The following is a 72,089-nucleotide window of genomic DNA, read 5'->3' as shown; positions in this document are numbered from 1 at the left end:
AAGATGTTGGTAAAGGATTAAAGGGAACAAATAAAGGATTGGAATATATGAATGGAACTACATTATATGAACGTAAAGAAGGTATGGAAATAGGAAGAACACTCACAAGAAGTGAAAGGTTAGAAAGACCAACACTTAAAGGAGTGGACACTTTTGTAGAAGTTGTCATAAGATGTGGAGCATATGTAGGAATGCTAGAAAGAGTAGTATAACTGAAAACAAAAGGTTCAATAGCTATGGAAGGAGGAGGATATCCTAACTCTTGAGCACATTTCATCAAAGGATTAACATGACTATTAATAAGGTGAGATATACCATGCAAGATATAAATGCTATTATCATCATTATTGATAATCTTCTTAATAGCCTCAATAGAAGCACCACTATTGGGGTTGTGATGTTCTTGTACAAGCCAAGTTTTGAATCCATTGAATTTGTGAGAAATTTTATCAACTTATGAAGGAGGAACTCTTAAGGCTTCATATTCATCATGGGATTAGTGAGAAGAGTTATGCTACATTAAAGTATCGGGATCTTGAGTTAAGATATCAGTGTCATCACAAGTCCTAGAAGGAAATTCATGATCAAAAGAGCCCATGAGTCTACGACTTCTCCTAATGGGAATGCTATAGGTTGGACTTAGTGTGATTAAACTCATAAAAGAGGAGACCAAAAAAGGGAACTCTAATGAGATGTAACCAGAAAAATGTAAGAAATAGCATAAAAAGAGAAATATAATCACACACAAAATATAGCTAAATCTAACTCGAAGATGAAGAAGGAAAAGGTTCACCAAAACACTTAAACCAAATAATCTAACTCTAGAAAAGAAAAGGGGAACAAGTAGGGTTCACCAAAATAAGGTCAACACCTCAAAAAACTCTAACTCCAAAAAGAAAGGGGGACAAGTTGGGTTCACCAAAATGTTTAGTGGAAAAATGAAAGTGCTTTAATAGGATGTAGGTTTCCACTTTTTGAGCACTAAAACATTCAAAGATATGTTTGTGTAGAGGGAAAGAGATGATCCCCAAATATGATTCCCTCTTGAATCTAAATTAGACTAGCAATGCCTAAAAGGAAAGGGATTGCTAATACTGAATTTGAATTGTGAAAAGAAATGCAATATAATGAAATACACAATTTGGCCCACATGTGATATTGTGTATGCAAAATTGAACTAATTGATTAGGTAATGTGGATATAGATGAAAATAGTATACATCAAGTCCTATCAAGATACATATCTGAGCTCAAATTATGAATGAAAATAAAATATAGAAGACTCACATTTAAATGCATTAAGGAAGTTGTATTTTAGCTTTGCAAAGCATAGATATGGATCTATAACTAAAAATTTGATTATGAATCTCTGAACAGAATGAGAAACCTAGGAAAACCCAAAAAATATTTTTCTAGAAAAGTAGTAGAGAATAGGTCAACCTTGTTGTAACCATTCCAATATTCTCGCAAGGTCATTGTGTTCTTGAGGCCCTGTAATGAAGTTAGCCCATGTTCTTCAGAAAGTTCTCAAAATGTTATTTTTGGATATGCAATCACAATTTTGCTAGCTCACTCCTACACACAAAAAGTACAAGTTTTGTTATTTGGTGAATAAGGGCTTGCCTCAGTGAAGCCCTATATTGAGGAATCAACCTTGAATTGAAAAATGTGAATGTAAATGACTAAAGCAAGATAAATGTAAATCTTCACTTTGCTTGTAAAAACCCTTATTAGTAAGGATTTTTCCTCATTGTATGTTGCAAATGTTGAATTTGGTATGTGAATGTAGGATATCTCCACGAGTTGCAATAGATCTACCATAACCACATCGGGGAGACGTTTATGTAAATGTGCATCAATGAAGAAGATGATTAATGCCTCAATGTAGATCTCCTCCTTTGATGACCAACAATATTCTAGATCTCGAAGAGGAAATGTTGGCAAATAAATCTTTAATACTTGATGAAATCTCCTTTACTTGAATGATTGAACTCCTTGAATTACTTGATTGAACTCCTTAAATTACTTGATTGCAAAGTTTGAGTATAGCTTGCATGTAAGCGAGATATGAAAAATGAAGCCTCCAACTTTCCTTACGTACTAAATTTTGGGTGGAAAAACAATATGGCCTGATTGTAGAGTGAGAGTTAACAAATTGAAATCCTAAAATCTTTCAGGCCTCGAGCCCTGTAATTACTCAAGAAGAGGTCAAATTGGGTCAATTTGTTCCTAAAGAGGGAAGCAAACATGCCACAAAAAGCTTAGCAAGAATGCAAAAGGATTCAGGAAAAGGTGGAAGAAAATATGAGAAAGTGGGTACCAATTACAAATCCATCCATGGTCCATGAAGTCACTATAAAATGAGTGCTAATATGTCTTAAAAGGAAAGTGCGTCCATTTTAAGATGGTACAAAAATAAAGAGGAACCGTAACAGGCTACTTGAGTAGAGGGATTCACCAAAATGAAAGAGACAAAACATCTATTTTTTTATAAATTTTAGGTAAATAAACAAACACCACTACCATTCAAAATTTATGGGTTAGATAAAAATAACTCTCTAAATATTTTGGAAAATAAAAAATATTAGAATTTGGTACATTTGGAATTTCAATAATGATACTTGAAAAATGATGTAAAAATGTTAAGCATTTGCAAATGATTCATTAGAATGTAAGAAAATTATCAATGCTAAAAAGAAGTTCCTTTAAACTTGTAAAAGTCAGTCTCTACCATTGGAGTCACTTTTATGGCTATAAAATTGATTGACCACTCATGAAATCGACTTGAACTAGTGTAGATTTTATCATACTCACTTCTATAACTACAAAATCAATCCTCCACTTAAGAAACTGTCTTGTTACAATGTATACTTTTTATAGATGTACAAGTTTAATCTATGCTAACCTCTAAATGTTCCCTTTTAAATTGATTGTCAATTTAAATTATTTTGGAGTAAATATTTTGTAATGTGATTGGGAGTGTAAATGTAATAAGGTTAATATATTTTGATGTCTAACCTCGTATGTATGTTGAGTCAATGCCTTATCTAGAATATTCAAAAATAATAGACAAAGATAAACAAGATTCCATAAATGATGATGCAAGTTGCAATGCAATAATGAATTCTCTAAATTCAATAATAATTAAATTATCTTGAGTAACCTTATCATATTATTTTCTATATGCAAAGTAATCACAAAATGAACTAGGGTTGTCTTAAGGATTATAAATGGAACATTTTTCTTGTCAAGTCTTCACACAATATTCAAGCAAAATGTTAAGGTTAATTGTAATTTGAGTTTGAATTTTAAATATTACAAATATTATTGTATTAGTTTTTGCATTTGATTGTGTAAGATTTATTTATCATCAATATTTTAGGTCACACTATGTAATCCATCATTTAGATGCCAAATAACATAGGAGAAGAAAAATAGTAGATCACAGAACATGAATTTATTAAAAAAAGAGGGGACAAAGGAAGGGAGGAGAGAGGATAGAGACACATAAAATGAAGTAAACAAGACCTCCACCTCTTGTCTACTTTGTTCTTCACATTTCACCATTCTCTCTCCTACTTTATTTTCTCTTCTCTTTTTTTATTGAATTCTAGGTTTGCAATCTACATTTATTCTTTTTATGTCCTCTATCATCTTAATGATGGATCATATGATGTGATCTCAAATATTGATGATAACAAAAATCTCACACAATCAAATCCATAAACTAATACATCAATTGTATGGATTGTGGAAATCTAACAGCTCTAATATTAGATTTTTTTAATTGTTATTTTCCCATTTCGCCTAGTTCATTTGTATATTTTAAATTTAATTTAATACATAAAATGAATGAATTTAAAAATTAAGACTAGTCCATAAAAATAAATGTAAATAAAAATAATTAAAGATTGAAATTACTTTCCTAATATCAATGAAAAGTTACTATTTATACATTTACCATTGCATAAAAGAACAAGAGCTTTGTTGGAGCAGGGGTCCCTGCCTATTGTGAAGAGAACAAGGTGAAAAATTATCAAAATATTCTTTAAAAGGTGAAAAGATGAACAATTATCATGAGATACTATTCAGTGTTGAACTATTTTGAACTTATGTTCACTATAATATTCGAGCTAAAGATGTTGAACTTGTAAACCATCACATTGTAAGGTTTGTGAGTAGGTAAGTTGAAATTGATGTTGTCGAATTCCTTGTATTAGTCACATTGTCAAAAAAATTGAGGTTTTGACTCATCTAATAAGAGTTCCTCTTGCAATCGATCTTGCCAAAATTCCTTGTATTAGTCATATTGTCAAAGAAGTTAAAGTTTTGACTCATCCAATAAGAGTTCCTTTGAGGTTCTTTGCATTTCCACAATGATATTCAAGCTTTTGTAGGATGTGCAAAATGGCCAAAATCAATTTCATAGTCCTTCATTACATATGAAGTCGTAGGTTGAAATTATAAATGTACAATCTTGTAATGATTTTAAAATCTATCAAAATTAATCAGATAAATTTACATCTCAATGTAAATAAAATAAAATAAGATACTCTTAAATATAAATTACAAGTTATAAACTTATTTATAATTTATAATTTTCCAATTTTTATAATGTCAATTCTCAAAATATTTCAAAATTTATAAAAATAATTACATTAAAAAAAAAAACATTATTTTAAAATTTAACTCTTGAAAAAATTACCAATTGATAAAATTACTTCAAAAATATTTTTGATTTGAACTATATGTCATTCAGTACTTATTCATTCATTGTAATTATGTTTACCCCTATCTTTTTTATAAATTGCTTCCCATTCTACTGAAATATTCCAATTCCATCATTGTTACTATTCTGATCATTTCATCTCTCAAGATTTCTCAATTCCTTATATTTATTGTCTTATTGTAGTGCCTGTCCCTAGTTTGCATTTATTATTATTGCCGAACTTTTTCAAGCCAGTTTTATGTTTGATGATTAGTAGCATTGTTTTGAGATTATCAGATATTGTTTCAGATTTAGTTGATATATGTTGAGATTACTTAGTACTCTATACTTCATATATACATGGTGATATTTCAGTGTTTTTGAGTTATTGATGATGATTGGTTAGATGGATTATCATATGTGTTTTTTTATGGATACTTACCCCATATTGCATGTGTGTGGTGTGTGTGTTTGTTTTCTTTATGTATGGCATTTTTGATGTGGGTAAGGAAAGGAGTCATAGTCACCTACTAGTCGAGATTTACATGATGCACCACTTCTTGCCATTGTCTGTTTAGCTTAGAATATTATGTTTGTACATGCATGGATTTTATGCAAGTTGCAGGTACCAGGTATTGACTTCCTTGAATTGCCAGGATGAGTGCACCTTATTGCATTATCTCAATGGTAAGAGAGGGGAGATAAATTCTTAAGTCGAAATCCTAAACCTTTAAGCCATTTGTCCTAGAAAATTAGGACAATTATTTGAGTTGACTACCTTCCAAATGTGTCGAATGACATTAATTCATGATTATAACCCTTTAGTTTGATTTTGTATGTGTTTTTCTATGATGGATTTTCGTGTTTTATTTTTAGGAGTCTTTGGTGAATTTTCTATTAATTAAGTCAAATTTAATTATTAAATTAATGATTTAATTTAATAAAAAATTATTATGATATTTTAATATTTAATTAATTGGGAGTTAATTAAATAAAAAGAATTATATTTGAAGATAAAAGTTATAAGTATAAATTTAGAACATGATAATATTTATTTAATTTAATAATAATATATTTAGAGTTCATTTTTAAATAAATGCTAAATAATATTATTATTTAAGTTAATAAATGTTTTATCAATTAAACGTTCGAAGATAATTTTAGAAGTGGGAAAAGAGATTAATTTATTAAAAGTTTCATGATTGCATGATGCATGCATGAGATTAAATAAAATAAATTAATTTTAAAAGAGGTCAAGTGAAAATTAAATAAAGTAATCTAATAATTCAATAAAAGTGGATGGAAAAGATAAAAGAAAGATAAAGAAAAGTTAATAAAGAGTTGAAGTTTGGTGAGCAGAGAGTTCTCTTGGGTGAACGCACAATTAGTGCCTCAATTTTAGGAGAGAACTCCTTATCACCAATTAAGGGTTCATTTTCGAGGGACTACAAATTTTGGAGGAAGAAATTTTCGGAAAGGAGAAGGTTTTGAGAGGAGGAATTTCTCTACAAGCTTCTTGGGTGTAGCGATTAGCATCAGTGTCTAAGTAGAAGCTTGTGATTATTAGCTAAATTTATTTCACTCTTTCTTTCTTGTCTTCATCATGTCTGTTGAATGACTATTTGAATATTTCTTATGACAGGTGCTTTCAATTCTGTGAATTTCCAGTATGCATGTTAATTCCTCTGTAATTAAAATTCTTAACAAACACTTGTTCATTAACTTTGCAAATTAGATATTAAAAAAAGGGGAGGGTTTGAGTTTTAAAAAGAAAATTTTAATTTAGAAATTCGAATGGTTAATCAAATTTCTCCTATCAGGCTAGGATTACATATATATATATATATATATATATATATATATATATATATATATATATATATATATATATATGGTGATATTAATGGAGGGGTATCATTTGTTTTAAATTTTTATAAAAAAGAAAATAATAATAATTATTTTTTTAAACAAACAAATTTAAAAAAAAAAAAAAATATGGGGATGGTGTTTTACCCGCCCCCCTTACCTCGATGCCAGCGGCTACAATGTCGATGACTATTGTTCACAGTCGTACTTGTGACTGTGGTTGTAGTACGACTGTGACAACAACCATATACTTGCAGCCTGTTGCGATTTACAATCGCATGGTAATTTTTTTTAATTAATTAATTTATTATTAGTATTAAAAAATTAGTTTATTATAATAAATTTTAAATATGAAATATTCAAGTTATTACAATTTTTAATTAATTAAAATTTAATTTGGTTTAAATGTGGTTTAATTAAGAGTTAATTTAATAAAGGTTTTATTAATATATTTATTAATGAAGATTATTAATGTATTTTTATATGATAAATAAATTTTAAAAAGATTATTTTAAAGTAAAGTTACAAACAATTAATTAAATTGTTATTAATGTCATTATATTTTTATTAATAAAATAATAGTTATTTTATTAATAATCTGAAAATAAGTAATTAAAGAAATGAATGGTATTTACTTAAAGACTTTTAATTATCTATTATTAAAATATGCCTAGGGAATAAGAATTGATTTTCAAAATTTAATAATATTTAATTCAAGCGATTAATTAGATTATTACTATTATTAAAATAAATTGGAAATGAAAGATATGAATGATTAATAGGCGAACTTGAGATTTTATTTCCTAGTTGGATTTACACGATAATGTAATCTTGAAACCTATAGTAAAGGTACACCCTCGTGTCTTCAAAAACATAATGTATTGAGTAAGCTCCATTATATGCTCTATATGCGAGGTGTATCTTATGTTTTGGGGTCTTCGGGTTGACCCAGTTTTGACCAATCTTAGGATGTTACCAGAGGCTCGGGGGGTTATGTGTTTGTGATATCATGCTGATATTTTGATCTCGATTTTTAAAAAATAAAATCCAACCATGGTAATGTGATGGTATGCTCTATGATATGTTTGTATTTACTATTTGTTATTGCTTTCCAGTGTTCTTGTGTGATGTTGAGGTGAATGTATGACCTACTTGGCTTAACCATTTTTGAGTTTCTCGATCAGTTATATTTGAATTGCTTTCTAGTCGCTTTGATAGGACTGAGGTGCTTGTTTGCTTTGTTCTTGGTGATGTCATGTTGTGACATGTTTGACTTAACCATTATGAGTTTTCGATCCGTATTATTTTTGGGATGCTTTCCAGTTGCTCGTAGAGAATTGATGTGATTATTGTGAATTATCTTTTGATGTTTTCCAGTCACTTGTATAGCATTGAGGTGATTTTATATGATTATTGATTTGTGCTTTTATGAGCCTAGGGTAGGTTATCCATATGTAATGTGAGGAAGTGGCTTGCAATGGGAGCGGGGGCCCTAAGTGGTTGCTAGGGTAACCCATTGTAAGTTGTTTAATAAGTGAATATACTACACTAAATGGGATTAAAATGAACCTAATAAGAGTCTTTGTATGTTCTCGCCCATGCCTTGAGTGCTAGTATAGACTAGGATGGGAGTAAATAGAACACTTGGTTGTGACCTTGCATTTGTAGTATGCCTTGTCAGTACGAGAGGATACTAGTGGCCGCATAGGGATCACTAGGGGGCCGGGGTCCTGAGAGATTGCCAAGGTAACTCTAGCATGATTTGTGCGATGACACTTGCCTGCTTACATAGTAGGTTTCCTACGTGTCTTGTGTGCCTTTGGGAATAGATGTTGACTTATTTTGGAACCCTTGAGTTAGGATACTTTTAGGATTTCCTGGACTTAGAGAGTACTTTTCATATTTGGTTTGATATCTTATTTGGGACTTGAGACTATCTCCTCAATGCAGTGGAGTGGGCCATTTAGGTCCCACACAGTTGGGTGGTAGTGCTTTTTACTCTTACCATTGAGATTCATTCGTAGTCACCATGGCTGGAGCTTCTTTGTCTGCATTTCCTTTCATGCTATCTTTATATCATTGATGGATGGTTATATCTTATGATGGATGTTTATATCATGTATGATGGATGGTTTCATTTATTTTATTGTACTTTGTATCATGGATCTGAGGAGGATGATGTATTTCTATTTTTACATATGTATATTCTTTTAGTCTTTCATACCCTGTGACAGGTACAATGGATGATTGAGCATTCCAGATTTCATTTGCCAAGAGGCATTCAGAACAATTGTACATTATTTAAATGGACATTGGACTTTTAATTATTCTTTCATGTGGATGTGGTAATTGTTAGACTTAGTATTAATTAAATTTAAATGTGACTCAACATCTTGGGATCCTTAAGGAATGTAATCTATTATGTATGTTTGATTGTATCTTATTGCTTCCGCTACTATGTGTTTAATGTGTATGATTTAGCTTTCTTGTTTGTAACAAAAAAAATTGTTGGCAAACTTAGTAAACTTTAGGTTATTTCTTTTGGATCCCTTGGCGGGGTGTTACACTTATCATATTACTTGGCGAAACTTTTTAACTCTATATGTTGTTTTTCTTTGTATTTGTAGACCTAAAATTATAACACTTGCAAACAAAGCCCTGTCCCAAACCTCCATAAGAATAGAATTCATATGTCGGCAAAGGAAAGGCAAATTGTGTACCCCACTCCCAACACTCGTTGCTCCACACTCATGGAAGATTAGTGTACCTGATCAATGACTAGAGTAGAGAGGTCACAACCCCTCAACTATACAATGAAGGGTGAGTGAATTTCTGACGATCATTTAAGGGCACTAATTAGGGGATGCGAAGTAGGGTTTAGATGGAACTGCATCAAAAAGTGTAGGACTACTAGCATTGAGCTACTATTTGAGCCTTGCTTTGTTATTGCATCACAAAATATTTCTAAAAACTAGTTTCACAAATGGCCATTCACTACACACCGCAAAAAACTCAAATTACCAAACATAAAGACACTTCATTCATATCTAAAACAACCAATTTTTGTCAAACATGAAAACAAAGTATTTATATCTAAAAAACCCAAAATTTTCTCAAAGGTCGCTACTTTTCTTACACATCTTTAAACAATAACTTCTTATATCATTCACTACACATCAAGAAACCAAATTCACAAACATACACATACAAAATTTAAATTTAAAATAACCAAATATTCTAAGAATTAAATCTTAAAATTGCAAAAATTGACAAAGATTATAACTTTTTGTTCCTCGAATAGTTCTCAGAATTGTCAAGCCCAAAGCACAATCTATTAGACATTTGGTATTGCTCAATGATGAACTAGGTGAAATTGGAGAACTCATGAATGCCATATCCAAGGCTCAATGTTCCCATAACATACATAAATTCACGCACATCAAAAAAATAAATTCCAATTCCCCATGAATTTGTACATGTGCAAACAATAATTGACAACCAATACCCATCAAACTGCTCCTATTCTCTAATGTCTTGCAATGGAACTGTTCTTTTAGTTGTTTAATTTAGGGATCAAGAAAGTTGTGCAACAACCTAGTTACAAAAAGCATGGAAGAGTTCCACTCTATCTTGAAAGTGTTGGAGGCCTTCCCTCCTTTGGTGTTTGCAGGGGATGTTAGGAAATTGGAGGAAACACTAGTAGAAGCATCGCTCAGGAAATTGGTCAGAATGGAGAGGAGCCTGTAATGTTTAAAGGTTCTAAAATATTGCAACGCGAGTAGAAACTACGAGAAGCTTCCATGGGCTGATTTGAAGGGAACATATTGAGTGTGCAATATCCGAGACTACATTTTCTAGAACATTACATCGATAATAGGAAGTGTTGGACGCTCCTAGATAAATGTAGATACTTTTTGTTATTTTTAGAATTTAAAATAGTATAACCTTTAGCAAAAATAAAAATGACTAATAGTAAAAAAAAATTAATGAGAGAAAGATATTTTAAAAATAAAACACTTTTAAACTTTAGTGTTTGAATAATTTTTGACTAAAAATAGTTAGAATAGAGAAAATGAAAACATTATTTCATGCCTATAAATAAGTAGGAACTAATAATCTACTACAATCCCTCACTCTCCACAAACAATCCGAAATTACTCTTTTAGTCTCCTAAACTCTTTGGTCTTTCTTTCTTAAGAATGGATTCAACAAAAATGAATGAATGAAAGGTTTTAATAATATCCACGAGGCCAAAGCAGCCTATGGGACCACTTAGAAAAATACGCCTCTCGAAAAGGGCTAGAGGACACTAAGCCTTTTGAAACTACTTCTTTAGGTTTGTTCTTCTACAATGGATGTTGATTGTTAAATTTTTTGTCCTGTCTAGTTGTGTTTCCTAAAAAATATAATCCAAATTGCTAGTTGCAAGGATATCCCCATAGCTAGAGCGAATGTCAATGTACGCTAGGCACTCCATAATAAAATGTTGCTTTGTCTCCACCACTCCCATGTTGCAAAAATAAACATATTCTTTCCTCCCATTCTTCCTTTGGTATTGTCCATCTATAAGTTGTGCTATGAGCAGTTTTGCTTTCCAATTGATATTTGCTCCTATGTAAGCTTTCTCCACATGTTCCCTTGTTGGGTTAAATTCTTTGATATATTAATCTTTTGTGTGCCCTTTTTTGTTTTGACCATATGAGACTCCTGAACTTTTCATTCACATAACTTTTCATTCACATACTTTTTTATTTCCTCATTGTTATCTGGGCATTCTTGCCTACTATATTCCACTTTTACGTCCATTTGACATTTTGTTTTATCTACGTGTTTTTTCTTCTGTCAAGTCTTTCTTGTGTGATCAACTTACGCCATCGCTGATTCTCCATTCTTTAAATAACATAATAACCGAACCATGACAGATGCCTATAAAGGAAAAGTGCAATTTCTACCAATAAGAATAAGATGTGTAGGAAACTATGGTTTAAAAAAAAAGTTAAAAATAAAAAAGAAAACTGTAAATAAAAAAAATCCAAACATAAAGTAAAATTATTGAAGCTAGCTGCTCTTCAAAAGAAGCCCGCGTTTAGTCCCCAACATTATCTACTTCTCAGTAAGGCGCTCGCTCTTGGACAGTTCCGTTGCTAGTATCGGTCGTATGGAGAAAGACCTCTTCCTTTGACGCAAAATATAGGTATTTTTTATGGCAACGCGATAGGCTCTGACGATTTTTATCCATAATCTCATTTTAAGTTACATCTATGGCGTTGAGCAATATGTACATGCTCACCGCCCATCATACACTCAGGGCTCTTCCCCCACTCAATACTTCTACAGCAGGAGCAGGGCCTGTACGATGTGGATGTTCGATCACAAGGAATACATTTTTTTTAAGGGAAAGAAAACGGAATAACACAGGAATTGTTGATAAGCTTCCTAAATCCATAGATTCTTTTCGATTGCTGGCTAGAAAACATACTGGCGCAGGAACATTTAATGTAAGAGCTCCACCAACTTTACTTCTTTATTTTCAATTTTTTACAAGGTCTCTTTGCAATATGCTAAAGAATCGTAGTGCCTTCAGTGGAAAATGAAGTCAGAGGAGATACGAGTACCTCTTTTCTATTTGAATGTGTTTTTTCGTTATCAATTGGACTTTCAAGACTGTCTAGTACCATAATTTAAAGTGACAAATGGCAAGTCGCACGCGCTTTAGTTTTACAAGCTTGGACATGTTTACTCAGAGATATCATAAAAAAATATATACAATAGATGGTACACAGCTTATATGTGATTTATCAATCATTCAAAACTGTGACAACCCAAATGTCAATAGATAACAATTCGAAAGAACAGAACAGATATTTTTTAACATATTGGGAATCAACGAGGGGATTGGGGGAATGCGAAGGTAACACTGTCAAACAACATATTTTGGTGAAAACAATTGAAAAATGCTAGAGATTTACATCCAGGACTTCTCCGACCCGTGATTTAAACTTTAAAATTGGAGTCTAAAGAAAAGGAGTTTGAATTTTGACATTAGTGATAGACAGTGATAGTCAAAATTTGAAAATTTAGCTCGTTTTTGTCTATTTTTATTTTTCTTTGTAGTATAGATTTCCAGCCTTCGTTTTCTGTGTTCCAAATTTGCTTATATACTAAATATTTGCAATTGTATTTTTTTTTTTAATTAAAGGAATTAAATTCCCAATAGAGAACTTTTCAGCCTTTTATAGGAAATCAACTTCCTTCCATAGTGGATCGCTTGCCCAAGTTAAGGGTTTAGGTTATTGGCTAGAACTGCTAAACTACTTTGACTGCCCCGTTGGATATTTGGTGGACCGGAGGTTTGGTGTTCTCTCTCTGTTAGAGTTGAATTTAACTGTTGTGCATTTCAACTAGATTGCGTTGGTTTATGCTTGGTATTGACCAGTTAGCACTTGCTTTTGTGGCTATTTGCTGCCTGTGGAGGACAAATGGGGTAAAGTTTTTTACGAGTAGCTTGTGAAGGAAGCTGCTTGTTGGAGCCTATACTGAAGTCTCATGACTGTTTTGCTAGATTCATAAATATATGGACAGCCGTGTTCCATTGAATGTAATGACCTCAACAAGTTTAGGAAAAACAAAAAATTTCACATCCTGATTACCAAGGTCAGTGAGGGCAAGATGAGAGCATACGATGGGCTGATATTGTCATTTAGCACTTTTTGATCACCAAGATCCCGTAAGGCTGAGAGCCTATGGTGTGGATAATAATTTGTAATATACTATTTTATTATTCAAATAAACAAAAATGCCAAAAGGTACAGCAATAGATTGCATGAACAATACAAGTACGCTGGAGCAAAAAAATGATATTTAAATACGTTAAAATATCATTAAAGAGATAATAGATAAATACCTATTCACCAGATGACAGGGATACTTGGAGACTGATACTGGTACCTGTATGACTAATATTTTTTTTTGTATTAACATAGACACAAAGCTAAATAACAATAGTAAAAACTTCTGAGTTACAATAGTACAAATCTCAGAATAGTTCAAAATCTTAACCAGCCTTAGGTTTCAAAAAAGAACTACTGTAAACACCTTCACATATACAGTGGCTAGTAATCATTACATACATACATTTGGAGTATTCGGCATTCATATAGAGTCTTGTTAATACAAAAAAGTGTTCCTGCCACCAAAAAGGTCTGAAAGAAGTGTCCAACACTGACTTATCAGTCTCCATGTCTTGGTAATGCTTGATCATGATGCTTCTTGCAGTCACCACTTGATTTGTCTTCAATATTAAGCTTTTCAATGAACTGGTTTAGGTTGTCCATTTCTCTTTGATTGAGCATATCCTTGTGAAGGGAGAAGTAATGGCACGAGACAATATCTTTTTTGTGGATCATGACTTGTCCTTCTCTCATCAGCATCATGAACTTGTTTCTGGTAATCTCTAAGGCTGCAGCAACCTGTGACATAATATAAAAATGAATGATTTTACATCCAAACTCAGTAAGCTGCCTCTTTCTCTATTGGAAAATCTCTCCATTTCTCTCCTTCCAAAGAAACCACAGAACCTCACAAGTAAGAACAGACCAAAAAGTGTTAGACTTGAGATCAAAGGATTCTACAAACCCAGTTAAGACTTCACTCCAACATAGACCAGGATTGACATTCCACACAATGGGAGATCTAAAGAAGATAGAACCACACATCTTGGGCAAAAGGATAGTAAAAGAATAAGTGTTCAAAAGATTCAGGAACAGAGCAAACACCACAAACAATAGGACAGCCCAACTCATGAGGTAAAGTATTACCAGCAACAGGTTTCCTCAAAAACAGCAGCCACCTAAAGCAAGACTTTTTAGGCTCATAGGGAGAGTGCCAGACAAGGTTAAAGATGAACTGCCATCTTGAGATCGATAGCTTCAGCCCCCAACCAAGGTTCACCGTGTCAAAGATAGAACAATCATCTTTAAGCATATTATAGATCTGCTTAGTATAAATAGTATTGAAACTAGAACCGTCTTTCCACTTTATCCACTTAAAATACTGTTCACTATTCATAGTATAACTAGGAAAAAAATTAGCCACAACTTTGCTAATGATAGAGAAAGTTTTTTTCTCAGTGTTGGGAATGTGATGTTTACTAGAGATCTCTTCCAATTTCCCTAACCGATTGCCAACCATAATATCTCTAACAAGGGAAATGCTATGTTTAGACCAATTCTTGGCAGAACAACTTTGAGTAAGAGCCACAGGTTTGCAATTAGTCTCCACCCCCCACCATAAAGATCTATCCACAACTGAATATGTAGGATAACCCCCACATGCACCCCTACTTAAGATAAGAGTTCTAACCTGGATGGAACCAAACACTGTCAGCTGAAAGTTACCAAACACTTTATCACATAGAGGAATATCAGTCCAACTCTTACCTTTTTTGATTCCTGATCTGTCTATATTATTCCTAACCAGAACTTTCCACAGTTCATCTCCTAACAGGGCATTCACAATCCATTTCGAAGCCATTGCCATACCATGTGCTTTGAGATCTCTGATACCCAAACCCCCTTTATCCTTGGGAAGGCAACACCATTCCCACTTTACACAGTGCCTTTTTTTGTTCCCAATTCCATTTGACCACAGAAAGTCCCTCAGAATTTTTTCTAGGCCAGTATTCTGATAGTTGGCAAATAACCAAGAAGATGAAAAATAGATGTGATGTGCAGAAATAACTTTTTGGACCACCTGAACTCTACTAGCTAGAGAGAGCATATGAGTTTGCCATTTTAGGTATTTTTTATCAATTTTAGAAAAGATCCAATACTGCATGTCTTTAAGAGAGGGATCAATAGAGAAAGATATACCCAGATATCTGACAATATCATTTGGCCCTAACCATTGCCATCCTTTGTTAACTATCCAATCCGGGGGAGAGAGGAACCATTCAATGATGGATGATTTATGAGGAGAAATTTTGGCCCCAGAGACTTCACAAAAATATAGAAGTCTATTAACCATGTTGTCAAAGTTACCTTCCTCTAACTCAACGAACGATGCTGTATCATTTGCAAACTGGGCATTAAGCAAAACCTCTTGATTAGGAAGAGTGATACCTCTAACCGGGGCCCCTAGGTGCGTAGCCCTAAAAATGTATTACAAAGCATCAATACCTATCACAAACAGAGAGGGTGCAATTGGACACCCTTGTCTAATGGATCTTTGTAGAGTAATACTATTAGTGGTATCACCACTAACATCAATGATAGTAGAGGAGTCTTTTAGCACGATATCAATCCATTTGCAAAAATAAGAAGGAAAGCCAAAGGCCTGAAGCATACCCTTCACAAATGGCCATTCAATTTGGTCATATGCTTTTTCAAAATCAAGTAACAACATCACTGCATTTTGATCATCATTTCTTGTCTGGTGCATAACTTCCCAGCTGGTGATCAAATTCTCAAGAATAAACCTTCCCTTGATAAACCCTGTCTGAGTTGGGGATATGAATTCATTTAAAAGGTTCCCAATTCTTTTAGCCAGAGCTTTAGCCACAATCTTGTAGGAAAGATTTAATAGTGTGATTGGCCTCCAATTCTTGACTTGGGACTTATGTCCATCTTTAGGTAGCAGTTTGATGACCCCTCTATTGATATTAGTACCTAGAGACCCCCTTTTGATTGCATCTTCATAGACTTCTAAGAGTTCGGAGGCAATCCATTCCACATTGTGATTATAAAATTCAACAGGAAGACCATCAGGGCCGAGAGATTTGTCATTAGCAAGAGAAAGAATAGCAACTTTAATCTCTTAGAGATAAGGGCATATCTAGCCTTCTAGCTTCAATATCAGAAATTTTCTTGGGAATCAACTTGAGGCATTGTTCAAGCCTAGAGTAGTTCTCTTTGGTAAATTCTGTAGTAAAGAGCTCCTCATAGAATGCAAAAAAAACATCTTTAATAAAATTAGGATCATTAGTGACATCATCATTAATCTGGATTTCCTCAATCATCTCTCTTTTGTGTTTGGCTTCTATGATGTTAAAGAAGTATTTAGTCCCATTGTCTCCATCCTTCATCTAATTCATTCTGGCTCTAATCTTCTGACCTTTAATTTTGTATTGTTGATGTTTTCTCAGATGGCATTTGGTTTGGCTAATCTCTCTTCTAGCTGTGGATCACATACCTTCAATTGAAGTTCTTTTTCAACAAGGTTTAAATTACTTTGAAGCCACTGCTCCTCTCTATTTCTATCAATGACTTGTTTTTTGCCTATGATCTGATAAAGCTTCCTATAAGAATCCACAGAACACTCCACCTATCTTTAGGTTGCAACTCAGAGTTACATAACTTACAAAGACTAGTTAGCATGCTAATGTCATCATCATTATCCTTGTTCTTAAATAAGGAAGTATTAAGTTTAAACGCTGCCTTACTCTTTCTTCTATCAACAGGAATGCTATCGACACATTCTGGCATATATTGGATGATGATCTGACATAGAAGAGGGGGAGACAATCACAGGAGCATGTCCATCCTGTTTTTCTATAGAGAATATGCGCTCTTCAATATAGATCCTATCCAATCTACAATGCACTCTTTGGGACCCAGCTTGATTGTTGCGCCATGTAAGCTAAATATCAGAGAAGGACTTCTTTTTGAGAGCCGAAGGGTCAGCAATTCTAAATTTCCTCTTGAAATTAGCCCAAAAAAACTGTTCATCACCTTTCCACAATGAAGAACTCCTCCACACTTATCTTCCTTGTTCTCTAACATATTAAAATCACCAACAAAAATCCAGTTTGCCTTGGGTAGATTATTAGACAACCATTCCCACAAAACAGCCCGGTCCCGAAAATAATTAGGGGTAGATATATTACTGACCCTGATAAAGAGCTCATTATGTTGAAAGATAACCCACAAATCTCTTTGACAGGGGGAGAACCCATTAGAGGAAATCTTACTAGCCCATTTTGGCCCTACCATAATTGTAGTACCCCCCTTACCTCTAAGATGATTGGAGTAGAATCCAATAGATTGATCCCATATGAATTCTAACAGTGTAAGCTTGAAACCCTACAACCTTAATCTCTTGAAGGCATATGATGTCCTTATCCCTAAGATTATTGCACCATTTTCTAACCATGTAGTTTCTGTTAGACATCTCAAGCCCTCTCACATTCCAGCTGTGCATTTATATTGTAGAGATTTGTTGTTCTCATAAAAGCTTGTTAAAACAATCTGGAAGATCTTTCCCTATTTTTCTATTCTCATTTGAAAGAGACTGTCTTTTAATTATTTTCCTCTTTTTTTTTGCAATTTTATTGGTAACTTCAGTGAATGGTTCTTCATTAGTACTGTCAACTACATTGTCAATGCTATTCTGGTAGACTATTGATTTTAATGTCCCAGCTAAAACCTTATCTTTATTCAAGGATTCACTAGGGGCTTTAAATTTTTTTTCAGCTTTTTCATTAATGGTATTAAGACCTAGCTATTGTGCATTTAGCTTGGTTGGGGGAGGAGCTAAAGCAATATACTCAACTATCTTCTTATCAGGGTTCGAGAATGGCTGGCAATCCGTTAGTGAATTGGGTATACTAGAGCCTGAGGGTACTACAACGAACTCTTCTTCAAACAAAGGGTTATTTAGGCTTATAAACTTATCACTTTCGATTGTTCCATTGAAACCCTTAATAGGGAAATCATTATTCAGGTTCTTGTGAGATTTTTGACTATCATTTAAACCTTTTTTTGAAGGTGGCCTGGTTAGATTAGGGGTATCAACCCTAGAATGTTGTACAATATCTCCTTCCTTACCATCATCACTCACCTTCATCCCCCTGGTTTAGTTTTAACATCGCTATCAAAGTTAGGCTTCTGCATGCTGCAGAGAGTCAGACACTCCTTTTTGGTGTGCTGATTCTTTTTACAATGGAAGCAGGACCCTAGATTTTCCATAAGGGAAACTTCCCACACAAATACCTCTTCTTCTAGTGCCATCAAAATGTAGTCTGGAAATTCAATAGCAGGTGCTAGGGCTATCAGAATCCTAGCATTAAGATGCGGTAGGGTATATGATGCAGAGCTTTCCCTTGATTAGGCAACTATAATTTGGTGTGGCCTTATGATTTCTTCAATACCCCAAAATGGGCTTCAGAGAGGGCTCTACACCTTTGAATAAACTTCCAAACAAAACCTGAACTAGGCACTCCCAAGAGTACAACTAGGTCTCTTAGCAAAATACCACCAAATACTTGGAATTTGCTTTGAATGGGAACCTATGTGTTAGAAGGGGAATGGAAAGGTTCCTGAACATCTAATAATCTAAAAATGATGGATTAAGACAGCCTATCTCATGCCCAAGAGCCCAAACAACAATTCTGGCTTTTAGGCCTAGTAGCCCCTTTTAGCCCTATCAATGAGGAAATAGAGACTTGGTTTGAAACTTCTCCAAAGGACCTAGCAAACAAAGTGGATATCCAGACACCCTTTTGGAAGTCACTCCAGATCCCAAGGTTTTAGACTCCCAAACAATCAGATGATCACTAAACCCAAAATGCAACAAATAGTCCTAATAGGCCTAATTGGTTAGGTTTGTGAAGGAAGTACACACCAGGCTATTGTCCAGGCTTAACCACCACTTGAGATACTTGGAGGGATCTATAAGAGATCACAATCCACCATCAGACATGTTTTATCCATCCCCAAAGTGCCTCTGACACTTCAATGTCTGCTGTCCTGAACTAAACACATAGAGATTTTTGGCCTAGGGCTGGGTTGAAAAAATAAGAAACCCAATTCTCATCTCCTATCCTTTTGGAATCCTATAGTACACCAACCTAACTTGCATTTTCCTGAGTGACATGAAATTCCCACGGTGGAAAAGCAAGTTAGGGCATTTTTGCCAAAAATTGCGAATGAAACAAGGGTTTTGGTGCATTCGAGAAAGATGTTTGAATATCTTTTGACTCAGACCACTTCAAACCTTCGAACCAATTGCAATGTCTTCCTAGAACATCCTAGATGCTGGTCTAGTCATTCATTTGCTCCTGCCAATCCGTACCAGTCCACGCACACACGTGTTGCAACACAATTATGAGGAAAAATGGGAGTTTTTATTGTTTTTCAAATGCAAATTACATTCTATGTCTTCCACCCGCCTGAAAGGGCTATATGAAGACCTTTCCTAGCTAATCCAACCGATTTTCAAAGGTTGTGACCGTTGGGAGGTAATTATGCAAAAGTTGTCAAACAACTCTTGTTGTAAAGTGCAACTTTTTGCAATTTATGCAAAATGTGCACTATAACCATACTAGGACCTTCCTCTAGTGTCTCAGGGACCTAAAACATGTTTAGAAGTCTAAGAACACAACTACCCTATCCTAGGACTAAGATTTGTTCAATGACCATAGTCAAAAACCCATGATTTATAGAACACCAATGGTGACTAGGCTTTACAAGTAGGCTTATTTGAAAAGGAAAACTACTTTTAATAGTTACAAAGGGCCAAAATTTAGGCTGAAGGTTTTTAATTTCTATACGTGAGGAGTGGCCTAGGCCACGACCTGCTCAACCTGTCCTTTAGCCGACTATTGAAAGGCCCTAAACAATGACCTGCCTACATTTCAATAAATTATTTTAAGCACTCTGTCCTGCATTCCATGGGTTTTAAAAAAAACGACAAAAATTCCTTTTTGAAGCATTCTGCAGAAACTTATTTGGACTCCTAGCTTCCTTCCCCAAATGTTAGCCATCCAATCATCAAAAAACTTGTCAGAAGGTAAAGAATCTTTGTCAAGACAAACAAAAGAGATAGCAATATCCTTCAATCTCATTTGCTCTATTGTAATAGCCAAGACCATATCCTCATTGGGGGAGAGAGAGAGAGAGAGAGAGAGAGAGAGAGAGAGAGAGAGAGAATTAAAGTCATTAGGTGCAGAGTTACCATCTCGAGTGTCTCCATAGGCTGCTTTTTCGGGTTCTCTCCCATCCAATCCACTTCCATCAGCTGAGGGTTGAATTTCCTCCTTCCCTGCAAAAAACTCCATTGAAAGAAGCCAAAGGTGGGCATTCTGGTTTAGACTGATCTGCTAAAACCACTTTATACGATGGCTTACTTCCTCCTTTATCATTACTCAGTAGGGTTTTAACAGGGGCATTACTGCACTCATTATCCATAACCCTTTGATCGACATCCATTCTGGACTCTAAACCATGATGACTATTCACTCCTTTGTGCATGAGTGAATCTAGTTGGGAGCCGAGAGGACTCAGCTCCTCCGACATGTTTACAAGAGCCCTATCCAGCACTCAAAAACAGATCACAAAAAAGACTTGCAAGCAAACACAACAATGATGACAAGGACATGCAGAATGGACACCGAAACCAAGGAAAATCACACAGGCCACATAAAGGAATGAGAAGGAACCACAAGGGTCTGCAGCAAGTACGACTACCAACGATGCGACCACCGAGAGCCGCCCAGTTGCAAACCCAATTTTTTTTTTCTCTGTATGAATAATATTTAAAAACAAGAGATCTGGGAGATTGGAGACACCATTTTTAATAAAAGTTAATAATTTCTTGAAAATAATATGACATACAACTTCGAGAACAAAACTTTAAACAGTCATAGAAGAATAGTAAATAGTAAAAATAATTTCTTTTTAAACCATTACAATGACAGGAAACAAGCCATTCAACTATCTGCACCCCTCTCAAAAAGTCCACATTGTCAGTAGATCTGATCTGTATAACTTTGCATGAATTTTTGTATCATCCCAAATATAAGCATGAAAATCACACAGGATTATTTTATTTACTTGCTTTCCTTTTTTGCCTTTTAATGCATTTTGCCATCAAATGTCTTAACACCGTCTGCGAGTCAGCGCAAGTATCTAGGACTTTTTCTAGCTGTTGAAAGATGTGTAGAATCTTTTTTCTTTAATACACTAAGCTCTACATTAGTAGCTAAATCGAAAGAAACCATAGCTGTAATCTTCTCATCTGCAACAAATGATGGATAAGAAGAATCCTGCTGAGATGGATATGGCTTCTTCACCACCCAATTGCATCCCAGACTAAGGAATCTTCTCCTTCAACTTTTACCAGAAATCAATATCATTAGAGGCACAAAAACGAACCACATCCACATTCCCCAGAGGGCCGAGATGACCAGTCCCTGAAATGCTCTTCACATGATTAACGGACACAGGATCTGGGCAAAAAACATTGCTTTAAGATGGTGTATAGACACTGCCCCGGATTGAAATGAATTGTTAGGCATGACAGGAGCTCATTTTCTTGCCACAAAATAATTCAACCCACAGAGAAAGATCCATAAGAGAGACCACTCAACATTATTAAATTTCAATCTTTCTACGGTTTTCAGATAGTGCAATTTGTTTTCTTAGACTGAGTGTAATTTGGTAATTATAAATATGTGCAATTTGTTGATTTAAAAACACATCTTTTATTACTATGATATCAACTTTAGTGCATTCAATTCGAAGCATGGCAAGGCGTAACAAACAAGTCTATGATATTGGTTGATTCCGGCCATGACAGAACAAGTCTATTTGCATGAACCGGATTGAATTAGTATTTCTCTGAAAAGGCTTTCTTTGGAAAATAATGGAAATGGGGAACTCTAATGTTTCTTGAAGATTTTTTTCTTTTCGAAATAGAATAATTTTAGCAGGTTTTTATTTTCTTGAAATCTTATATTGTATTTTTGCTCCCTTGCTTGAAGCCAGAATACAGATGAATATGTAGAGGAGGAACTGGATAAACTTCTTGATGAGTATGGTGAGATTGTTTATACAGATCCTAACCAGAGGTCCCCTAGTTCAGAGTTAAATGATGATGTAGAGAGCTTATCATGTAAGTCTAAGTCTCAATTAAGGATTTTGAATTCTTCAAATTTTCTGACAGGGAGGTGTTGTTAGGAAGACTACATAAAAATTATTTGCAAATAAAATAATTGTATTTTTTACTAGTGACAGACACTTATTTTAATATCACAAAAGCACTCTTTATACACCACATATATGTTTCTTGACCATATATGTGTATTACTATATAATGTAGCACAAACAAATCCAAGTTATGTCCAACTAACAGGATTGAGTAAGCTATATATTTTTTACAAATGATGTTTGAAGATTCAAATCACTTCTGTTCTAAATTTGAAATGAACATTTGTGTCTTCAGTTGTTGTAGCTCTAGCAAAGGCTGCAGATGATGTTAAGGCAGTTGACATTCAAGTTTTATGCGTGAAGCGTCTTGTGTACTGGACAAGCTTTTTCATCATCGCTACAGCCTTTTCAAATCCACAAATTGATGCAATAGGGTAATTGTAACATAATATGACTGAGTTATTATAAATCGTAAAATGATTTGGTGTTTCCTTTTTACTAGAAAGGATCTAATACTTGTTATGGCTTTCTTCAATTTCAAAGGAAAAGAATGCGTGATATAGCAGAACAGCAGTTTAAGAAGTTTCCTACAGGAGATGTCAAACCCAATTCCTGGACATTGCTGGACTTTGGTAAGTTCTTGGACTTACATTCTTCATTTTGTATGTTTTAATGGTGTCCTGTTTAAATCGATTGCAATGTGTCCGTGAAAATATCAAATGTCTATAAACAATCTGCTCATGACACCGACAGAAAGATCAAAAGTTGAGGGGTTCTAGAATTCCTGTCCTAGGCAATCAATAATAGAAGACCAGTGCAATTGAATTCCAGTTTTCAATCAGCCTCTGTGTGGCATGGAACTATGTGATAACCAGGCGTTGTTTCTCCTACGTACATACAAAAAAATGCAAAATGGAAGCTTACTGTGCATCCGTAAAAGCACATTTACACATAGAATTCTGGAACAGAGGGGAATCTCTTCCTCCTCGTTCACTGGGGTTTGCTATGGTTGTTTTTTGAGATGGAGTGAACTCTTGTAAGGCATTAGTTGTTTTGCTCCTCCTTGTGGGCATATTTTTTCATGGCTCAATTGCCTGTTATTACAATTTCCTAACACATGCCATGATCCTTTTTCTTGATTTAGTTGTGTTCTAAGAAGAATAAGGTGGTGCCATACATCTTCTCCCGTTCTTCTATACATTTAATGCTTCAGTGTTTAGGCTTTTGATTCTATAATGTACAGCTCTCACATCTTGAGCCTATTTATATTTTAATTCCTACATCTGTTCCTTGAAGTTTTCTTGCCTACTTATCTGATACCTTTCTCTGTATGCACACCGCCATGCTCAAGGATTTCATGGTTTTGTTGATCATTCTTGAGCTTCTGTCTATTTGCAAAGATTTGAAAAATCATTTGTGATATTTTGCATAGAATCAAAACAAAATTCATCTTAGAAAAATAATACCTACTGTAGCATTGTCTTGGCAATTTTGTATGTTTATTATGAAATTCCCTTAAAACAATTGCTTATTCTTTGTTAACACTATTTGTGGAGTTTCAAAATTGTATCGAACAGGCTTTGTTAAGATAAGTTCCTATCTTTTTCTGTGGGTTGAATAGCTTTTCTTTTGATAAGGAGATATTTTCCACTTCAAGTCAAATTGTGACATTGTTATCACGATTCAACTGTGTAGTTTTCAAGTCAAACTCATTCTCCCATTTGTCATGAGTAGTGGTTCACAAGAACCCATCTCTCATGAGAATGAATGGAAAACTTAGCGCACCTAGGTGATGCCCACAGAGGTGAATTGTGATAGCAATATCATAAGCTTTTCATTTACCCACTTCATTCTAATGAGTTTTTGGATTTACTTGTGTTCTAGCTGCCACCTCATTTTGTGAGCGAAGTAGTATATGCAGAAAACATTAAGATAAATTTAAAGATAAGATGTGAGACTTTGGACATAATAGCATTCCAGATAAGCTCAATTCTGACAGATTGAAATACCCAGAACCAAGATATTGATTCAAATCTGATTTGGGTTTAAAATTTTTGCCATGTTTTGATTCATTTCATTGCAAAATAAAGACATGCAAACTAAACATGTAAAGGAAATGATATAGTTTTCCAAGGAAATAAGCGATTACAAACACAAATCTATTGATAGTGATTTTGAATATAAAACATGCATAGCTGTTGAAGCAAATATACTATTGTTACAATGCTAGGACACACATAAATTTTCCTCCAAAACCTTTTTAAAACGATGCAAATCTGCTCAATGATTAACCTTAAGTGAGCCCAATCCTTATTATCCATGGGTTTTTGTCCAACCTATGTGTTAAATATTAACACTGATATTCATACTGGTCTGAGAAGTGCAGACTGCACCTTAATCTTCTCCCCTTATACCATTCGAAAGCATTATATACACCACACTTGGCAAATAGGATGGGCGGCGATCCTTGGCAATAACCATGTTATGTACTAACTATAACTAATTGTTATGTTAGTTAACATTTGTGTTATCTCCTTCATGGACGCCGATTTCTACAAGTGATGTATGGGCTGACCTAGAGAGGGTCATGTCCCTTTAAGGGACATGCCCTTTGGTCTTGGTAGAAGAGGTTGGTGTTATTGTAGTTTAAGAACACACAACACATTGAAGTCTGCTCCTTAAAACAATACTGCCCTATACGAATTATTGTAGAGACAAACAAGTTTCAAAATAACATTTAATATTCTGAAAAATTACATTCTACATTCTTAAAGAAGAAGAAGATTAGAACATCAACAAATATAAAGGTATTATCTCAGATTTGAACTTATAGAATTTGCAGAAACTTTACATGGTATTAGAGCTCTGGTAGTCGAACCTAGGCTCTGCAAATTGAATAATCAGACTTGATATATATCTAGCATCATTCTCCTATCTTCAATGGCATACACAGTCAGACCAGAGGACAGGTTTGAGGGTAAAGAACATTTTGATGCCTTGAAATTCAGAATCATGATGATTCTTGAAGAAATTGATGTAAAACAATTTGTTGATTCAGAATCCAGACAACCTATTGTTGAACCTCATAAATCTATCTGGAGTAAAAGAAATAGGAAAGCCATTCAGATCATATTAGATGGAGTGAAAAATGATATAGTACCTATGCTAATGAAACATCAAACAACATTTAATATGATGAATGCATTACTAAATGCATATGAGGTTAACAATGCAACTAGAGTTCTCGCACTAAAAAGACAACTAAATCACATACAAATAAAAAAGGGAGAATCGATGATTTCCTACTTCCTAAGGGTTCCCAGCCTATGAGATGAACTTTCAAGTATAGGAACTATCATTAATGATACAAAACTAACACTGATGGCTATAGATGGATTACCAGATTCATGGGAAACATTCGGACAAGGAGTAAGTGCCAAAGATAATCTTCTTGATTTCAATAGACTTAGGGGAGACTGTCTTCCGAAAGAATCCAAAAAACTTAAGAAAGGAGGAAAACTGAAAACAAAAGATGATGAACTTCATGTTCTTAATACAAATTCCTATACAGGTAAAAAGAAGCATTTCAAGAAGAAAAGGGGTAATCAAAAGAATGCTAAACCTAAGAAAGATCTATCTAAAATAAAATGTTTCAAATGTGAAAAGTTTGGACACTATAGATCAAACTGCCCTGAGAATTCTAAATAATAAGTGAACTGTACAAACATCACTAGGGAAGAAGATAACTATGATCCTGAGAATCGCGTATTGTTTTTGGCTCTATCAAATGAAGTCTCAAGTAAAGAATAGGTGATTGATAGTGGATCTTCTCGACGTATTATAGGATACAAAGAAGCGCTAGACTCAATGGCAGAAAAAGTTAATGACGAAGTCACCATCAGCGATAATCCAACACATTTTGTCAAATGAATTGGAAATTGCACCTTGAAACTAAAGTCAGGTAGTTCTCTACTTCTCAAAGTAGTACTTTATATACCAGGAATAAAAAGGAATCTAATCTTGGTTATGACACTTGAAGATGATGGACATAATGTTGCATTCATGGATGGTAAAGTCATAACCTGGGCTGAAAACTCCTCAATTAAGAAAGCAAAATTGATTGGTCAGAGAAAAGGGTATTTGTATGAATTAAATCAGAACCTAATCGACCTATTCAAGCCTTAATTCATGAAGTTGCGGACATAAATGAAATATGGTACAGAAGGTTAGGACATCTAAATTTCAAAACTTTATCAACCATGGAGAAGATGGTTACTGGCTTACCTAAATTGAATAAAGATCACTCAAACATATGCAAAGGATGCGCTTTGGGTAAGAACACCAAAAAACCATGTCATGATAGCACTAGAAAAACTAACAATGTTTTGGAATTAATCCACTCAGATTTATGTGTACCTTTATTTGTTCCTTCTTTTGGAGGATTTTGGTACTATATTCTGTTCATAGATGACTTCTCTAGGAAAACTTAGATTTACTTCTTAAAATGCAAAGCATCAGAAGAAATCCTAAAGAGCTTTAAAGAATTTAAAACCTTAACTGAAAAATTATCAAGACATAAAATTAAAACTCTTAGACCTGATAATGGAGGGGAATACACCTCAAATTTGTTTAAAAGGTTTTGTAAAGAAACAAGAATTAAGAGGGAGTATACCATTCCTTAAAACCCACAACAAAACGAGGTAGCAGAAAGGAAGAATAAAACAATTATAGAAGCTGCTAGAGCTATGATATTTGATCAAAATCTAGAATATTATCTTTGGGCAGAAGCCTTTTGTATTGCAATCTATATTCAAAACAAAAGCCCTCACTCCTATTTTAGAGATAAAACTCCTGAAGAAGTCTTTACTAAAGTTAAACCCAATATAAGTGATCTGAGGATTTTTGGATGCCCTATATATATCCATGTTCCAAAAGAAAAGAGAACTAAGTTAGAACCCTCTAGGAGGAAAGATATTTTTGTAGGGTATAGTGGAACATCTAAAGCATATAGGATTTTCATACCTGGATAGAAAAATATTGAACTTAGTAGGGATGTAATTTTTGAAGAAGATTTAACATTCAAAAGAGCCTTAAGTTTTGAAGAACCCTCTCCTTTACCTAGTTCTGAATGAAATACTGAATCTGAGTCTCAGAGGGAGAACATGGAAGAAATTGAAGATGAAATTCAAAACCTTGATCTTGAAGAAACTCAAAATTCAAAGAAAAGACCACTTTGGGCCATTAAAACAATAAAGGCAATACAAGACTTTGCTGCACCTTCTGGAATAGTCAGAGAAAGCAAAAGACCCAAAATATTTTCTAGTTATACAACAAACATGAATGATTTGTCTAAATCAGAAGCAATCAATAGTTCAGATGCTATTAAATATACAGCTTGGAAACAAGCTAGGACAAAAGGATACCAATCTATTATGAAGAATGATGTTTGAAAAATTGTTCCAAGATCTGAAGGAAAATCTGTTGTTTCTACTAAGTGGATATTTAAAATAAAGCATGTTGGTGAGGTAGCATTGAAAAATATAAACTCAGATTCGTAGCCAGGGATTCTCTTAGAAAGAAGGGATTGATTATGAAGAAACCTTTGCTCCTGTTGCAAGATACACCTCTGTAAGAGCAGTCCTAGCTATCGCAGCATCGAAGGGATGGAAAATACATTAGATAAATGTAAAAACAACATTCCTAAATGAAAAGATTACAGAAGAAGTATATTTGGAGCAACTTGAAGGATTTGAAACTTATGATCCTAACGTTTTTGTTTGCAGGCTCAAGAAAGCTCTCTATAGGCTTAAAAAGGGTCTAAGGGCTTGGTATGAAAGAATTGATATGTATCTCACCGGCTTAGGATTCTCCAAAAATGAAGCCAATCCAAATCTATATTGTAAAAGGGATAAAGATGATATGGTAATTCTGATACTGTATGTTGATGATTTACTTATAACAGGTGATGATCATCTCATAGATCAATGCAAGAAAGATCTAATTAGAGAATTCGAGATGAAAGACTTGGGACTCCTTCATTACTTCCTAGGATTGGAAGTACGACAGAATTCTGACAGCATTATACTTAATCAAGGGAAGTATACGTTAGATATTTTGAAGAGATTTGGAATGTGGAATTGCAAGTCTATGTCTTCTCCAATGGAGACTAATCTACATAAGCTTAAAGAAGTAGCAACAGAACTTCCATAGATTCTACTCTCTACAGACAAATGATATGGTCCCTTCTGTTAATGCCTTAAGTCAATTTATATGTGAGCCAAAGGAGATTCACCTAGTTGCAGTCAAACACATTATGAGATACTCATAAGGCACTCTTAATCTTGGGCTCAAATATGAGAAAATTGACTAAGATTTACATGGATTCACTGACTCAGATTGGGGTGGAAGTGTTAAAGACAAAAAAATTACTTCAGGATGCTGTTTCAGTTTAGAATCAACAATGATATCTTGGATATGTAGAAAACAGTCTTCAGTAGCACAAAGTTCCACAAAAGCTGAATACATTGCAAAAACGATGGCCTCTTGGGAAGCAATTTGGCTTAGAAAGTTACTTGTGGGATTATTTGGGCAAGCCTTGAATCTTACGATTATTCATTGTGATAATTAGAGTTCCATCAAGTTTTCGGTGAATCCATTTTTTCATGATAGGTCCAAGCATATCAAAATTTCTTACCATTATGTAAGAGATATGGCAGATAGGAATACTGCAAAATTAGAATACATTTGCATTGCAAACCAGACAACAGATATTCTCACCAAATCTCTCTCTAGAGTGAAGATAGATCACTTCAAGAAAAGACTTGGTATGGTTGAATTGTAATTCATTTTTATTCTTTAAATTATTAATAAAATAATTTTATTGTCAGGCTATTGACTGTTATGGGCTCCACCATTTGTATTCATTATTTAAGAGGCGACAATCTCTGAGTTAATGAATACTTGTATAAAAGACATTATGAGAGATGACGATTTCTCAGATAATGTGTTGAACAATATAGAACTATTGTTAGATCTAGGCGAGTTCAAGATCATTTGTGACATTAGCATTTCTATGCCTATGAGTCACAACTTGGATAAAGGAAGAATTTATTCTTCAAACTTTATCCTGTGTTCTAGTAGATCTTAACTCAAGATCAAGTTGTGATATAGGATTGCTAGTTCCTATGAGTCACAACCTAGATAAATGAAGAATTTAATCGTTCTTCGGATTTTATCGTGTGTGTATTGCATGTGCATTACTAACATCACTAGTATAAGTGATAAGTCATATCACAAGATGGTTATATGACTCAGTATCATGTGTTCCATGATACCATTTGCTCAGAAGATTCAAATAGATATAGAGTATCAATCCATGCTTATTCATCGTAATTGATGATGCTAGATATGTTATCTCTCAATATGATTATCAAGTTAAGAGGGAGTGTTATATATTAACAGTGATATTCATACTGGTTTGAGAAGTGTAGACCACACCTTAATCTTCTCCCCTTATACCATTCGAAAGCATTATATACACTACACTTGACAAATAGGATGGGCGGCGATCCTTGGCAATAACCATGTTATGTACTAACTATAACTAATTGTTATGTTGGTTAACATTTATGTTATCTCCTTCATGGGCGCTGATTTCTATAAGTGATGTGTGGGCTGACCTAGAGAGGGTCATGTCCCTTTAATAAAGGGACATGCCCTTTGGTCTTAGTATAAGGGGTGGGTGTTATTGTAGTTTAAGAACACACAACACATTGAAGTCTGCTCCTTAAAACAATACTGCCCTATATGAATTACTGCAGCGACAAACAAGTTTCAGAATAACATTTAATATTCTAAAAAATTACACTCTACATTCTTAAAGAAGAAGAAGATCAAAACATCATCAAATATAAAGGTATTATCTCAGATCTGAACCTATAGAATTTGCAGAAACTTTACACTATGAATATCCAAGGGTTTCCGTCCTCAAATGTGGCTTCTATTGTTAAACTAGAAACAATGAAGAAATTATCAAGTAATAAATCACAAATCATAATAGAATGGGACTCCAATCTCCAATTCAATCGTTTATAAATATCCTTAGCCAAAAGGCTATTGATTTCCTTCTAATTCTTTTATCTAGCAACTTAGGCAAATTATAGTATTTGCCTTGCATTTAATAATACACCCCCATGGCCTAGGATTAAGTCCTAACTTAAGTTGGTCCCTTTTTAATATTTGTTAATGAATAATTAAATTTATATTAGCAATAACAATAATATTTTCTTCCTTTTATTTAACTGAATATTTAACCCTTTTATTAACTTAATGCTTTAGCCTATGGGGAGAATAAATAATAGGCTAGCATTAGTCTTTATGTATTTTTTGATGTGTTAGGCAAAATGGGACATTACAATCCTCCCTTCCTGGAGATTGCTTGTGCTCAAGCAATCTGCACTTGCATGCTGGAACCAAGTACTTAAATTGTTAGGATTAACGAGACATAAATAACAATTACATGCAAATATAACTGTTGTTCAATTTTCACACATGTTCAAATGGAGGAAAACATACATGCTTATTGCTTTCAAGTAATTCTTAGAAATGCATTAAAGGAAAAATATTTTATTAATACTGAAATAATATACAATGTTTGTATGATGGAACAAATCATGATAGAAATAAATGCTGAAAATAATTTTCTCCCACACATCTGACTGTGAGAGTAGTCCCTACGTGTTGATATACACCTATACTCTACTGAAATCAATAATGTAAAAGAAGAGTAAAGGGAGAAAAAGGTCATGGGCACCAGTCATTGCCTGTAATGACTGGTGAAGTGGCATCCATCTGCATCCACCTTCTTGTTGTTCCGGATCTCGCCCTTTCCATGCTTCCAAACCCTGCATTTAGAAACAAGAATAGGTTAGATCCAATGGATCTAAGCAATGCTGATAGCTCACTTCATCTCACCTCCATCATCCTACACGCTATTCATCTCAGTAAAATACAGGCATACATCAGCAGATAGAGAGTACAAATAACAGCAAATAAAAGTATTAAAGGGACAATTCATTTTGCTTTGCAACCTTTTACTTATTAAAACTGGTGAAAACAGGACAGACATAGTAAGTGGAATTGGTATGCATACAATTAATAGCAAATGAAACATTAAAGGGAAGAACTTTCAAAGTTTTGAAACCTTTTGTTTCGCTCATACAAGCAAGGAAGAAGAGCTCAGTATGGAACAACAAGATAATAGATACTTCTTCAAACAATAAAAGATAACCAGCTGGGGTCGTTTTTTGTTCATACCCATAAGATTTTGCATTAGATGATTTGGAAGAACTGCAAACAAGATATGAGTTCTTGATGCTGGAACTTAAAGAAGAGCAGGTCAAAGCTAAAGTTTTGAATAAGGGTTTAATTGAAAAAGAGAAAGAATTACAGTCATAGACAATCTTGGAACTGGAGCAAAGAACTCAATCCCTTCAGGAATCGCTTTGTAATATGGAGAAAGATCATGTTACAGAAATTGCCAAAGTAAAGAATGAGTATAAAAGGATTAGTTCCTTGAGGAAAAATGAAGTTTCTGCATTCCTGAGGAAGAAGGATTTTGTCTGGAATCAATTAATAAGAATGGAGGAAGACTATGCTAACCATCTAAAAATAAAAAATGAGCAGGTTCAAATTGCTTTTGAGAATATCGAGAAACTTCACATTGCAATGGATGAGCTGCACAAGGCAAACAATGAAAAGGATTTTTAACTAATTGTAATGAAAGTTGAATTGGGAGTAAAGGAAAGAGAAGTCCAGGTATTGAAAGAAAGTTTTATCAAGAATTCAAAATTTTCTGAGCCTCTGTAAGAGTCCAGGCCTTTCAAAAATACATCAACAAAAATCAAGGGGAGAGGAATGAAAGTTCTCTCTGTCCAGGATGCTTGTGATGCAGAAACAAATAAAGTGTCTTCTGAATTGAATGCAGCACGTCAAACATTCTCTTAGGAGAGCAACACAAAAGCAGAAACCCTCATATAAAATCACAGATCTGAGGTGATATTACAAATATTCTTCTAGTTTAAAACCGGTAGGGAGAAAAATGAAGGATAGCAGCTCTCTTATTGCATCATAAACCCTTATGACATCTTCAAAGGAAAAGAAAAATTACCACAGTTAGAAATCTAAAGAAATAACCAGCTGTAATAAGGAGTGAGCATGTGATTTTTCTATAACCCTTTGAAAATCTGCAGTCTAAGCTCATGCATGGAGGCCTCAATACATCCAAAATAAAACCCGTATGGTGAAAAGTTACCCCAGCAAGCTCACGGATATATCATAGAAAGAGCAAAATGGCAAATATATTTTCAGAGAACAACAGTTAAAATAACCAGGCAGCATGCAATTTTTATACCCACGATATAAATAAAGTTCATAAGGAAATAAGGTAAGAAGGTAACTTAGAATAGAGAACAATAGAGAGCCACTTTTTCCTGATTTCTAACACGTGAAATGAGTCTCACGGCATCCAGTAGAGCCCAGCAAATGAGGAGAGAAAAACCCACAAAGGGAAAATTACTTTCAGCTTTAACAATGCCATATGAATAGTTGGCTCAAAGGAAAAGCCTCTATATTTCATACCAGCGTCACAATGATGTGAACCCAGCAGAGAAAAGAGATAATAGCCCGTAAACTATGACTGGATCTACAGCAAATAGAAGTGAAAGGGTGTCCAAGACTCAGCAAGCAATGAGAAACCCACGTTTTGGTGTCCAAGCAACAGTAGACACTATTCAGCAGCCAAAAAACCCTCCATTTTTTCATGCCACGAGTCTCAGAAATACTACATGGCGTCCAAACAGCAAGGTCATAAGGAGAATGGCGTTTTACGGCAAAGAGAATTATAGATTTTAGTTTCAGTTGGCTAGGGTTTCACAATAACCCTATTATGTCGCTTGCACATTCTCACAACTCCAAATGACAACATAAAACTCTTGACTCTTCCTTTTATGAATTCCTTAATTCCATTTTAGAAGATTTCGGGTCCGTTGCATGATAAAGAAGTTGGCTATTTTAATTTATTAAAATGGTAGCATGGACTCATCATATAATAATGTCTTATGTATTATCAAATTGCATTGCATTAAACTCATATTGTAATGTTATTATTTTTTAGTTGATAATTTATGATCAACTTAAAGATAATAATTTTTGAGTGCAATTTAATAATAGTGCCAATAAAAAGGGACAAACTCATTCTTGACGTTCTCTCTTTTTATTTTAATTTTAATTGCATAGTTTTAAAATTGTAATTATTATTTGATAATTGATATTCTATAAATCAATTATTTAATAATAACATTCATGCAATTAAGAAAAATAATAAGTCAAGAACCAAAAATGAGTTAAAGGAGGAGTTAATTTTTTTTGAAAGGGCAGTCTCAGTTGATATTTTTAGAGGCCTAGTTCGGACTGAAGAGTTTAGAGTGCATTATGGAGTGATTTGTGGCAGTTTTCGGGGTCTCTTTTAGACTTTTCTTATGCATGGATGGTGGAACCTCAGTTTGAGATATTTGGAGCATGTTTTGGAGTTTTTAGAGGTTCTTAATAATGAGTTAACTCATTATTTCGACCCAGTTTTCCTGTTTTGAGGCAGTTGATATTGTTGTTATATACTCTTATTTTTGAGGAAGGGGTTCAGATTTTGAGGGAAGAGGGATGCTTATGTGATATTTGGTCCTTAGTGCCTTTTTCTTCATTATTCTGAGCTATTATGTAGATGTATTGTTTTTTGGGCCTTTGATTGAAATAAAGTTTTCATTGGAACCAGTTTTGGAGTGACAAATTTCGTTGTATGCTTCAAGGTGATTGATGTTATTCAAATTGTGTTTTTACTGATAGACCTTTCTGAATTATGTCTTATCTTGCATCTTCCTTATCTAATAACGGTTTCATAGGTTTTGAGTTGTGTTTCCATTATTGAGATATTCGATTGTGATTAGTTTCCTTTCGTATATTTTCAAGTTCATAAACCTTCTTTTAAATTATTGATATGAATTAGTAGATCTTTAAGCAGAGGTTTTTGTGATTATCTATCAAAACTCTCATTGTGTCTCAGGTATAACAGTGCTTTGCGTTATCAATCTTGGTGTATCACCTTACTTTAATCTTTTAAGCTTTTTGTGTTCAAGGTTGCCTTTTTACCCTTTTCCATATAAGTTTTTCACATCTCCATTAGTACAAGTAAGGTATTAGATATATCATATAGGAACCGGCCTAGAATCCGGAGGTTCAACCAGGTCATAGGTTACCCACAACTTCTGGTTGATCCAATGTTTCTCCAAAATTGCTGCGAGTTTTAGGACTTAAAGCAAAATTTTCAAGGTGCAAATTTTTGAGATAACAGTTTTTGGCACTCCCGGTGGGACACTTGCCTTATTTTTTAAGGAAGTTGCTGCTGTTTTTGATGTGTGAACAACAGGGTTAAATATTTTATCTGCATATCTGGCGACTCTGTGGGAAAGAAAAGTACAGATCAGTGCTATTAATGAGAAAAGTACAAACCAGAAGCTCAAGTACATATGAATATTTGCAGCTTGAAATACCTAAAAGGCATGGGAGAACCCTTGCTAGGACAAAACCAGCAAAGAGAAATCAGAAATCAGCATAGGGTACTCGTGTTTATCAAAGGAAAAGTCGTAACATGTTTTCAGTAAGTCTCAATTGGAGAACTGAGCCTTTTGAATCAAAGGTTTCTGCATTTTTTGCAGATACAACAGCAAGCTCAAGTTTAACAGCAAATTTATTTTCAAGACCAGCTGTAGCTTTAATACATCAACATCAGATCAGTTATCAATCACCATTAATGGTACAGCCAAGAGCTTTTGCTTTTGTTCCCTTTAATCAAGAGAGTCCTTTAAATCTCTAACAGCATAATGACATTCCTTTAGCAGCTTTGAAAGGAGTGCCGTATTTTACCGGAGAGGGCGAAACTACAGCTTTTGAGCATGTTAGAGATGTAGCAAATGTATGCAACGTTCATCATGTGACACAAGAAAACGTAGCAATCAGATTATTGGCAGCTTCATTCAAGGGGAAAGCGTTGGAATGGTTCAGAAGTTTACCGATGGCTTCAATAGGCACATGGGATGAATTGGGTGATGCATTCACCAAATTTTTTGAAGACAAATCTGATCATTTGTCATTGGTAGAACAACTGACAACTATAAAAAGGGTTCCACAAGAACAAATGACTGATTTCAATACACGTTTTCAAAAGATGTGGGATAGGATACGTGCTGCTGTTAGACCAAGTGCTGATCATGCATTTTTGTACTATCTTAAGAGTTTGAACGACGACATTTTTGTCATGATTCAGTCTATGGGAGTTATTACGCTACCACAAGCATTTGTTATATCAGTAAGGGTAGAAAATAGCCTCATACAGGCAGGTAAAATTGCTCCTAGGCCTCCTTTACCCATTTTTCCGAATATACAGCCAAATATGCCTTTGCAAATGCCATCTTTCAACCCATTACCAATTGTTTCCAGCCAAGAGATAGCTGTTGCAGGACCTTCTCAGGAGCTGCAAGAGATTAAACAAAGTCAACAAAATATTGAAAACTTAATGCAAACGTTCGAGAATGAATTGGTTAATCTCAAAAAACAATAGTTTCAGCCAAGGCAACCTTTTTAAACACAAAATTTTGCTGCAAATCAAGGATATTAGCAGCAAAACCAAGGTTACCAATAGCAGAACCAAGGTTACCAGCAGCAGCATAATCAAGGATATCAACAACAAAACCAAGGACAACCCCAAAGTAGGCAAAATTTTCAAGGGTACAATGCTGGAAATAAACAGAGTATAAATCAGAGACCATATAGGCCTTACAATCCAACACCCCTAAACGTTGCAAATCCGGTAAAAGATATAGTACCTGTACCAATGCAAAATAATGTGGTTGCTGAATATGAGTGGTGTATTCCATGTAATCAACTTCATAGTTAAACTACCTGTTCCAATGGCGTGATTAATCAAGCTTTGATGGTACAAAATGCTACAAGTATGCAACATACACTTGAGGCTGAAATAGAGCAACAACAAGATGTACCCCCCACTGATGCTTCATTCCTAAATTGGCAGGTAGATGAATTTTGTGGTATAAATGGTGTTGATCCTAAGATTGCTGTTTATTCTAGGAATAAAAAGAGGGCTTTAGATGACCAAAAGACCAGTAATAACAACAATGCAAGTGATGCAGCCATTGCTGGATCAGCTAAGCCAACTAATCAACAAGTTCCATTAGCAAATCTTTCACATGCCAATGTGGAACAACAACAACTTGTTGTTACAAGATTGCAGCCTAAGGTACATGCATCAATTCCTTTTAATGTTGTTGAAAATATGAAAAAGATGAATGTATCTATCAGTATGTGGGATTCTTTGGCAATTCCTGGTCAAGTTGACATGTTGCAATCTGAATTATCAAAAAGGGGTAATGCTGGTGAAAATATACCAAGTGCTGTATTTGCAAATAATGAAGAAAGTACCAGCAAACCAGCAATTCCAACTGTCAAACTTTCCCCTTTTTATGTGTCTTTGATTATAGACAATAATTTGGTTCACAATTGTATGATTGATAGTGGAGCTACAAGTTCAGTTATGCCTAAAAAGGTAGCAGACCAGCTAGGGCTGAAATATTAACCTCTAAAGAAACGTGTAGTGCAGTTGGATGGGTTAGCTGTCAACACAATAGGTGTCATTAAAGATGCTAGTCTTACCTTGCATGCATGTCCAAATTTTTCAATACCTCAGGATGTTTATGTCATAGATCTTCCGCCATATTTTGCCTTATGCTTATCTAGAGATTTCACTGCAAAGATTGGTGGCTATTTTTCATCAGATTGATCTCATATGCTCTTTAGGTCAAGATATGGTACAAAAATCACTATTAAATTTGAAAAGTTAGTGAAAGACCATATAGAGCCTTACGTCCCTGCTGCTATAAATGCAAATCTGATGTCATTTGATAGTAATGAACCTAATGTAATAGATTCTAAAACATCTCTCAGTGGTATTCCAGATATTTTACTTGATGAATGGGCTGCTGAAAATGCTTCTAACAGTCAAAACAACGTTATCCATGATGTTGGTTTTGGCAATTATATGATTTTAGATCAAAGTTCAGGAATTCCAAATCTGGTCAAAGATACAAATCTTATTAGTGAACAAGAAAAATAGGTATGGAAGATGTATTTTGATGGCTCACGAAGTAAGAATGGTGCTGGTGGGGGAGTAATGCTAGTATCACCTCAGGAGGATAAATATTTTGCTGCTTTTCGTTTTTCATTTGCATGTTCTAACAATGTGGCTAAATATGAAGGACTGGTACAAGGTTTGGAATGGGCAAGGAAGAGGAAATTAACATGCTTGTAGGTTTTTTGTGATAGCGAGCTCATTGTGAACCAAGTTAGAGGTCTGATTTCTGTCAAGAATGATACTCTAAAGCTGTACAAAAACAAGGTATGGGATATTATAGAAGAATTTGAAGCTTTTAATATAATATCTATACCTAGAGCAAAAAATCAGTTTGCTGATAGACTTGCAGCAATAGGTGCACAATTTGATATTATTGATAATGTCACAAAAAAGAATGAACAACATCATGTAAAGGTGGTAGTTAGACCTTCAATACCAGATAACAACATAAATTGGCAAGTTTTTGATTCAAATGAGCAGATTTTAAACTTTTTATTACAAGAGGATGTGTTTTCAGTTGCTAATCAGGATAGATTCAATCAGCAATATGGTGATTAGGTTATTCAACTGAAAACAAACAAGTTGCCTAAAGGTTTGGTTATTTTAGAGACTATCTTTGATCCAGATGATCAGATGAAAAAAGATAAAACTAGTTTGCTGGTGAAGGAAGAACATTATGAGGAGCTGAAAATTTCTAAAGGAAAAAGGCTAAAGGTTGGTAAGATAAACTCACCACAAGAAAAACAATCTTTTATTGAATTATTTTAGGAATTTAATGATGTTTTTGCCTGGGATTATTCTGATTTGAAAGGCTTTGATCCTAAGCTAACCCAACACACTATTGAGCTTGAGCCTAACACCAAACCTATAAGGCAAAAATAGAGACCTGTGAATCCTAAGCTAGAATGTTTAATGCTGAAAGAATTGAACAAGCTTTTGGAAGGAGGGATTGTCTTTCTTATCAAACATACTTCTTGGGTCTCTAACCTAGTACCTATAAAAAATAAAAATGGAGAGATACGCTTGTGCATTGATTTTAGAGGCCTAAACAGAGCTTCATTAAAAGACAGGCATCCCTTACCATCCATGGAACATATTGTATAGTATGTTTCAGGTTCTGAAAGGTTTTCTTTGTTAGATGGATATTCCGGTTATAATCAGGTGTTGGTAAAAGATGAAGATCAGTTTAAAACAACATTCGCCACAAAATGGGGAACCATGGCTTACAAAAGGATGCCTTTTGGACTAGCTAATGCTAGAGCTACGTTTCAAAAGGCTATGGATATGGCGTTTGGAAATTTAATGTACAAGATAGTGCTGGTATATTTAGATGACATTACTGTTTTTAGCAAGGAGGCTAAAGATCATATTTTTCATCTTAGAGAAGTGTTAGAAAGATGCAGGGAATTCGGTATTTCTCTTAATCCAAAAAAATCTGTATTCGCTGTTCATGAAGGTAAACTTCTCGGTTATATTGTTTCAAAACATGGTACTACTATAGATCCCGAGAGAGTACAAGCAATTTTAGAGTTACCATTGCCCAGCCACAAGAAGGGTCTACAAAGTTTTCTTGGTAGGATCAATTTTGTGAGACGTTTCATACCTGATATTGCTAATCTTTTAAAACCTTTAACAGCAATGTTAAAGAAAAATACTGTTTTCAGCTGGACAAAAGAGGGGAAGCGTTGTTTTGAAGCAATTAAAGAAGCCTTGTCCGCTGCCCCTACTTTGGTTAATCCAGATTTTACCAAAGATTTTATACTGTATGCCTATGGCAGTTTTGACGCCATTTCAGCAATGCTAGTGCAAAAGAATGATGAAGGATTTGAGCACTTGTTGCGTTTTTCAGCAAAGGTTTGCAAGATTACGAACAAAAGTACAACTTTGTTGAAAAACATGTTTTTTCTGTCATTAAAAGTTTTAAAAAATTCAAACACTTGGTTTCCAACAGCAAGATTCATCTAATGGTATCTCATCCAAGTGTGAAGGAGTTTTTGTTAAGCAAAGATTTAAACGAAAAAAGGGTAGGCTGGATAACTCGTGTGATGGAATATGATGTTGATATCCATATCACCAAACTTGTTGGAGGTAAAGGATTATGTGAACAGTTGGCAGATAACAACTTTCAAGAGGTAGAAAATAGTGAAAATCTGTTGCTGATTGACAATGATCAGGCTGGAAATAATCAATCAGCATGCTGGTTGATTGAAGTGAGTCATTTTCTGCGAACAAGGGAGTGTCCTTTGAGGTTGGATAGAGCAAAACGTAGGTATTTCAGACTTCAATCAATTCCTTATGTTTTGGTTAATAATGTTTTATTCAGAAAAGATCATAGTGGCATGTTATTACGTTGTATAAGTGCTGATTAGACCAACAAGATTCTGGAACAATTCCATAATGAAGGGGGTCACTTTTCCCCAAAAACAACTTATAAAGTGTTGAGGGCAGGGTTCTATTGGCCTGATCTGTTCAAAGATGTCCATAGTTGGTCAAGAAAATGCCAAAAATGTGCATTATTTGCTGGCAAGGAAAGGCTGGCAGCCTTACCTTTGCAACCAATATTGGTTGAGCAACGATTCATGAAGTGGGGTATTGATTTTGTAGGCCCAATTAATCCAAGTTCTAGTTCAGGTCACAAATGGATTCTTACAGCTACTGATTACTTTACAAGATGGATTGAAGCAGTAGCGCTAAGAGATGCAAATGAATCAGCTGTACTTAATTTTTATGATGATTTGACTACAAGGTTTGGGGTTCCTCATTCTATCATTTTTGATAATGCATTAGCCTTTGTGGGAGCTAGAATGACTGAATGGGCATTAAACAAAGGGATATATCTGAATACCTCATCAAACTATTACTCTCAAGGTAATGGTTTGGCAAAAAGTACAAATAAAAACCTTTTAAGGATCATCAAAAGGACGTTAGAGGAGAACAAGAGAGATTGGCATGCAAAGCTAAAGTCTGCCTTATGGTTGGATAGGAATACTCTTAAACGAATCATTGGAACATCTCCTTATGTTCTAGGATATGGGAAGGAGGCCAGATTACCTATCACTACTGAATTTCTTGTCCTATAGCTTGCTGATCAGCTGATACTATTTGAAGAACATGATCCTCTCAAGTTAAGGTTTGCTAGATTGTTGGAGTTAGAGGAGGAAAGGAGCGAGGCACTACAGAAAATGGAATATCAGCAACTACAGGTAAAGAGAACATTTGATAAAAAGGCAAAGGATTGGCATTTTAAAGACGGAGATATGGTGTTGAAGTGGGATGTCCTTAAGACAAGACTGAGGCAGCATGCTAAGTTTGATCATTTTTGGGAAGGCCCTTTTTAGGTTGTCGAATGCAAGGAACACAATGCGTTCCAACTTGCCACTCTTCAAGGAGATGTTCTACCGATTCCTGTTAACGGTATTCACCTCAAGGCTTGCATTGAGGTATGATTTTTTTTTACTTGTTTTCTAGGCTAGGTTTCATGTTTTCAATAAATGCATCTGCATATTAGTTTAGGTTTTCCCTACGTGCTGTCCAAGCACATGTCATTTTTCGTTTTCTTTCCTAGAGTAGTTTCTTGTTTTGTTCCTTAGGTTTTAGTTGTGTCAAGTTGCTGGTCTGGTTGTTTTATTCATTTCATAATCACCCACCTCACTCATACATACTAATGCATGGATTGAATGCATACATGTAGGTTAATACACGCATGCATAAGCATACACCTAGGACTGTAGTCTTTCATGCCATCTTTCAGTCTCACTTTCATACATATCTATCAACCCTAACTAATGCATACACATGCATCCACTAACCGCCTGCATCCATCCAATTCATACATTTTCATGCATGATCAAGATGGATAATTATGAATTTCAACTTCTAAAGTTGATGCTAAAGTCTGATCATGCATAAAAATCAGTCTAATAATAACCTGTCAGTTTTCATTAGACTCATTTGCATACATTCCAGCCCATACCAGCTACTTTAGGAGTTGTGTCAGGTCTGGTCTAGGTCCAAGGAATGCATAATTTTCAGACTCTTGTGCCCAATGGATGTCAAAAGCAACTGATCACATGTCTAGCAGGCAAACAGTCAGCAAAGGTCGCCAAAAATGTTGTTCAATTTTCACACATGTTCAAATGGAGGAAAACATACATGCTTATTGCTTTCAAGTAGTTCTCAGAAATGCATTAAAAGAAAAGTATTTTATTCATACTGAATTAATATACAATGTTTGTATGATGGAACAAATCATGATAGAAATAAATGCTGAAAGTAATTTTCTCCCACACATCTGACTATGAGAATAGTCCCTACGTGCTGATATACACTTATACTCTACTGAAATCAATAACGTAAAAGAAGAGTAAAGGGAGAAAAAAGTCATGGGCACTAGTCATTGCCTGTAATGACTGGTGAAGTGGCGTCCATCTGCATCCACCTTCTTGATGTTCCGGATCTCGCCCTTTCCATGCTTCCAAACTCTGCATTTAGAAAGAAGAATAGGTTAGATCCAATGGATCTAAGCAATGTTGATAGCTCACTTCATCTCACTTTCATCATCCTACACGCTATTCATCTCAGTAAAATACAGGCATACATCAGCAGATAGTACAAATAACAGCAAATAAAAGTATTAAAGGGACAATTCATTTTGCTTTGAAACCTTTTACTTATTAAAACTGGTGAAAACATGACAAGCATAGCAGGTGAAATTGGTATGCATACAAATAACAGAAAATGAAACATTAAAGGGACGAACTTTCAAAGTTTTGAAACCTTTTGTTTCGCTCATACAAGCAAGGAAGAAGAGCTCAGTATGAAACAACAAGATAATAGATACTTCTTCAGACAATAAAAGATAACCAGCTGGGGTCATTTTTTGTTCATACCCATAAGATTCTGCATTAGATGATTTGGAAGAACTGCAAACAAGATATGAGTTCTTGATGCTGGAACTTAAAGAAGAGCGGGTCAAAGCTAAAGTTTTGAATAAGGGTTTAATTGAAAAAGAGAAAGAATTACAGTCACAGACAATCTTGGAACTGGAGCAAAGAACTCAATCCCTTCAGGAATCGCTTTGTAATATGGAGAAAGATCATGTTACAGAAATTGCCAAAGTAAAGAATGAGTATAAAAGGATTAGTTCCTTGAGGAAAAATGAAGTTTCTGCATTCCTGAGGAAGAAGGATTTTGTCTGGAATCAATTAATAAGAATGGAGGAAGACTACGCTAACCATCTGAAAATAAAAAATGAGCAGATTCAAATTGCTTTTGAGAATATCGAGAAACTTTGCATTGCAATGGATGAGCTGCACAAGGCAAACAATGAAAAGGATTTTGAACTAACTATAATGAAAGTTGAATTGAGAGTAAAGGAAAGAGAAGTCCAAGTATTGAAAGAAAGTGTTATCAAGAATTCAAAATTTTCTGAGTCTCTGTAAGAGTCCAGGCCTTTCAAAAATACATCAACAAAAATCAAGGGGAGAGGACTGAAAGTTCTCTCTGTCCAGGATGCTTGTGATGCAGAAACAAATAAAGTGTCTTCTGAATTGAATGCAGCACGTCAAACATTCTCTTAGGAGAGCAACACAAAAGCAGAAACCCTCATATAAAATCACAGATTTGAGGTGATATTACAAATATTCTTCCAGTTTAAAACCCGTACGGAGAAAAATGAAGGATAGCAGCTCTCTTATTGCATCATAAACCCTTATGGCATCTTCAAAGGAAAAGAAAAATTACTAGAGTTAGAAATCTAAAGAAATAACCCGCTGTAATAAGGAGTGAGCATGTGATTTTTCTATAACCCTTTGAAAATCTGCAGTCTAAGCTCATGCATGGAGGCCTCAATACATCCAAAATAAAACCCGTATGGTGAAAAGTTACCTCAGCAAGCTCACGGATATATCATAGAAAGAGCAAAATGGCAAATATGTTTTCAGAGAAAAACAACTAAAATAACCAGGCAGCATGCAATTTTTATACCCACGATATAAATGAAGTTCATAAGGAAATAAGGTAAGAAGGTAACTTAGAATAGAGAACAATAGAGAGCCACTTTTTCCTGATTTCTAACACGTGAAATGAGTCTCACGGCATCCAGTAGAGCCCAGCAAATGAGGAGAGAAAAACCCACAAAGGGAAAATTACTTTCAGCTTTAACAATGCCATATGAACAGTTGGCTCAAAGGAAAAGCCTCTATATTTCATACTAGCGTCACAATGATGTGAACCCAATAGAGAAAAGAAATAACAGCCTGTAAACCGTGACTGGATCTACAACAAATAGAAGTGAAAGGGCGTCCAAGATTCAACAAGAAATGAGAAACACACGTTTTGGCGTCCAAGCAACAGTAGACACCAGTCAGCAGCCAAAAAACTCTCCATTTTTTCATGCCATGAGTCTCAAAAATACTACATGGCGTCCAAACAGCAAGGTCATAGAGGGAATGGCGTTTTACGGCAAAGAGAATTATAGATTTGGGTTTCAGTTGGCTAGGGTTTCACAATAACCCTATTATGTCGCTTGCACATTCTCACAACTCCAAATGACAACATAAAACTCTCGACTCTTCCTTTTATGAATTCCTTAATTCCATTTAAGAAGATTTCGGGTCTGTTGCATGATAAAGAAGTTGGCTATTTTAATTTATTAAAATGGTAGCATGGACTCATCATATAATAATGTCTTATGTATTATCAAATTGCATTGCATTAAACTCATATTGTAATATTATTATTTTTTAGTTGATAATTTATGAACAACTTAAAGATAATAATAATTTTTGAGTGCAATTTAATAATAATGCCAATAAAAAGGGAAAAACTCATTCTTGACGTTCTCTTTTATTTTTATTTTTTTAATTGCATAGTTTTAAAATTGTAATTATTATTTGATAATTGATATTCTATAAATCAATTATTTAATAATAACATTCATGCAATTAAGAAAAATAATAAGTCAAGAACCAAAAATGAGTTAAAGGAGGAGTTAATTTTTTTTGAAGGGGCAGTCTTAGTTGATATTTTTAGAGGTGCAGTTCGGACTGAAGAGTTTAGAGTGCATTATGGAGTGATTTGTGGCAGTTTGGGGGTCTTTTTTAGACTTTTCTTATGCATGGATGGTGGAATCTCAGTTTGAGATATTTGGAGCATGTTTTGGAGTTTTTAGAGGTTCTTAATAATGAGTTAACTCATTATTTCGACCCAATTTTCCTTTTTTGAGGCAGTCGATATTGTTGTTATATACTCCTCTTATTTTTGAGGAAGGGGTTCAGATTTTGAGGGAAGAAGGATGCTTATGTGATTTGGTCCTTAGTGCCTTTTTCTTCATTATTCTGAGCTATTATGTAGATGTATTGTTTTTTGGGCCTTTGATTGAAATAAAGTTTTCATTGGAACCAGTTTTGGAGTGACAGATTTCGTTGTATGCTTTAAGGTGATTGATGTTATTCAAATTGTGTTTTACTAATAGACCTTTCTGAGTTATGTCTTATCTTGCATCTTCCTTATCTAATAGTTGTTTCATAGGTTTTGAGTTGTGTTTCCATTATTGAGATATTCGATTGTGATTAGTTTCCTTTCGTATATTTTCAAGTTCATAAACCTTCTCTTAAATTATTGATATGAATTAGCAGATCTTCAAGCAGAGGTTTTTGTGATTATCTGTCAAAACTCTCATTGTGTCTCAAGTATAACAGTGCTTTGTGTTATCAATCTTAGTGTATCACCTTACTTTAATCTTTTAAGCTTTTTGTGTTCAAGGTTGCCTTTTTACCCTTTTCCATATAAGTTTTTCACATCTCCATTAGTACAAGTAAGGTATCAGATATATCATATAGGAACCGACCTAGAATCCGGAGGTTCAACTAGGTCATAAGTTACCCACAACTTCTGGTTGATCCAATGTTTCTCCAAAATCGCTGCGAGTTTTAGGACTTAAACCAAAATTTTCAGGGGGCAGATTTTGGAGATAACAATATCCAATATCAGAAATATTAAATCGCATTGAAGAGAACACAAGATACAAAGATTTAACATGGCTCACCTAATCTCTAGGCTACATCCAGTATTCTTTTTATTCAATGATTACAACCTGATTACACTCTGTAATCCCTTACAAATCAATATCGCCGCAAGAAGCTACAATCTCATCATACATTATGAAATCCTTATCCCAAAGCCATTTTATACAAGGTTTTTGCCGCTTACAAAATTAGGGCTAGAATAAACCAACCAATAGAAAAATATAACTCTCAACGCCTTTTAATATAGTAATTAAATTTTGGCTTCAAGGGTGTTGCCCTTTGACCCTGCATTGTCTTACGACAGGGAGCGCGCTTGGGGTCATTGACCCTAGGACCCCACAAGGGGCGTTGAACGCTATCCCCTAGAGCATGGGGGTGTTGCCCCTAAACGCCCATAGTAAAATCATGAAGGAAATTGTGCCGAATAAAGTGGGGAGAAATTAACCTCCGAGTTTGATTAGGCTCCACATTACAACATGGATCCCATATCAACTTTAGGAACACTGCTCCATCAGTTTGTTGCACTACTCGGATAATAACAACATTATACCTGGAGTTGTCAAGCAACTCATCACATATGCTTTGAATCCTCTTTACATCGTCTATGCTATGATGCACAAAATTCACCCTCCTACTACCCATATCTCATGAATATCTGCCCAAACTTGAGTGCCAACATTAGGTGTAACGCCCTGCCATGTGACCCAAAAGAAGTTAACCTAAAGTTTTACTAAGTTTGCCAAATATTTTTTTTTTAAAGATAAAGATACAACACCAATTATAGAATAGTGGAAGCAATTAACATACACTCATACATCAACAACACATAAATAGGTTACAACTCTTAAGGGTCACATGATGATGAATAACATTTAATTTTAATTGATACTGAATCCAATATATAACACATCCATATTAAAGAATAGCTACAAGTACAAATTCCATTTAAACAATATACAATTATCTCAAATGCCATTTGGCAATAAACAAAATGCACAATCATCCACTGTACAGATCACAGGGTATGAAAGGCTAAAATAATATACATCATGAAATAGATTACATCATCTCATAAGATCTATGAAATCAAATACCATACACTTAGAGCATAACCATCTATCACATAAATACAAGATTAGATAGAAAGGAACATTTGTACAAACACATCTAGCAGCAGCATCTGAGGGTCGGATCTCAAGGTATAAGGAAAAACACTACCACCCGACCTCATGGAACCGAGAAAGGTCCACTCCCACCACGCTGAGGAGATACTCTCAAGTCCCAAACATGATAACAAACTCAAAAGCCAAAATCAACATCTAGGTTCAAGGAATCACTTAAAAGCAAACTATCTCAAAGGGTACCAAGACACAAGTATCAACTAAACCCAGAGGCAACACAGATACTTAGGAAATTTATTATGCATGTGGGCAAGTGTTATCACATGAGCCAACTCTAAGGTTACCTAGCTAGTCTTTTAATCCTCCGGCCCCATAGTAACTCTGTGGCACTAGTATCCTTTCGTACTGACAAGGCATACTAATGAGTAAGCTCTAAGGTTATTTGGCTAGTCTTTTAATCCTTCGGCCCCCTAGTGACTTTATGTAGTACCAATATCTTAATTCGTTTAAAACCCATTTAATGAAATGTTATCATTTATTAACATAACCTATAATGGGTTACCTGTTAGCCTCTTTAGGGCCTCGACCTCTTTTGCAAGCCACTTCCCATTATGACATATAGATAACCTACCCTAAGCTCAGTAAAATCAAAAGGTCTCATACGGCCATAAACCACACATCAGTTCTTAAACAAGCAATTGACAAGTATCAAAATCACTTGTCAAAATACAAGTATCAGTAAAACGATCATTCTAACAGGATTGATCTAAAAAAGTACACAAACCAATCCATGTCATAACATGACATCACTAAGAACAAATCATACAAACACCTCAGTCCTATACAAACGACTGGAAAGCAATCCCAAAACAATTGATGGAAGACTCAAAAGTTAAATCAAGTAGATCACACCATTCACCCCAGTTTCACAAAAGAATACTGGAAAGCAATAACAATTAATAGATCAAAACACCTCATAGAGCATACAAGACATTATCATGGTTGAGTATAAAAGATTGTGATCAAAACATCATCATGACATCACAAAAAGAACTCTCGAGCCTTTGGTAAACATCCTAACTGGTCAAAGCTTAGTCAACCTGACACCCAATAGTGAAATCACACGTCATAAACAGAGTAGATACAAAAGTAACTTTCACAAAATATTAGGTTTAGAAAACACAACGGTTTAATTTTCATTAAAGGTTTTCAAGTTTTCATTCTCGTTTTTCAAATATTACAGTTCATAAAGTTTGCGATCTCAAACAGTGTTTTAGTTTCCATTTCTTTAGTTACCAAATTTGCTAAGGCTTCTGAGTTCACTAGAATTTCAGACGATTCAACAAATCATATAAAGTTGTTTAAACATTGTTTCATAGTTTAATTCATTATCAAAACATAAGAGTTCAGTGAACATACACATCACAGTGTTCATCTTTTAAAAGTATGTTAATTACTAAGGTTTTCAAATAAGAAAATTTCCCTAGCAATATAAATCATTTTCATATAAAATCAAATCATCAAGCACAACCCATGTTTACTAAAGATAACCATTAATTCTCCTAATTAATTTATTTGATTTTCAATTTACTTTAGAATTATATTTAAATAGTAAAGTAATAAATCAAAATTTCAAATAATTAAATTAAATTTTTTAGCAATACTTATTAAAATTAATAATAATAATAATTATCAATTGTTACCATTATAATTTTAAATTAATTAAACTTTGGAAAAACTTTTCCAAAAAGGAAATTTGCTAAAAATAGAATTTTCTTGAAATAGAAACCTACTAAAAATAAAAACTTTTTTGAAATAGAAATCTACAAAAAACATAAACTTTCCAAGAATAGAAATTTGATAAAAATAGAAATTTTTCAAAAATAGAAACTTGCTAAAAATAGAAAGTTTCCAAAATAGAAACCTACTATAAACAAAAACTTTCCCGAAATAGAAACCTGCTAAAAACATAAACTTTCCAAAAATAGAAACCTATTAAAAATAGAAACTTTCTAAAAATGGAAACTTACTAAAAATGATAACTTTCCAAAAATGTAAACTTACTAAAAATGGAAACTTTCCAAAAACAAAAATTTACTAAAAATGGAAACTTACTAAAAAGAAAAAACTTTTCAAAAATGGAAACTTACTAAAGATGGAAACTTTCCAAAGATGGAAACATACTTAAAATGGAAACTTTCCAAAAATGAAAACTTACTAAAAACATAAACTTTCCAATAGGAATCTGGTGGAGAAACTCAGATCAAACAGTTTAAATCTATAAAATAAAATTCATTTTCTTTTTGAAACCCAAATTCCGTTTTCAACATCCAATTATGAAATACCGAAATAATCAAACAAGGGTTTTCAATTTAACTCTTTCTTAGATGTATTAAAGAATTGAGAACAATACATTTTAACATGAGGGTTTCATATCTCTATTTCTCATATATAGATAATTGAACAAAGAACAATTTAAAATATATGACAAGGTTTTCATTAATTTGTTCACGGACATAATCAATAATGTAAAATAATAAATTTCAATCACAAGGGTTCCAAACAATTCTAAAAGTTCTGAAAACAGATTTAACAGACACGAAGAGGACAGGAAAATTGAAGAATGTAAATCCACCGCGCAAATTAACCACAAGATTCTACCTGAATTTGATGTTAATTCGATAACACATGAAGCATGCAAGAATTTCCCTTTTTTTCTAAAAACCTCCTTTTCCGAAATTGCTTTTCCAAAACCTTTGTAATTGCATAATGAGTTCTAGATCTCTGATAAAGTGTTCTCCTTTAATTTGAGGCTCTAATTGTGCAATCACGCGATCTTTGATAAAGAGTTCTCCCTTAATTTGGGGCTTTGATTGTGCAATCATGCGAGGGAACTTGCTGATCAATTACTGTTTATTACTTGTTATCTTTTACCTTTTCATGCACAACTCTTAGCAATTTTAAAATATCTTTATTAAATTAATTCTACCTTTGCTTAATTTATTATATTTTAATTTCATGCATAAGCTTTATGTAATTTAATTAAAATAAATTTTATTAAATAATTGCTTACTCTCTCTTATTAGTTTTCAAAGTGTTTTTAATTTATTATTTATTAACGTAAGTAATGATAATAGTTAGCATTTATTAAAAAATGCACTTCTAAATATATTATTATTGAATTAAATTAATATTATTATGTCCAAAATTAGACTATAACTTTATCTTTAAATGAATTTTTTTGTTTAATTAATTCGCGAGATGTTTTTTAATAATATATTTATTAACTTGATAACATTATTTTAGAGTTTATTGTTGAAATAAAACTCCTAAATAATTATTATTAAATTAAATAAATATAATTACATCTAAATTAGAACCATAACTTTATCTTTAAATTTCATTCTTTTATTTAAATAAATTCATTAGACGTTTTAATAATATATTTATTAATTTAACTAATAATATTATTTAAAGTTTATTAGTAAAATAAAACTCTTAAATAATTATCATTAAATAAAATAAATATAAATACGTCAAAAATAGAATTTTAATATAATATTTTAAGTTTAATTCTTTTATTTAATTAATTTCTCAATTAATTAAATATAATAAATATCAAATTTCTTTATAAAAATTTTCATTAAATTAAATCCTTAAGTTATCTTTTAATTTGATTTAATTATAACAGAAAATCACCACATGCCCACAAGACTGAATACAAAAACCCATCATATAGAACATAAAACTAAATCAAACACCAGGGTCAAAATTACGATTTCACGTCACTTGACGAATTCGGAAAGGTGAAACTAACTCAGATACTTGTCCTATTTTCTAGGACAATTGACTTAGGTTAGGATTTAAGAGTTATCTCTCCACTTATACCATTGAAATACTGTGATAGGGTACGCTCGTCCTGGCAATTCAAGGAAGTCAATACCCAGTATTTACAATTTGCATAAAATCTATTCATGTGCCTTCATATATTCTAAACTAAATAGACAATGGTGAAAACTGGTGCATTGTGTAAATCCTGACTAGCAGGTGACTATGACTCCATTCCTCAATCACATTTGAAACATCAAACATAAAGAAAACATACACGCACACCATACACATGCAAGTATGGGGTAAGTATCCATAGAAATCGCATAAAAGTAGTTCATTTAACTAACATCATGAAATAGCTGAAATCACTGTATACAATTATCATCAAAGTATAATCATGCATACATGAAATAACTAGTACCAAAGTAACTCAACACATATATTAACTAAATATAAAATATATTTAATCTAATCTAGTAACCAAGTACCAATAATCATAAAACACAATAATAGAACAGGCTTAAAAGAACCCGGTCAAAACAAATCAGAAAAGTCAAGTAGGGTTAGGCATTACATTAGGTGACCCCATAACATTGTCTTTTCTATAATTATGGGCTACATTATCTTGAGGATGAATAGATATATCACTTTTGTTATAACATTAAGCATTGTTGTCGTGCATTTGGGTTCATGTCTTCAACATTTATAAGCACTTGTTCATTGGAAATTTTATTCTTAACAATTGTAGACTCCTTTACATTAGTTATTTTGTGTGTAAGGGCTGCAAACTCTTGAGAAAGAGATTGTAAACTATTGCTGTCCCATATCAAAATTTGACCTCTTTGCTTTTTTTTGGAATCATCAATTGCCACCAAATTTTGTTGACTCGTTTTCTTCCCAAATAACCAAAGGCGGTAGTGTCTCAAGTAAATCATCTTCCCATACCAAGGGCCTATGTGCGAAGTTTCTCAAGAGTACTTGAATGTCATGTTCTGATTTTTCCTCATGTGCAGGAATTGTGTCATCATAGGAGTCAACTAATGCACTAGAAGATGCATTAGGATCACCCAAATGATCCATACCATTATTATCCATATCAATCTCACACTTAACATCAAGAGAGGTCATGTTTATCACTCTTCTAGAACCCTCTTTGCTTAAACCCTTATATGGCTGAAGTGAACTTTTGGCTTCTTTAAATGAATTATCAAAATTGGGATGATTCATATGCGCACTATCAGTGACTTTAATGTGTTCATCGTTATTATGCCTCTTACCCATCTTTTAGCTTCTTTCAAAAACAACTTCTCTACCAATAATGATATATCTAATTGATATTTTTGAAATGGTTGAAAGCATAGTAACGAGAATCGCCCAGAAATCGCTTGTTTGGTGATTCTATTCGAGCTTTCCATTTTTTTGAATTGGTGAACTAGATCGATGATTTCATCATTGAACCAGATCAATGAGTCAATTCAGTGATCCATCCAAAAAATTGCCAAAATCGCCTACATGAATCGCGAAAAAATTAGCCCACACAGCTTGATAAAAAGACAAGTCAAATTTAAAAAAAAAACACTTTTTTTAATGTTTTTTTGCCTTTCCTCTTTGTTTTAACCCTAAAGGGCATTCTAATTGTTTAGCACAAGTAGAAGAGAGGAAAAGTGAGAGAAAAGAAATGAAACCAGCAAGAAGGAAGAGCACCAAAGAGATCAAAATCCATTTGGGGAGGCTATAAGATTGCATTGTGAGCATTAAGGAGTCAATAGCAACATTCCTCAACTCATTTGCAAGAGGTAAGTGTTGATTTTTTTTGTATGTGTATTATTCATTTTGTTAATTTTTTTAAGTTTTCATTTGCAAATCTTGAATTTTTTTTTGTTTTACTAAATTGCAAAGTAGGCTTTGCTGTTTTGTTTATTAGTTTGAAACTTTGAGGTTTTACTTGAATTTTCTTATTGTAGTAGCGATAACTTTAATTTTCCACAATGAGGCTTGAGCTAGAGCCTTGTTTTTTCATTTTGTTTATAGATACTGATAGACATACATTTCATGGATCTTCATCTTACATACATTTATGATTTGATGTTTTATGGATCTTCATCTTACATACATTCTACGATTTGACTTATTATGATCCTATGATTTCTATTTACTTCAGCTGCAATTTACATTTTACATGTAACGTATGTGATGGATTATCATATATGTTAGTTTCTATTTGATGATGTTATAGTGTGTTTAAGTTATATTCAATCAAAGGTGAATTAGATAAGTTTAAACTGTTAAAATCTCTAAATTTCAAGGGTTTTTTAAATTTGCCGAATCATGGCCGATTCGATTCCGATTTCGATTCATGGCCGATCCGATTCCGATTTCGATTCATGGCCGATTTGTGATTCGATTCAGCCTTGCTGACTCCTATCTGATTCCAATTCTTGTTACTTTGGTTGAAAGAATTCATTCATACCATTCATAAGTTATTCCATATGTTGATCGTTTCTTTGTGGACTTTCACTATTTTTCCTATCCCTTTCTTTAGCTAGTGAGGTAGGAAGGAAAGTAGGTAACAATTTCTCATTTTAAATTTTAGCCATTGATGTAACCTTTTATACCCTTGTTGTAGATGTCTAAAATAAACACTAAATTTGTTTCCTCTATTCCAAAAATATTGCTCTGAGTTAATTCACTATCATGCATCATGAGTCAAAATACTAACATGAAAAATAAATGCACCTTTTAGAATTGATTAGTACTGCCATGCAATTAAATCCAAAAATTTTTACTACTTGAAAATGACATGCGAAAGAAACTCACTTCATTAAACTGATTAAAGTTTGATGTGGGCACAACCCAAGACAAAAATGAACACAATAGGAGAAGGGGAATATTATTATCAGAAGTGATATGCTATTAGATTCAGTACGATGAAAACAGACTCAATGATGTGCCCTAGGGGCTTACAATGTTGTCTGATTCTGGAGAAAAACCCTTCTCACAATACCTGCTCCCAAACTCCACCAAAACTGCATTTACAATGCCAGAAATGACCTTAAGTAACCTGAATTAGGTTTAGGGTTAGGAATACAGTTTAGAATATGCCATTTGGCATCCACCGCCAAAACAGAAGGTTCTAGAAAACACGTCAGAAGTTGGTGTAAAATTAGAAGAATCCAGAAATGGTAGTCCAACTCCTGGGAGGCATAACTTTTGATCCGGGACTTTGATTGACGAACCATTTACATTTTCGAAAAGCTCTCCAAGTGCTCTATCCCCCATTTTTTAGGCTTGTACGAGACTGTTTAGTTCCTCAAATCTAACTTTGAAGCGCTCTTGGGGGGTCTCCAGGCAACTTAAAATTGCAATAACTTTCAAATCGTAAAGCCTTTTGACTTGGTTCTTTTTCTGGAGTGCTTTAAATTACAAGTATAATCATCCCTCCAACTTACACCCTCTAACTCATCATTATTATGACTCAATTACAAAATAACCTATTTTCTACATTGACACGTATCCCAAGGTGCTCAAAAACTCTAACTTAGAAAACCAATAGTGGAACTATGAGAATTGGAATCTCTATTTGACCCAAATGGGTATCCAGAAATAAAGACACTTTAAACAGAAACTAACACTAAGCATATTTTTGGGTGATATAGGATTGCCCTTACACCACTGGATGCTCTTGCATCAGACACCTAGGGTAGATTGAAAAGTGACCCTATCACTTTATAGCTAGTAGAGGAAAACCCAAATGGGCAACCTCTATTGCGGTTATCCAAGTTGAATCTTCCACTAGTTGTCCTTTCCACTTTATTAGGTATTCTTCATACTACATGTTTCTGGTACTCCAATCCATGACTATTTAGAATTTCTTCAATCTCTTCCTTCTTGGAAGTAGGAATTGGGCATGGCTTCAGCATCAGTTCCTCCTCTGCACCTTCATTATGATATTCTGTAAAGTCTGCAAAATTGAAAATAAGATAAATGTGAATCACATATGGCAACTCCACATATGCATTTCTTGAATCATGTTTCTTCAAAATTTTGGAGGGACCAAATTTCTTCATCTTCAGCTTGTTGTAGGTACCCAATGGAAATCGTTCCTTACTCAAGTATACCATAACCAGATCCCCAACTTGGAACTCCTTAGGTCTCCTCGTTTGATCTACTCTACCCTTATACTGCAGGTTCATCTTGGTAATATGTGCATGTACCTCCTCATATAGGTTCTTGACATGTTCAGCAAAATCTCTGCATTAGCACTTGTCCTCTCTCCTTGCTCCATCTTCCTCAACTTTGGTGCAGTCCTTGGACCACTCTCATACACAATTTGGAATGGAGATCTACCAGTACTCCTATTCACAGAGTTGTAAGAAAATTCTGCTTGTGGTAGAATCAAATTGCATCCTTTGGGCTTACCTCCTAAACACCTTAGGAAATTGCTGAGACTTCTATTCACTACTTCTGTTTGTCTATCAATTTGTGGATGATGTGCAGAACTGAACTTCAATTTTGTCTTCAACTTCTTCCACAAGTCCTCTAGAAATACCCAACAAATTTAGTATCTTTGTCAGAAACAATACTTTTTGAGAGACCATGTAGCCTCACCACTTCTCTGAAAACAAATCTGCAATGTGCACTGCATCATGAGTCTTGTGGCATGGAATGAAGTGTGCCATCTTGGAGAGCCTATTGACCATCACAAATACAGAGTCATTACCCTTTTGTGTCCTCGGCAATCCAAGAACAAAATCCATACTTATGTCCTCCCAAGGCTTCCATGGAACAGGCAATGGCTGATAAAAGTCCAGTATTTTGACTAAATCCTTTGGTTGTTTGACATACTCGACAACTTTGCACAAACTTCTTCACATCTTGCGATGGTTGAGGCCAAAAGTAATGTTCACTAATAATGGAAATGGTCTTATCTTGACCAAAGTGTCTTGCCATCCCTTCGTTGTGTTTCTCCTTGATCAAGTTCTCCCTCATGGAACTCCTTGGAATACACAATTGACTTCCTTTAAACAACATACCATCCTAGAGCATGTAATCTAGCCACCTGGTCCTGTCTAGAGTAACAAGTTCTTTACAAGCCTTCCAAGCCTTTGCAAAGTCAGGATCCTCAGGGTGCATATTCTTGAGTTCATCAAACCCAGCCACTTCAATTTGCATTTCTATCCAGCAACAACTGTCTCCTACTTAATGCATCTGCAACCCTATTAGACCTTCCGCTTCTATGTTTCAATACAATGTATAGCTTTGCATGAACTCTACCCATTTCAAATGTCTCTAATTTAATTTACCTTGGCTATTTAGGTACTGCAATGCTTGATGATCAGTATGCAAGACAAACTCTTTTGGCAATAAATAATGCTTCCATTTCTTTAAGGCTTGAACTATTGCACAGAACTCCTGGTCATAAACAAATTACTTCTTTGTATCGTTCACTTTTTCACTAAAATAGGCAATAGGCTTACCTTCTTGTCTCAACACAGTCCAATAGCACTGCCACTAGCATCGCAATCCACCTGGAACACTTTGTTGAAATCAGGAAGTGCCAACACAGGTTGCTCTGTCACCTTCTTCAGCAATTCAAAACTCTTTGCAGCTCTTGTAGTCCACTTGAACTCTTTTCTATCCCTCATTGTTTCAGTTAGGGGTGCACATATACTATTGAAATTCCTTATGAACTTTCTATAAAAACTAGCCAAACCATGGAATGACCTCACCTCAGTGGCAGACCTTGGAGTAGGCCATTCTAAGATGACTTTCACCTTCTTTGGGTCTATTTTGAGATCTTCAGCTGATACAATAGACCCCAAATAGACTAACTCCCTTTTGACAAAGCTACACTTCTTCAAATTAATCAACAATTTCTCTTCCCTCAACCTTTCAAGGACACTACGAATGTGCAATAAATGTATATCTAAAGACTAATTGAAAATCAAAATATCATTCAAATGGACAATAACAAATTTTCCCAAAAATTTCTTTAGCACCTCATTCATAAGTTGCATGAAGGTGCTTGGCGCATTAGTCAGTCCAAAGGGCTTGACTAACCACTCATATAGATCCTCCTTGGTCCTGAATGTAGTCTTCCATTCATCTCCCTCTCCTATCCGTATCTGGAGATAGCCACTCTTGAGATCTATCTTTGTGAAGTATTGAGCTCCACTCAAGCAGTTCATAAGATCATCCATCCTTGGAAAAGGAAACCGGTACTTGGTGGTTATTTTATTTATAGCTCGAGAGTCTGTATACATTCTCTACTTTACATCCTTCTTTGGTGCTAGCGCTGCAGGTATTGCACATGGACTCAGGCTCTCTCGAATTAAACCTTTCCTCAACAACTCTTGAACTTGTCTGTTTAGCTCCTCAGTCTTAGTAGGAGTCATCCTATGAGCAGTATTGTTAGGCAAACTGACTTTAGGGACTAAATCTATTTAATGACTAATTTGCCTTATTGGTGACAACCCTTTTGGAACATTATCAAAGATGACATCTCCATACTCACTTAATAGACCTGAAGCTTCAAGTGGAACTTCACTAATACTTTCCTTATCCTTTCTAGGAATTAAAGCATAACACATATGCCGATGTTTCATGCCATCCAAAAATTTTCTTCCATCAACAAGACATACCCTAGCACTATTCCATACCTTTTCACCCTCCTTTATTAAGAGCTTCAATTTGTGGTGAACTCCATCCTTTGTTAGAGAGTATGTATTTGCATGACCATCATGTACAACATGCCTATCAAATTGCCACGGCCTTCCCAACAATAAATGACAGACATCCATTGGGATGGTGTCACAGAGAGCCTCGTCATGGTAACTCCCAATCTTGAACTTTACCAAACATTGCTCACTAACTAGGACCTTATGATCATCTTGCACCCAAGCAATCTGATAGGGATGGGGGTGTTTATCCCTCTTGAGCTTTAGCTTTGAGACCATCTCCTTTGACTCCAAGTTGTCAGTGCTCCCACCATTAGCAATTACATCACAACATTTATCTTCACATTTGCACTTAGTATGAAACAAACTCCTCCTTTGTCCATGTTCAGTCTCACTGCTCAACAAGACCCTTTCATTAACCAAAACCTCTTGTCTTTCTGCATCCTCTGAGTGTGACGACTGTGCATCATCATCCACATGAGCAACCCTTGCTTAACCATCAACTCTCCTATATGTCCTTCCTTGGTGTTGAGGGCATTCGTAGGCACGATGACCTTCTTCATTGCAATGAAAATAGACACCATGAAAGCCTCCTCTTCTTGAACCTTGTCCACGTCCTCCATCTCTTCCTCTCTGATCTCCAAAGTTTTGATCATGGGAGCGGTTCAAACCCTAGTTCATTTGGTTTCGGTTGGTATCCACATCTTCATTTTTCTTTTGGTTCTCATTTCGGCCTCCAAATGACCTGCCACCGCCCTTCCTCCTTGACTGCGCCCTCTTTGCCTTCCATCAAACTTTTTGTTTAACTTCTCAACTCGCAAGGCAAACTGGTATGCCTCTTCAATGCTAGTCATTCTAACTAGACTTAACTCCTGCTAAATGCCAGGTCTTAACCCATTAATGTAACGGACAACCTTCTCCTTGTTTGCTTCCGCATGCCCCACCCTAATAAGGACTTGGTAAAACTCCTCTTTGTATTCTTGGACAGATTTTCCTGCTTGCTTTAACCCTTTCTCCTTCTTGAACAAATCAAACTCATAATCAACAGGAATGAACTGCTTCTTTAGTTTGTCCACCATGCGATCCCATCTTGTGATTTTCTCCTTTCCTCTTCTATTTCTTCCCAACTAAATCTCTTGCCACCAGATTTTGGTATGGTCTTTCATTTTGGCCTTCGCAAACTTAACCCTATCAGGGTCCCCGATATCCTCATACTCAAAATATTCCTCTAGCTCATTGATCCAGTCGATCAACTCATCCGGGTTTAGATTTCCCAAAAACATGCCGACATCAATTTTAGGTCTTTTTCCCAATTTGGCAATGACTCTTAAAAGCTTCTCCTTCGCATGGTTTAGGACATCCTCATCTCCTTCCCCTTCCTGCACAATATTTCCTTCTTCATTTTCCTCCTCACTTTCGTTGCCTACGGTAATAATCATCCCTCTACAGAACTCCTCTTGCAATGCCTAAACTTGTCTCAGGAGGGCTTTCATCTCAGGAGAAACAACTCTAGCCCTTCCACCACGCTCCCTTCGTGGAGGCATCTTCTTGCTATATCAAAACCCACAACCACATAGTCTTGGTGCAAATTGCCTCACAATCGGCGCTCTGTCTATACACTCAAGAAAACCCGCTTTGATACCACTTGATGAGGGCACAACTCAAGACAAAAATGAACACAACAGGAAAAGGGGAATATTATTATCAAAAGTAATATGCTATTACATTTAGTACAATGAAAATAGACTCAATGATGTGCCCTAAGGGCTTACAATGTTGTTTGATTCTAGAGAAAAACCCTCCTCACAGTACCTTCTCCCAAACTCCTCCAAAACTGCAATTTACAATGCCAAAAATGACTTTAAGTAACCCGAATCAGGTTTAGGGTTAGGATTACATTTTAGAATATGCCATTTGGCATCCATCGCCAAAACAAAAGGTTCTAGAAAACACGTTAGAAGTCTGTGTAAAATTAGAAGAATCCAAAAATGGTAGTCCAACTCTTGGGAAGCATAACTTTTGATCCGGGACTCTGATTGATGAACCGTTTACATTTCCGGAAAGCTCTCCAAGCGCTCTATAGCCCTGTGTATCAGCTACCCTCGTCCCCCATTTTTTGGGCCCCTACGAGGCCGTTTAGTCTCTCAAATCTGACTTTGAAGCCATCTTAGGGGTCTCCAGGCAACTTAAAACTGCAATAACTTTCAAACTGTAAAGCCTTTTTGACTTGATTCTTTTTCTAGAGTGCTTTAAATTACAAGTATAATCATCCCTCCAACTTACACCCTCTAACTCATCAAAATTATGGCTCAATTACAAAATAATCTATTTTCTACATTGACACGTATCCCAAGGTGCTAAAAAACGCTAACCCAGAACACCAGTAGTGGAACTATGAAAGTTGGAATCTCTATTTGACCCAAATGGGTATCCAGAAATAAGGACACTTTAAACAAAAACTAACACTAAGCATATTTTTGGGTGATACAAGATTGTCCTTACACCACTGGATGCCCCTGCATTAAAGTTACATGTAACCATTTGGGTATCCACCAAATTGTCATTCAACACAAATCCACTAACTAGGAGTGCTCAGAAATAACATGCAATGGTCACCCTCTTCATAAACTGTTTTTAAAATGATACACAACTAAAAAATCTGACATGCAATTGAAAAAGATGACACAATTGAAAATCCAACATGCAACCTCATAGGTTGGTAGGATTTGTAGTCTGATATCATTGAAATATTCTAAGCTAGGATATTTCAAATCTGATTTGGCTTTTCAATTTTTGCTATGTTTTGCTTCATTTCATTGCAAAATAACATGCAAAGGAAACGATTTTGTGAACAAGCACCAAACATCATTCTTCTTGAGTTGTAATTTTGAGCATGTATTATCCTTGGTAGTGGCACAAGAGATAGTTTCACTGGCCTTTCATGATTTAGCTAGTATCGACTTTATATGTGCAATGTATCCATTATTGATTATTATACCTTTGGTGCGTGTGGCTAAATCCAGATTTGACAAACCCCTTAATCAAACCCCTTTCTAGTCACTACACAACCTATCTTAATAGTTACTCGATAGGATTCATGTTGCTGCACAACCTTTTAATGATTGTACAAGAGTTCGTAGTTGCAAATGTTGTGAATTGTCAACCTCAAGCTATGAAAAGACAGATTTTATTCCTTTGTGGTAGTTGTTTTGAGTTCATAAAGAGATCACATCATTATCTTGTGTTGGACAATGTTAGGGCAGAAAACATCATTCTTGGAGGTTGTTTAAACTTTGTTTCTTTAAGCCACATCTATTTGCTTTCTTCTCAAGTGATTGTTTCCATATTTCTAGGTGTCAGTTATGATTGTTGATCCTAAATAGTTTTTCTCTTTTGATAGGGATTTGTTTGTGGACTTGCATGTCATTGCCGATTTCATTGTGGACAGTCATTTTCCTATGATGTGGTGATAACAATTATATCAGTAGTGGGATTCACATGTAGAGCACAAGTGGTTAGAAGGCAAAATAGCTACAGAGTGGGTAGTTTCCTCGCCAACAAGAAAATGGAAGTTATTTCATTTGTACAAGCATTATTACTCTTACCCTATGCTGTATGCCATTTAGAGAAAGTAGGTAGGAGACGAGGGTTGATTAACAAAGCCAATTGTTGGGTGGCTAATATTGAGCCCATCCATGTTTGATTTCATAATTCCATGGAGTTTCAGAAGGGAGGATGGGTCTCAAAGACGAGAGACTAAGGACTTAAATTTCGGAAAATTTGGGGAAAAATATATATAAGGTGATACATAAGTATCACAATATATGACTATAATTGATTATTTAATTAATCAATATGATCAAACTATACACACATATAATTATATATATTTGATTGATGAAAGTCGTCATTTGGGGCCGCACTCATATACTGATAATATCAAAATTACATTGTTTCACACCCATGTAAGAAATTAGGGGCTACCCCTGAACATATTACAATGTCATTGCATGCAAAAATGGGGCTATTAACAAAATGGCCCGACAACCTATTCAGATAGGATCATTTACTACTATAGTTTTACTTTTACCTATATGTGAGCTAACATTGACAAAAGGTCAGCTAAACTAGAGCATATCTCGAACTAAAACACTACTATTATAATTAACTTTTTCCATATACTATTAAGCTTGTCATTTTTACCAAAAGTCCTCACCTTTTTCCTTCTTTGGTCTCTTCTTGGGTTGGTGGCTGGTTCAATAGCATAAAGCACCAACCAACCTGATCGGACCTGTCCACATCTGCAACAACTTTAAGGAAGCCGATACCACATTTGGTCTTGTGATATCGCTGCTAAATGTTCATTCCATTCCCCAGACAATGAATGGGATCCATGTGCCATTAAGTGTTTCATAGATCTATGCCGGGTCTCTCCTTAGAAATTTGCTTAGACTCTAATGTCAACACAACCCAACCAGACCAACCATCATATTTTCAAATATGCTCCCTTCCCCATCGCGTTTAGAAGCATTGCCATAAACATGGAGGCAATGTTAGTGTTCACTTGGAATTGACCCCTTACATTGATAAAATGTCTCCTAGTAGTTGAATAGCATGAATGACGACCCCAACCTTGTCTTAAAGACCTCCATAAGCCTCTACTCCAAAATTATATAGTGGAAGACCATTTGCCTCTACTTTTCTCTTTAGATATATAGCATGTTATGCCTCGCAAGGAACTATCAAAACTTAGGGTTAACTATGCACTAATATTTTTTGAAACAAAGAATAACATCATGAACATAAGTGCATCTATAACCATAGTGTATAAGAAAAGAGACATACATATCGGAATTAAACCATGATTGTCACATTATCTTGCAGAAGCAAAAGGCTCAAGTGTACTTCCAAGGGTTCTAGGACAACCCCAATACAAGCAAGAACGGTCAAATTACATTCAAGCCACCACATGAGAGTTCAGATCACGTTCATGAACTTCACGGGATAAGACCGGACCATTGTCAACGGTTGCTAACAAGGAGATAAGTTCTTCCTTAGCAGAATACAAATCAAGTATCATTTTAAGTGCAAATTGTAAAGTGAACCTAACAAGATTAGAATGAAATGAAAGATGAGATGTAGATACATGAGATTGATCCAATAACACAAGGAATCTAATCATGGAATTCATTTCTACACATCCAAGGGAACTGCAAGCTGTTGTAAATGCACCGAATCAGTTTCAGTATACATGCACAGAAACAAGGTTACCTGATCAGTGCAATAAATAGATGCACAGAAACAACAAGCACATGCACAGGTATAATAAATGCATAGGTATTATGCATGGAAGCACAAAACACTGCACATTTGTGCAAGAACAACATGCATATGCACAAGATACTTGTAGAAGCATGAAACTACAAAATACATATATATATATATATATATATATATACACATACACATATACATATACATATAAGTTGCCAGTTCAGGTACGGGTTCGTGGGTTGGGCAAAAAATTATATTTCTATTTGGGTTCGTCGGTGGGGGGGGGGGAGGGAATCGTGTGTGTGTGTGTGTATGTACATGTACATGTACACACATACACATACACATACGCATACACACACACACACACACACACACACACACACACACATATATATATATATTTGTATGAGCTATACCATAATAAAGTAATAAAATAATATAGTTTTTTGTGTTTTTAAAATACTTTTTGGTCTCATGGGCTGTGGGTCCTTGTGGGTTTGCAGGTCCACGCAGGGTCCTTTGTGGTCCTCACGAGTCCCTGAGGGTTGGTGGCATTACAGTATTGTTCAATTGAGATCTGGTTTGCGACATCATAACTAAGTGTCATGTACTCATCTAGATAGGGGTTGAAGTCATTTGCAGAATGATTTGTCTCCTCTCCTTGTGGTGACTTCGCTCTAGAAAAAAAGGTAGGCAGTAAAGGTTTGGGTGCTGATCTGATTGGAGTTTTATTTTTATTGATGTGATTTAGATTCCCATTTTGATTTGAATTAATCCTTTATCTATTGTTTTGTGCAGATCCAATGAGGTTAATTGTGTTAGTCAGGTTTTGCATCATTTGCCAGAGTATTTTGTGTCATCCACTCTTGTCTTCCTGGGTAAGCCATCGACTCATCGTTCAAATCAGCTATTTTCTAGTTACTTTTGCCTCCAATTCCATTATTATCTTCTTGTATTGCAGCCTCTGACCTTTTATTCACTCTCTCTAGAGCCCTTTGGTTTCTTTCGACTCAACCACATACGCAAGGATAACCCAAAAAGCTGGCAGGATTGCTTGCTTTGACACCAATGTAATATATCCAGGGCTTATAGTTAAGACTTAACCAGACGTAGATTAATAGTGCAAGGGAGACCATCAAATCACAAACAATTTAGTTCCACATTTGTAGCACCTTAGTTTGCGTAGAGTTTGTGTAAATGCAATCCAAATGGGATTTTGTTTTTGGATAGGTAACGGACCGAAGCCTAGATTATTTATTAGTTACCAGATTCTCTACAGCAACTCTCAAAGTCTGGTCCAAAGTCTGGTCCTTGTCAAATTCTCCCCAAATTCTCGTAGAGAACCACAGACACGCTGCAAATTCTGACAGAGGAATCTGGGCAGAATTCAGAATGAATTTTGAAGAATTTGCTGCCCAACAGCTGAACCCGAGCTGAATTTGGTCTCAAAACAAATTGTTTTTACTTTTTTTAAAGTGTTTTTTTGCCTAATTTGGTTTTCTTGATTCTCCCAACCCTTAAAGTGACCACTGAAAAGGCCAAAAAAAATGGTTTATATGTCATTTATGCATTTGTGAGTGACAAATGAAAACTTTCTTTTAGAGGAAATCCAAATTGACAATTGGTGAAGTCCAAATCGACGATTATAAAGGAATTTCTTTAAAAAACTATGATATATTCTTTGAATCCAGGGCTTCAAATCTGGATCTCAACTTTTGATCTAGCTTGATTAGAAATCCTCTAACCAATATAAAAAAATTCAGATAACTGCACTTATCTTTTGATGATTCCTTACACTCTCAAACTGTCCCTTGATATGGAAATATGTCCCATGCATGTGACCAAGCAAGTGTATGATATTGGATGCATGGCTAAATGATGCAATAAATATCTTATAATATTGAAACATAGATATGGTGGCGTATTTTCCTATGTTGCTTTACTATTAGCAGAAAGGTGTATGGACTTATTTTTTGTTCCATATACACATACGTACATATATATTTTAAAAGATAAGATATGTTTTGGTACGGACGAGCCCAAAACGAATCCGAACCCAACCCAAAAAATATTTGAACGAATTTCGAATCCGAATCTCGAACCCGCATCCATACCAGAATCTGAACCAGCAACTTAGAATTTATTTTTTAAGATTAATTATTATTATATGTTAGGCTCAAGTAGACTCGAACCGAAGACCTCCCAGATTTGAGATTCACAATTTACTGTTGTGTTGTAGGTTCTTGCCTAATCCAAATAGGAATTTTAACCATAGAATGACTCATTCAATCTCTTGAAATAATCATGTGTTTTGGATCTGGTTTCAAACTTTCAACCTCTACTGTTGTAGGATATTTTATGTGAATCGGTATATGAGGGTGATTTTCCTTGAATGGATTGATGTATTCTAATGAATTGATTTGCAGCTTGAGGCATGAAACCCTTGGGTCTTAGTAACTTTAATTGCTCCACCCGTGTGTCCTCTTATGCAGTGAATTGTATCAGAGGAAGGCATGCTTATGTGTCCAAATAATAGTTCCTAGGAATTTCTGTAATTCCCAGTGCTCTTGGACCATCTGTTGAACTTCCACTCATGCTGGTTACTTAGGATTCTTCAGGTTTGAATGTAATTGCGTACTTCTAGGGGTTGTTACTTGTATCAACTGTTTTATCTAAAACTATGTCGCTTCAGACGGTGTGTGAATAGGCTCTCTGATGACTGTTGCAACCTCCCAGATGCAATAGGTAACCCCAACAATCCTCTGCAATGACCAACTGTAAACTCTAGAGATGACAGATTATCTTGCTGAGGAGGCCAGTGATTTGATGTTTGATGGCTGCTCCAGATCAAGTTTTATATTGAAATCAGGCTTGCAATTGATGCTTGAATGTTGATGCTTGAATGTTGATGTGAGGGAGATAGCAATTTATAGTCTGATCTGTGTTGACAAATTGGGAGTTAATTTAATTTTGCAATAAAGATCTGAAGTGCAAACAGTAAGGGTAGGTGGGGGTGTCTTGTCCTTACCTAACCAGCTCTGTTATAGGGGTTTTTGTCTGTGGAGCAATGAAATTTGTTGTACCAACAGATGCCCAAATTTCCAAAAGTATTTCCAAATGGTGCCTATAACAGAATTTATCCCTGCTTGGAAACATGTCTCATGGACCCCAAGTTTGGTGTCCCACAATTTAAACTTGAGATTTAACTTCTTTTAAAACTAAATATTGAATATTTTTTATCAGTTACATGGAGTAGTGCTAAAAACACATTTTTCTTTTTAATTTAAAATGTTGTTGGGGTCAGCCTAAGAAAGGTGGGACATGACAAAAGGACTTATCGTTGAGCCATAATTTGTTGTTGGGTGTACTTTACGTTCTCCTTGCCACTTCCATCTTTACACTTCATCACGTATGGTCATGCCTTTTCCATATAGTTGAACTACCCTCGTGTTTTCCAGGCATTTGTTTCTTTCATAATCACTTGATTTCAATCATGAATGCATTAATTCTGTTTGAATTTGTAACTACAGGTTTTATTTGAATTCCAAATTGCCAATTTATCTAAATAAACCATGTGACCCAAATCTGTAATTGACCTTGTGTTCCAATGGCCAAGAATGAAATTCAATTGAAGAAGAATCTGGAAACACTCCATGTTAGTTTTCTTCAGTTTTAACATTTAAGATTTCTCTGGACTATGTTAGTCTCTCATTTTATAATAACTCAACAAGTTTTAAACAGTGTTATAATTGGTCTAAACTCTGGGAATCTCAAGGCGGGCAAACCCAAATGAGCCCTAGTGACATGGGACTTAGGTAGCAGTGAGTCCTACTCAGAAGACTTGACCAGGTTAGTGAAAATTCAAAATAAAGAACAAAAATTGAAAACACTCAAACATAAATGTATGAAAGTCAACATTTTTGTAAGGGTTTAGAAGGCTCTTGAACGTTTGTTAAAATAAAAAAATGACATGTGCCATAAAGGTTTGTGTGGTCTCTCAAAGGCTTTAATTTGGCCTTCGTGGCAGGGGCGTCAGCCCTCAAACTTTCCCTATATCTTAATAAGGAAGCATGTGAAGAGCACTACCCCTTTTGATCGCACGAGGGCAATACCTGATGATACAACTGGGAGTGCTGCCCCCAAACCCCCCACTCCCAGTTAAAAAAAAACCAAAAAAATTAAAATCATTATGGGCCATGTTGGATATGAAGTATATTACATTTTTCTTTCTCTTTTTCCCCAATTAACTTCCAAGTAATTGAATTACATATATGCTCCTGGTTTGTTGGACTAATCTCTATTTTATATAATGCTTCTATGGCTATAGCAACATTTGTAGACATGTCTAAGATACAACTGCATGACTCCTTATATTGCAGCTGGCAATGCTAGGCTGACTGATACAAGATCCTTTCTATCATAGTTCATGACTTTATACTGTGATTTTTGTTTTTGATGCCACATATATCATAATCAATGAGTTTGTACTCCTAATTTTCTTAGACACTTGATGATATTTATATATCTGAAAAATATTGTGTCCTTAAGCTAGAATCTGCTTTTATACTCGTGGGATTGATTAATAGTTGTCTACATGATCAAATTATCTCTATTTGATTCATTAATCTTGTCTTCAAGCTTTATTTATTGATTTGTGTATGGTAAATGTTTCAAATCTTTAAAATTATATATATTTCATGTCTTTTTTGAATTTTCTGATCTCACACAACTTTACAATCTATGTCTGAGTTTGAGTTTGGGTTCAAAAATAATTTCCCAAATCTCAACTCTTGTAACCTTGGTTTTAACATTTAATCTAATTTCTTTCTTTCAAGATTTTATGCTTAACTCCGCACAACCGAGTTGAATGATAAAATGCATGCATTTCACAACTGAGTTGAATGATTAAATGCATGCGCATTGTCATTCATTCTTTGTTTTTTTATCTAAATTATTTTTCCGTTCAGAACCAACTAGAAAGGTTTGTTTGGTATATTGGTGCAGAGAACCACACAGCATTAAATGATTAGTTTCTGATCCACTTTTACCATACATGCATGCTAAAATTAGATTTCTATTGCTTCATTATATTATCAGTTGTCCATTGGCCATTTCCTCTATATCCATCATAGGATGCACACTGCACTGGGTTGCATTCTTAACTAAGATTTCAATATCAGCCTCAACTATAGAAGTGAAGTGGAAGGATTTTCACAATCTATACCTCCATTCATCAAGGTTCAATTGTCATGCTAAAATATAATATAAAACAGAGCTATAATATAACTTATGCTAAAATATGATGTCAAACATAAATTTTACTTGTGCATGTACCTTTTGTTTGTTAAATATTGTCCTTATAAGTTTTGTTTGTACTTGTTTCCTGCCACTTTTGTTTTTGTTAAATTTCTATTGCAGGGGTCCTAAGCTGTCATGATTGTGGGGTATCTCTTCCATCAAATTCACTTGAGACTTTAACAGGGCCTGTCTCTTGGAGTATTCCACATAATGTGATGACTTACTTGTTAAACATTCAAACATTTATTGAACATTCAAACAAGTAACATATCTTTTAGGGATTTGAAAATAGATCTCTCCTACAAAAACTCAACTCCGATGATCTACATCTTCGGCTCATCCGATTGGACAGTCATCCATTTGCATGATTTTATCATTCTAGATGCGAAGAAGGACGATTCTTACTCTACTTCAGATGTAATTTGTTTTGTGCATATGGTAGCAAAGGACTGGTCTTGGATCAACACAGTACTGATGCCTAGGGCCTAGAAATATTTCTCATGCTTAGGAGTAAGGTAGCTCATCACAACTATGCTTTGAAGTGGTGACCCTGTGAATTTGACTCTGTTTAGGTTCTGGGAACATTTCTTATGTTTAGAAATTCAGTGCCTTAATATTTCTCCATTCCTCTCACCAACTTCAAGGAATAATTTTTATCATGCAATTGTCACCTTGCATTTTTTTCATTGTATATTCTCTTGTAATCTGTTCTGAAGGTTGTTTATATTAAGTCTTTTTTTTTTTGCAACTCATAAACCTGGGATGAAATTCTTTCTCTTCTTGCAGGAGAAGTGGTTGTGCACATTTTCCTTCCTCAACAAAGGGAGTTCTATAATTTGGAAGAGTTTTATGGAAATGCAACTCTTGTAGATCTTCCATTTAAAACTCAGATGTCACGCCAAGAATGATTACGGAGTTTGATTTGCTTCTTGAGAAATAATGAGGGATCAAAAGCTTTCATGTTTTCCAAGATAAAAGTTCATATACTGCCTAATGTTCAAGATATATACTCAATTGCATTGTTGCTCACCCGAGGAAAATGGTGCTGTGGGGAAACGGTTAATTTTTCCTCGTAATTACTAGCTCATTCTCCTGAAAACCTTGTTTTCAAAGAGAAAATAGTTAAATTAGCTAGTGAAAGTGTTCATCAACATAATCTGTAAATAGTTTTTACTGGGTCATATGTATTAAAGAAACTAGACGATTTCTGAAAATGCTATGAGATTAAGCTTATTTATTTTTTATTAATTATTTTTGGTTCCATTTCTTAATAAATGTTGACGGAAAGAAATTATTTTTAATAGGATTCTTCATTTAGAGCAATTTCCGTGAGGTCCTCGAATCTCTTATTAATAATGTTCTAGTAATTCTTTATATTAAATTTCTTAAATTTCAATAATCAATATTAATGATGTCATTCAATGATAAACATTACTGATATTTTATTAAATACGAAAATAATTGTTATTAAATAATTATTTCTTTTACTACTATTCTTAAGAAGAAAATAATTGTTATTAAATAATTATTTCTTTTACTACCATTCTTAAGGAATCAAAGTTTTGAGCCTGGAAGATGATTGTGATCTATTTTAGAAATTTTGTATTATTTATTTATTATTATTATTATAGAAAAATAAAAGTTTTGAAGAGAAGTACAAGATAAACTGTATATTTTATAGATTTTTTAGTGCATTAAGTTAAAGATTTTTTTGAATTAAAGTAAACATACATTCAATTGAAATAGACTCGATATGGAGAGTGAAATTATCCATTCAATTTTTAAACAATAATTTCCATTTTCCTATGATTTGTTATATTTTTACCTATGTTTAGATTCTAGTTACTTTGGTTCACGTACACAACATGAGCAAGCACCATGGCCCTCTCACCATCTTGTATTGTCAACATTAGAAAACAACTAACATAGTTGATTGATTAATTTCAATTATACAAAGTAGGGTCTTTACTAAACTAATGATCTGAGATATCAACTTTCCACAAACTAATGATATCAAACACCATTGATCCTCTTTACCAATTCATCATAGAATCAATTTTTTTTTTTTTCTATTGCTAACAACCTTCAATTGTGGTGTACTTTACCAATATCATTTCTTCATATTGAGGACCAACCTTGATGTGAGGTCATGTAGGAGGATATATTATATACCATCAAACATGCACACCATTTGATGCATGTATATTCAAGGCCAAAATAAGTGCAATGATCTCTATCACTTTAAACATTAAAACTTAAAGTTTACTTCCATAATACTTAACTAATTCATATATTTTTACATAGGGTTTAATAAGATAAATTCTACTTTTTTCTAAAGATCTTGATACTACATATGTAATAATGTATAATGTATAATTATAGTTAAATATATTTCAAATTCTTTTTGTATGCCAACATTACAATTTTGAGCAGTTAAATCCAAAGTAATCAAAGAGTGCAAGAACTTTGATTCTATCAAGATGCATAAAACGAGAACAATATTTGAGTGCTTTACCTCCAACCATAGATCAATGACCCTCTATGCACCTTGCTAGTGGAATTGTTCCAACCCTTCAATGGGGGTAACCGATCGCAATATCTACAGAAGTGCCATGTCTAATCCAAGAACTAAGTGTAAGTGTACTAGACTATCACATATTGCCTGTCATACATCATTAGTAACCCTCTAGCTATATATGACATTTCACAAATACATAAACCTATAGATACTGTGAATTAATACATTGTACAACAAGAGCTACTTTGGTCACTTTTTTGTTTCAACAACATTTCAACAATGTACAAACATGCCATAAGCTCACACACTACTATCTCTTGCTTGAATCAAATAATAATAAAGATAATATATTGCAACTCGGGTGAAAAGTAAGAACATATTCACAAAATTTCATAACAAGTCTCAAACTCCCTACACACCTAACTATGAGAGAGATTCATGCTAGTTTACCATTTATTACTATAAAATTTCTATTCAAGTATGTAAAATCATCCGTGATAAATTTAAGTCTCAAGAGAGCACTCATATAGATAAGAAATAAAAGGATGTTCATTCAAATATACCATAAAATTAGTTATAAATATATCAAATAATGCTTATACAATCATATAAAGCTACCAATTTTACACATTTTATAGTCTATTCATTTAATAAATTAAGAAAATATTTTTCGTAAGCATTTTTGTAGTCATAAAATAATTATATTCATGTAATGATTTTTTCCAAGTCTTAATAGCTTTAATGCCTTTTATACACAAATAGTAACAAAATATGTAATTGAAGATTATAAATAAATCAAATTGCACAACATACCTTTATTTTATTACGAAGGTATAATACATAACATTTTTGTCATTAGCTCATCACATTGATGTCAAGTGTACATTTTCCTAACCACTTCTGCGCTTTGCAACTTTCTTGCCTTTCATTTTAAAATTTTTGTTGATCCCTATAATTGATTAGATTATTAGGCATGGGGCTCCACTAACCAAAAATGTTATCCCTGGTTCTTTGCATCATATGCAAATAGTATTGAAGGAAGATCTCGATGTAGGAGCATCCTGGGGAAGTTGGCAATCCTACATGCTGGAGTTGTTTTGACCTTGGAGTTGGAGGACTCGGTCGAAGAAGGGTTGATACTCGGTTTCTATTGAGTAGTTCTTGGTTGTAGTGTTAGCCGGGGGGCTCGATCTTTGAAGGAACTCACCACCTAAAGGTACTCGATATCTGAAGGAGCTCGATGTATATTAGGTTCGATATATACCGTTTTGCTCGACATATACTGTGTTGCTCGACATCTGAAGGAGGACAGTGATGCTTGAGGGACGGTCATGCTTGGAGGTTTTGTTGACACTCGACAGTTTGGCTTGCCGAATGGAGTTCTTGCGAATTGGATCAATTGACTTAGTGCATTTAATGCGTGTGATCATGATGTGGATTGATCTGGAGATATGTGTGGACTTATTTGGGCCTTGGATCTTTATCCTATGTGCATTTAATGAGTGTTGTAAGTTGACTAAGGCATTTTGTATTTAATATCTATTGTATATCAACTTCTAGCTCAAATATGTATTTAATGTAAGAGTTT

The 72,089-nt window shown here is 34.5% G+C and overlaps 1 protein-coding gene across 1 annotated transcript; it reads left to right on the top strand.

The window, feature by feature from the left end:
* Positions 1-11,644: 11,644 nt before the first annotated feature.
* Positions 11,645-69,234, top strand: LOC149543554 (Lojap-related protein). The gene is made up of 5 exons (XM_089798339.1): positions 11,645-12,071; positions 22,335-22,461; positions 22,792-22,930; positions 23,040-23,128; positions 68,770-69,234. Exons 1-5 carry the CDS (start codon positions 11,835-11,837, stop codon positions 68,889-68,891), a joined length of 714 nt encoding a protein of 237 aa, XP_089654465.1. The 5' UTR covers positions 11,645-11,834; the 3' UTR covers positions 68,892-69,234.
* Positions 69,235-72,089: the final 2,855 nt, after the last annotated feature.

Source organism: Cupressus sempervirens, chromosome 8 (genome assembly GCF_028749045.1).
Source record: "Cupressus sempervirens isolate cs-2001-9-10 chromosome 8, ASM2874904v1, whole genome shotgun sequence".
Taxonomy (NCBI): domain Eukaryota; kingdom Viridiplantae; phylum Streptophyta; class Pinopsida; order Cupressales; family Cupressaceae; genus Cupressus; species Cupressus sempervirens.
The sequence above is the reverse complement of the archived record's forward strand: the minus strand, read 5'-3'. Positions and strand labels throughout refer to the sequence as shown.

Excerpts from the sequence above, each read along its gene's own strand:
- LOC149543554 (XM_089798339.1), top strand. The coding sequence starts at position 11,835 with ATGGCGTTGAGCAATATGTACATGCTCACCGCCCATCATACACTCAGG. Across the intron at positions 22,462-22,791 it reads TGATGTAGAGAGCTTATCAT|TTGTTGTAGCTCTAGCAAAG; the intron begins GTAAGTCTAAGT and ends TTGTGTCTTCAG. Across the intron at positions 22,931-23,039 it reads CCACAAATTGATGCAATAGG|GAAAAGAATGCGTGATATAG; the intron begins GTAATTGTAACA and ends TCAATTTCAAAG.